We start from the raw sequence: 72,089 nt of genomic DNA, 5'->3' as shown, positions 1-72,089 counted from the left end.
CGAAGGCAGAGGCTTTAAACCACCGAGCCACCAAGGTGCCCCTCAAATGACATTTTTGTTGTTATTGCTGTAGACAAATTATTTTTGTAGCAATCCTTGAGATATCTGGGAATACCTTAAATTGTTGAAAAATGCTCTTTGGAAACTACCACTCTGGAAACAGTTTTCCGTGGTTACTGTACTGTATGTTGTGATTAATGCCTCCTTGAGTTGTGTGTGCATGTGTGTGTGTGTGTGTGTGTGTGTATTTAAACATCTGTTTGTATTCTATTTGGTTAACATGTTAGATTTTTTTCCCTATCAAAGAAATAACAGTTTCTTCAGCATCTTAAAAGATGGTTTACATTCTTGAATGGATATTTGCTGCGCAGAATCATTTTTTGTGAGGAGTGAAATACTCCAAAAATGAAACTTCTTATAAAAGGTGACTGCTAGTTTTACATTTCTTTGAAATTGTGTTTGCTTTTACTTTCTTACATCATTTAGTATGGAAAGACCACTGTCGACATTATAAAATGAGAATTCTACATCCTGTCTTTTCCTTCGTATATACTTCAAATAATGTGTGCTCCCAGACTGGGCGACTATCTAGGTTGTGTAGAATGTTTCCTTTATTTCAGGCGGGCTTCTTTGGAGAATCCTTTAATGCACTCAGGCTTGCTCAGAGTGGTTAAAGGCCTAAGCTGCTTCATGCTTTATAGCAGAAAACATTCAGTCCCACAAACACTGCTCACTCCTAAGTAAATCAGCATGTTTGCGGCAGGATTTGTGCACCCTCCACAACTATCCTTTTTCTGTGATCAAGCCTTTGTATGCAGCTGTTTGGTTGTTTTTTTTATCTCCTGATACTCACAAATAATGCCAGTGGAGACAGACTTAAGGAATACCCAACTGGCGCCCTTTATATGGAGAGCCGTATAGCTTCAAGAGCTGAAGCCTTTCCTGTGAAGGCGATGTACTCGCACGATTGTTAGTCTAGATCAAGAAAAAGAGTCAATGACTAATAGCAAAAGCAAAACCCTCTCTAGCAGGGGAATATATTTCTACAGTGAGACTGTCCTTAAGTATGTATATGTGAAGATTGAGAGTATTGTTTTCTTGTGGGTTATTGTTACGTATAATAATATGTTTAGAAAGCACTATTTGGGAAAAAGTGCTGTGTGTGTGTGAGGGAGACAATCATCTGGATATTCCTATCAGTGGCACCTCATGTCCTTGGTTAATGCACTGTTGTTCTAAAAAATAAATATGGATGTGAATGTCATTTGGCTAAAACATCTGTCATGCCAAATGATTACCTGGTTTCATTCATTTCCCTTGATAGTCTTCTAGGAGACCATTTATTCTGTTTTGTTTTTGTTTGATTATTTTTCTTTTTTTCAAATATTTACAAAAAATAATCAGACTCCTATGGATAATCTTCACGTACCATCCCGTGGCTTCAATAATGACCAAATTCTGGCCAAACTGATTTTTGTCTGTAATTCCACCTGATCTCCCCCAGTATTATTTTGAGACCTACTCCAAATCGTATCATTGCATCTGTAAATATTTCAGGGTCCATCTCTAAAATACTAGAACTGTTTATTTTTAGCACAACCGCAGTCCTCTCAGTCAGTGTTCTTTTCTGAAACTGAACCTTAGTCGAGTGTATCTTTATACTGCAACCTATCCTTCGCACAGTATCAGATACATGTTCTTTTAACATTCTCATTTGGTTAATATGATAGGGCTTTTCTTATCAGGGAAATCAGAATGTCTCTTGTGTCTTCAACCTAGATTGTTCAGGGGCACCTGAGTATCTCAGTGGGTTAAGCATCCAACTCTTGATTTCGGCTCGTCCTGATCTCAAGCCTGTGAGATCCAGCCCTGCAAGGGGGCTCTGTGCTCAGCATGGAGTTGCTTGAGGGAAGTTCCCTCTCCCTCTGCGCTTCCCAGTCATTCAATCCCCTTTTCTCTCTAAAATGAATAAATCCTTCAAAACACAAATGAGATTGTTTATTTAATCTTATGACCATTTGCTGTGAAGTGTCTGTCATTTTAAGTGAGGCAAGAAATACTCAAAGAATCAAATGAGGCAAAGAAGGTAACTGCTAGTTCTGCATTTCTTATCTGAAACCGTGTTTCCATTTTTAAAAATAATTTGGAAGCTATGTGACCCCCAAAGAAGTTGTCAAGATTGAGATGTGGAAAAGAAATAAGTCCTGAAGTTAATAAGTTCTCAAGTTAAACAAGAGTGATATTTTGTTGGTCAACCCTAATCTTAGAACTCCTAAATATAGATCTTTGAAGATCTAAAATTGCCACAGTTACTTTTTAGAAAGTTTCCATTTATAGTGCTTTCAATGTATTTTTCCTCCCCTTTTTAAAGGTAAATTGAGCTTTCTTTTAAGTACTGATATAAAGGAGAGCATACCCTCTGCTGGGGCGTTGACACTTGAAGGCGAACCATAGTCCCATGTGATATATGTCAAGATAAGAATAAATGGAAATTTATGTTCAGAGACTACAATAGGAAGTGTGTGTGAATGTCTAGTTCTCTGGTGTTAAAATTTTTTTTTTTTTTTTTTAAAGAATGAGAGGGAAAGACAAAGAAACAGATTCTTTTTTTTTTTTTTTAAAGATTGTACTTATTTATTTAACAGACAGAGATCACAAGTAGGCAAAGAGGCAGGCAGAGAGAGAAAGAGAGAGCTGAGCAGAGAGCCCGATGCGGGACTCGATCCCAGGACCCTGAGATCATGACCTGAGCCGAAGGCAGGGGCTTTAACCCACTGAGCCACCCAGGCGCCCCACTGGTGTTAAAATTTTTAAGTGAATGCAATTTGTTGTTGTTAGTAAGGTCCTGATTTTTGGCTTAATTCAGTAGGAGTAAAAGTGTCTTAGTAGAGGCTTGGGTTTTCCTTAATCCTACATAAAATTGTAAGTTGCTGGGTAAGTACATATTGCACTATCAAAAAGCCATCTGAAATGTCCTTGTCTCTGTGTGTGTTGAAGAAGGGGCTTTTAAAAAATGTATGTTTAATAAAAGATTACCACGTCTAGCTTCTTCCTGCTGGAGTTTTCTTTAACACTTTGTTCATATCTCTCTTATAGCATCTATCAGATTACCCTTTAAAGATATAACCATCTTTCCGTATTAGATGTTCCTGCGAGCTTTCAAACTTGCCTTGCTTATTTTTCTATTGCTGGTGATGGCATAGCACCTGTCATAGAGTAAGTGCTTAGTACAGATGTTTGCGTGGGTGTGTGAAGGATGAATTGATGACCTTCTGTAATGCTAAGAGAATGGCCTCAGCCCTACCTTTCAGGGTGGGCATTGAAGGAAGGAAAGACGCAAAGCTTATGGAAGTTAGATGCACGGATGGCACTGAGAATGCTGCTTGTCTCACCACCTTTCTTTAGCCTGTGCTGGCTTGACAATTTGTAAGTTAAATCACTCCTTCAACTTTCCATAGGGGTAAAGAAATGCTACATGGATAAGAAGAGGCATACCTGGGCTCCATTTTTATGGGCAATTATGTTTATTTTGATGGATGGAGCTGTGGATGCAGAACTGATAGAGGAAAGCTAGGGGGTTTTCTCTGTGCCACCCAATCACATAGGACTAGAAATTGCAACCAGACAGCAATCTGTGAAGCAAGCAATAGGAGCTCCGCCGTCTGTGCCTGCTGTGGAAGTCTGGCACCCGACAGGACCAGATTTGGTGTAAGTGGGGCTTCTGTTTAGGAAACTTTGCCAGATTTTTTTTTTCTTGAAAAGTGAATTCTGGCTTTGTTTCTGCATATTTGTATGGGACTAAAAATGTCTCATAATTGCAAATTTGTTTATCATAACCAAAGCATTAGCTCTGAGCTACTCTTTCTATAGGATACCATAATGCTGTGTGTGAACATTTGTAGCTGCTTTCGACAGTGTGAAATTATGTCAACATTTTTCATTTCGATAGCTTTTAGATCTAAATACAGGTATAATTCCTAGATTATCTGCTCTTCCCCTATGCATGCATGCAAGTGGTCAAATCTGCTAGTTTCTATAAAATATTTTTAAAATTATTTTTATTAACATATAATGTGTTATTTGCCTCAGGGGTACAGGTCTGTATCGTCAGGCTTACACACTTCACAGCACTCACCATAGCATATACCCTCCCCAGTGTCCATAACACAACCACCCTCTCCCTACCCCGCCTTCCCCCAGCAACCCTCAGTTTGTTTTGTGAGATTAAGAAAGGGGATTATGCTGAGTGAAATAAGTCAATCAGAGAAAGACAATTATTGTATTATCTCTCTGATGTGAGGAATTTGGGAGGGGGGGTTGTGGGGTGTAGGGAAGGAAAAATGAAACAAGATGGGATCGGGAGGGAGACAAACCATCTATAAAATATTTTTTAAGGAATTATCATTTTCTCTCTTTTTTGCCCTTTGACATATTTTCTGGTGTGAGAGTACCACTTTTTATCAAATCATCCTTTTCCCTTGACTCATTCCCTCTGACAACTTTCAGATTTCTCTTTCTGGGAGTTGTAGTATACCTTTCTTTAGTCCTCTTCATTTTGGTCTGAACATTGAAACTCAAGCATTGAATTTCCCTTCTTATTTTTTTCTCATTTCTTTCCCCACCACTCATGATGCTGTTTATTCCGCTGGGGCAGACGTGAGCATTTTTCACACTGCCATCTTTCCCTATCTTTTCTGTGTTTATTGTCTATTATTCTTGCTCTTTAGAACTTTTTTTCTGAAAATTGTAGAAAATCAGTCTTTCCTAAAGTGAAATTCTGTATATGTAGTAACTTTCCTTATATGTCAAAAATAAAAGGTGATCAGTAATGTTTCTTCTGTGCTTTCCTTTATAGTGTGTAGTGCCACAATCCATGCAGTTGTCCAAGTCGTAAATCCAAGGGTGGTTCTAGATTTTCACTCATTCACCCACCCTCTCTTTCTGATAAAGCCCCGCATCTTACTAAATACTCCTTCTGCTAGGGTTCCGCCTACATGAACTCACAGTTGACTGCATTACTGCACTGGACTTCTAAATTATCTACTTCCTCCTAAATTGTCTACCTTCTGCCCATTCATCACTTACCCCTACATCATTTCAAACTTGTCCCTATATCTTTCTTAATGTCAGAGCTGGGTAGTCCTGCTCCGGCTTAAATTTTCCACTGGGTTCCCAGAGCTTTCAGGTTGAAATTCAAGCCCCTTAGCATGGCATGCATGGTTCTTCATGACCTGACATTTTCATCTCTGGTCACTTTCCCCAAATACCACCTACTCAGCCTATGACTAACTAGCTTTAGTCGTTTATGCTGTGATATATACTGTTGTGATTTTTCCTGTGCATTATTCACCTGCAAATCTCTTTAACTTCTTCCCCTTGTGTAACTAATTTTTTTTTTCCTGGCTCTTTGACACTGGATATTGTTGTCACCTTCCTAGTGTCTAATCTGAATGCCTCTCATCTGTACTCCCGTGGACATGGGCATATTTCCTTCCCAGCGCTGATCATCCTCTATTAAAGCTCTTAGTTCACTGTCCCTTGACAGTGGGCATGGAGTCTCCAGGGTCTTTTGTAGTACTGCTTGCAAATGCCTCATATAAATAAATGGATAAACGAGCCTAAGAAATAGGATAATTGTTCTTAAGTATGTTCTTAAGTAAGTATGTTTCATTTACTTTTAATCAAGCCCTGGCCTCAGTCAATTATATTTAAATCCTGATGAGGGTATTTAATTTAAGCCATTGTAACCTTAAATATTGAATCTAAGAACATTACCAAGACTGGTATTGTTGACCCTGCATTCAGACAAATAACCAGACACACAGAGTAAAAGATATAACCATAAACTCTATGACTTTATGGAAAGGGATTAGAATAGAACTTAAGAGCTCTTGGCTCAAATATCAGGTGTTTGCTTCTGCTATATATTCGTTTCTTGTTATCGATTAAGAAATGTTAACTTTTTAAAGGTTAATATGATGGAACTAAGCCCTCTCTGGAGTGAGATTGATCAGCTTAAATGTAAACTACTTTGGTGACTGTGATGTATAAAGTCATAGTGTTGAAAAAAATCAACAATAGTTAGGATCTTTTAAAAAAATGAAAATATAAAAATACTCAGGACACACAAGAAGTCTTATATTGATAATCTTTGAGATTATAAATTTTAGTCTTGAGGCAGAGCTTGTTTTAAAGAAACTGTTTAGAAACATCTGGAGTTTACAAAAGAAGTTATAAGAGAGGTTATTTTATAAGTTACCAAGTGAGATTCCTTTCTGGGATCCTTCACTATGAAAAGTGATTGCGTATTTGAGTGCCTTTCTCATACTTTTGAGTGCGGAAGGACCACTCAAGGTTTGTGCAAGGGTAAGTGAAGAGGACAGAGAAGAGCTGGCCAGAGCTTGTGGTCTTGTCTGCCTCATGTGAGCAGGACAAGAATAGTCCTGTGTACCAAGAGGAAGTTTGTCATAAATTTGTGTAACTTAAAAAACATACCATAGGCACTTTCTGTCTGGTTCTTGCTTTCTAGACTTCTTTAACTGCTTATCATGAGTAAAACAATCTACAAATACAGAGTGTCCTATTTTCATCTTTGGAGCACTGTGTACTCTCCTCTAAGTATACTTTCTTACTTTAATTAACTCCCTGTGTCATAGGTCTTAGCTCTAATTTAGAGATAGTGAAATCGAGACTTGGATTAAATGAGTATTCAACACATATTCAGAGTTAGAGATAATTTTAAACAGGAATGCTCCGTAAGTGCCATGTAGTTTCTTTTGTTATATGGGTGAGGAAATAGACCTAGGGAGATTCAGGGAGTTTCCCAAAGTCACATAGTCAGTGGTCAAGCAGGGGCTAAATCTCATTCTTCCTAGATTTTAGTTCAGTATTTAACTTGGTCATTATTCTCAGAAGAACTTTACTCCTTGTATTTATAAAGCATTTAATAAATGAATTGATAATCCTTATATTCTCTCTCTCATTCACATGTAGGTATATATATACATATATATATAAAGAACAGAAGTAGAAAGGTTAAGAATATAAAGTCTGTAGTTACTCAGGTGAGAAAACCCAGTGGAAGAGATGAAACTATTTTTTCTGCTTCAATAGTATCTTTAGGCCAAGGCCAATGGCATGTTCAGAGGGAATGTACAAAATTGCTTTAGTAACTCAATTTCAGAAGAGTTTGACCTTGTCAGAAAGATCTGCTGTATCTGCATGAGAAATAATACTAAGGAGTCCAAGAGAAGAATGATGGGTTCAGGATTCTCCTCCACTGCATTGAAATATTTGGGCAACTGAAGGGAGAAACTTCTGTTTGTCTCTTGAGTGACAAGTCTGTTAGTTAATATTGTCAGGCAGAGTGTGCTTTTCAAGAGTTTGATCCTTGGCCCTTCAGAACCAAAATACTCTGAAGAAGTGCTGGGTTTTAAGCAAATTACTTTCGATTATGGTTTTGAGAAATGAAAGGATGGTAACATTTTTATAAACCAAATACTAATGAGTGTCACTAAAGATTTATAATGCTGATTTGTAGAGGAGCTTTTGATGATGTGAAAGAGGGTGAGTAAGTCTCCTCCATACTGGCTATATGACCTTGGGAAAGCCATTTCCTTTTTATTTTCCTTTGTAGAATAGACCTGATATTTTCCACTGGATAAAATTCGATGCATATCAAAAAGCCTTGTAAATAACAGTACTCTAGGTTAGGGATTGGCCAGCTTTTTCTGTAAAAGGCCCAAGAGCAGATATTTTATGCCACCCCTTATCCTCTGCGGTTGCAGTGTGAAAGCAGCCCTAGACAGTCCATAAACAAATCTGTGTGGCTGTATTCCAGTAAAACTTTATTTATAGACAGAAATGGAATTTCGTGATACATATCATGAAATCTTCTTCTTTTGATTTTTTTTTCCCCCCCAACCCTTTCAAAAATGTAACAACTCGCGTTAACCTGCCGGCTGTGTCTAAAGATGTGGATTTGGCCCGAGCCCTGCCGTTTGCCAGACTTTCTGCAGGTGGTTGTCCAATTAGAAAATAGTTCCAAATTGGGAGGGATTATGGTACAGTGGTAGTGTTCGGGAATTGCATTCACTTGAGCCATTTAGATGATCGACTCCTATTTCTTCTTGTGACACTGAGAACATGTCTTTGCATTTGTTCCCAGGTAATGTCGAGGCTCCGGTCACAGAGACAATTTTCTGTTGTTTGCCTGCCTCGCAGTGAGGCAGAACATCTCAAGTAGTGAAAGCAGAACACTGCACCCACACAACTCAGAGCTGAATTGATACAGATAAGTGGTGTCAGCATTTCTGTTCAAAAACAAATTTTTCCAAGTTTTGAGGTCTCAGCACTTTTCCAGGCACCACAGATTGAATCTTGGCACACAAAGTCCTGGTCTCAATGTAAAACGCTCATCTTTCTTTTTATTTTTGCTAGTTTGATTCCAGAGCCAATCTCTTTATGTTAGAGAAACAGACTGAAAATGGAAAGCTCATTGAAACCAAAACCAGCCAAAGAGGAGAGAGAAGGTGCTTATTTAATTTATTTATTTGCAACTAGGTTAATTTTTAAAGAAGCTTCACAGAATTATTCTGAATTATTGTTCTGAAAAATATTTGTCCTTGGACTTTGTATTTTATACAGTAATTTTGCAGGGTTGTACAGTTAGTTGAAAGAAAAAGATTTCTATCACATGGTTGGTTTTGTAAAATGCTTTATTATACAGGTGACAAGTGGGTCACCACAACTGTTATTTAAGAGACAAACGGATGACTAAGGAGAATCACAAAATTGTAGGATTGATGATCATACCTATTTCATTGCCTTTATTTGAAAGATCATAGTGACAGAGTCTCAAACAGGATTTGCGGATTACTACACATGTAAGGGAGTCTTCACTGTAAGCCATAGAGCACTGTCCATGTCAAGGCCGAGTTCCTTCTCCAATGGTTCTAATGAATTATTTGCCCCGAAACAAGTCTGGTTGGTACAAATTAGAGGGTACAGCTTTGTAATCACTTATGAATAGGTGTCTGCCTAGGTAAATAGAAGAAATAACAAAGTTTTATGTACCCAATTTAGATGAAAGATACTAAAAGAAGACATTAGCTGAGAAGTGTTACAAGATCAAGTCTCTTTTATAAAAAGTCAGCAACCACTTAGACAGCTAGTCTTCAGGCCTGGAATTGTACTGGAAGAGAAACAATGGGCTGGTATTTTGATGGAAAGAGAAACTTTATAAGGCAAACTTTTGACATATAACTTTTGAAACTAAAAAAATTCACCTGCTTTAAAAATTGATTTTAGTACATCAAAAATGAGGTCTGGAAACCTCTTCTTTATTGAAGTTATATTTGTTTCCGGCATGTAACATATTGATCCAGTAATTCTGTACATTACTCAGTGCCCACCATGCTACATGTAGTTGTCATGTCACCAAACAATGTTATTACAGTGTTGCTGATGATATTCCCTGTGCTCTACTTTTCGTCTCCATGGCATGCTTCTTTTATAATTGGGAATTTGTACCTCTTAATCCTATTTATCTATTTCACCCTTCCTGTCCCCTGCTGCTTGTCTGGCAGCCATCAGTCTGTCCGTATTTTGGAGTCTCTTTGTATTGTTTTTTAAATTCCACATGGAAGTAAAATCTTAATGGTATTTGTCTGTGTTTGGCTTATTTTACTGAGGATAATATTCTCTAGGTCCCTGTGTTGTCACAAATGGGTAAGATCTCATTCTTTTTTATGGCTAAGGAATAGTTCACTGTATATGTGTGTGTCTGTATGTATGTGTATATGTGTGTATGTATACACACACAGACACACCCACATTTTCTTTATCCAGTCATCTACTGATAGACAGACACTTGGATTGCTTCCGTATCTGGGCTATTGTACATAATGCTGCAGTAAGCCTATGGGTGCATATATCTTTTCAAATTCGTGTTTTTATTTTATTTGGGTAAACACCCAGTAGTGGAATTATGGGATCATATAATATTTCTATTTTTAATTTTCTGAGGAACCTCCATACTGTTTTCCGCAGTGACAGCACTCATTTACATGCTCACCAGCAGTTCATAAGGAATCCCTGTTTTCCACATCCTCGCCAACACTTATTTCTTGTTCTTTTGATTCTAGCCATTCTGACAGATGAAAAATATCTCACTGCATTTTGATTTGCATTTCCCTAATGATTAGTGAAGTTGAGCATCTTTTCATGTGTCTATTGGCCATCTGTACTTCTTCCTTGGAAAAATGTCTATTTAGGTTCCCCTCTCAATTTTAATTGGATTTTTTTGGTGTTGAATTGTTTAAGTCCTTTATATATTTTGACTGTTAACTCCTTATTGGATATGTAGTTTGCAAATATCTTCTCCCATTCAGTAGGTTGACGTTTTGGTTTTTGATGGTTTCCTTTGCTGTGTGAAACCTTTTAATTTTGTCTGGTCCCAGTAGTTAATTTTTGCTTTTGTTTCCGTTGCCCTGAGAGACCTATCTAGAAAATTGTTGCTAAGGCTGTAGTCAAAGAAATCTATATTTTTATAAAGCTCCACTAGTGTCTTAGATTAGGTTCCAGGGAAGAGTTTGAGACAGATAATACTACAAGGAGGTTTCCTGGAGAGTGCTTTAGGGAAGAATACCAATTGGAGAGAAAAGTATTCCTGGCGAAGAGGAAGAGTTTGAACGCTGAAATAGTTGCAGTACAAGTCCTAAGGAGCCCTAGAGCTGGGATGGCCCTTGAGACAAGAAGGACTGTATCCTTGCCTTGACCAATAGCTAGATGCAGGCTGTTGCAGGAGGATTTAGGGGCGGGGACAAAAACTGGAGTGAGGCAGCTATCTTCAACATAGCATGGTTCCTTCAGAGGGTCTCCCTATGCATTAGCAATAGTTAACACACTCAGTAACCAAAAGTATGAGCACTTCAGTCCCAAAGGTATCCACTACAACAGATGATTCCTATGATTGAAAAATGATTGTCTCAGGGTTACCGGGAGCAAGTGTTCGGACAGCAGAGCAGGAAAAGGGGATTTATCTCCAAAACATGTAGTATCTACTGATGTCAGGTACTCAAGATATAAACATGAAGGAATAAGTTCCCTATGTTGAAGGAGCTTCTTTATGTAGTTGAAGGCAGACACGTAAATAAATAAAGTATAATTGCTAAAATAGGGGGGTATGTGTGGGTTTCAAGATGTTTTTAAATGTATTAGTTTATAATAAAGGGTTTTATGTGGCTTGTTTGTATTTGGTTAGTTTTCAAATCTAAAAGTCAATTTAAGTTTCTTTTCCTTCACAGATGTTTCCATGTCTTCTAATTTCTTATCATACTGTGATGAGGCAACCAGAGTCTTTAAAAAACAAATACTCTACTCTTCTACAATCAAACCATTTGCTGAAAATTAAACCAAATGTGTGAAGTGCCAGATAGAATAAACTCTTGGTATAGACAGTGCATAGACCTTTTAATTCTTCCAAAAAAAATTTTTTTTAGATTTACTTAAAATCTAAAGGAGAGGGAGAGAAAGAAAGAGAGAGAAAGAAGGAGCAGAGGGGCAAGGGACAGGAAGAGAAATTCTCAGGCTGACTCTGTGCCCAGCATGGAGCCTGGCTCTGGGCTCCAACCCAGGATGCTGAGATCATAACCTGAGTCAAAACTAAGAGTCGTTACTCAAATGACTGAGGCACTCAGGTGTCCTTCAATTCTTCCAAGTGAATGACCACAATTGCACCATATATTATCCTTTATAAAATGCATCAAGATAAAACTAAAACCTTTGATATTCTTTAAGACCCTTTAGGGAGCACCTGGGTGGCTCAGTGGGTTAAGCCGCTGCCTTCAGCTCGGGTCATGATCTCAGAGTCCTGGGATCGAGTCCCGCATCGGGCTTTCTGCTCAGCAGGGAGCCTGCTTCCCTCTCTCTCTCTCTCTGCCTGCCTCTCTACCTACCTGTGATCTCTCTCTGTCAAATAAAATAAAATAAAATAAAATCTTTAAAAAAAAAAAAAAGACCCTTTAGGAAGTCATAATTAAAGTACTTAGTATTCCTATTTTCTGCATAAATATTTCCTTGATTTCATCACGTATTTCTTTTCATTTTTGTTCCAAATATTAGTAATTTACAGGGAAATAGAATTTCAGGGAATAGAATTATTATGATTATGATGACTAGTAACAAGAACAATAACAACAAAAACCCACAAAAATAATCCCAAACCAGGGGCGCCTGGGTGGCTCAGTGGGTTAAAGCCTCTGCGTTTGGCTCAGGTCATGATCCCAGGGTTCTGGGATCGAGCCCTGCATTGGGCTCTCTGCTTGCTGGGGAGCCTGCTTCCTCCTCTCTCTCTGCCTGCCTCTCTGCTTACTTGTGATCTCTGTCTGTCAAATAAATAAAATCTTAAAAAACAAAACAAAACAAAAACCCAAACCAAAAACAAAATAACAAAACAAAGACAACCCAAGAAGTTGCATCAGTGTGAGAAAGTGGGGATATTAAAGTTATTGTCATTAAAGGATTCACTGCTGCCTGCTGAGTTTATAGTTCACACAGTTCAAGTTTATGCTTCATAAAAATTACTGCTATAAGTCATAGACATTAGGGTCCTTCCTCACGTTCTTAAAAAGGTGAAAGATAAATGTCAATATACTGTTCTATACTGATTTTTCACATATTCCACTGGTGAATTTTTATTTATGATCTTTATTTAAAAAAAAAAACCATATGTTCATAAAATAAGGCTGTTTAAGTACCTGTTAAAATATTTCAAGGAAATTTTTTTGGGGGAAGAGAGATGATAATTTGTTTTACCTCTTAATTCCATGGAGAATCACAGAATTAGAGGTGACTTTAGGGATCTTCTGATCTTGAGGCCTTTAGTTTTAAGGTAATAAAGCCTTTGTTTACAAAAAGAACATTAATAAAGTGGTTAAGTTTTAATTTTGTGTGTATACTTATTTATACACATACCTACATGTGACGAATGGTGCTGAAGCGGTTCGCTTTCAGGGATCTATTTCAAGTAAAGGTCAGAAATAACCATATTGACATAGGTAAATACTGGGGTAGAATTTGGGAATTTAAAATTTTAAAACAGTTTTTCAGTTTTGGACTGCTTTGTAAGAAGGTCATGGCAAAAATAGGTGTATTTTCTACCTTTAGAAAATAACATGTATTGTACACACTCAAGTATAGGTCTTGTTTGCATTGGCAAATACAGATGAATGTATAATTTGGAAAGAGAACATGATGATATCAGACAAAATAACATCATAAAAATATACCTTTGGACAATAACTTTGTAAAATACCTAGATCCAGGGACACCTGGGTGGCTCAGGTTGAGCAGCTGCCTTCGGCTCAGGTCATGATCCTGGCGTCATGGGATTGAGTCCCGCATTGGGCTCCTTACTAGGCGGGGAGCCGGCTTCTCCCTCTGCCTCTGCCTCTGCTGCCACTCAGCCTGCCTGTGCTCGTGCTCTCTCTCTCTCTCTCTCTGGCAAATAAAGAAATAAAATCATAATAAATAAATAAATAAATAAATAAATAAATAAAAGAAATACCTAGATCCAGATTCTTCTTTCTAAATATACCACTGAACATGGTATAAACAGTCTTTGATCTCTAGTACAGACAGGTTTGGAAAACTTGGTCTTCATCAATACTCACCTCTTATCAACGAGGTAAAAGGTCCAGAAAAAAAAATTATCCCAAAGTTTTATTTTTTTTGTATTTATGCGCCAGTCTTTTCTAACACATATTTAAGGTACTTTATCAGAATATGTACACTGTAAGAAGGTAACATGAATAAGGAAATCAGGACAAAGTAATGTTGTGAAAAGGAAGAAACTTGCAGTGAGGTTAGCACAACCAGTGCTGGGGGTTCTGTTCATTTGCTGAACGAGGGTCACAGACTTGTCTAAATATTATGATGTCCAACTCTAGGAGAAAGAAGTTATTTGTGTTCTCAGTATTAAAGTCAAATTAAGCCAGTGACTCCTACAGAGTCCAACTCTTCCTCTACAGGAGACCAGGGAGAATTTTCCTTTTTGTCATCCGTAAGAGAGCTGTAGAATATAGGGTGCTCCATGAGTAGTCAGATGATTTCAGGTCAAAGAGCAATGTAGTCAAAACAGTTTTACTAGAAGGAAAAAGCGGTCAGTCCAGGAACAACATTCCTGTGATTTGATTAATCCAGAATTGGATTTCAAGTTATCCAGGAATGGAGATCAGCACGGACATTGGGCAAATATCAATAATATTGTTTCTTTAAGATTATGATAATTCTTTAAGGAGGTAATGACAAAACATGTTTTCTATATTTTCTGACAGTGCCTGGAGTGTATCACTTATGTGTTGTCAATGAGTTTGGACCCACATGACATTCACTTGTCATTTGATAAGCTGGGGACAATGATACATAGAGATGGAAAGCCTAATGGGGGCCACTGTCTGTCTTACATGAGAGAGTATGTGTGTATATGTGCATATGTATATACAGAGATGCTTATATTTATATGCATACATACACATATAGATGTATCTAAGAATTTGTTTTTTGATAAATCTGGTATTTCAAATTCATGGGGAAAGATAGGCTGGCTAACAGATGGGATTGAGGAATTTGCTCTCAATTTGGCTGGAAATAAATGTAGATTTTTAGCTTACTAGATATATAAAATATAGATAGATAAAAACTTATATAATGAAATTATAAATGTCTAGAGGAAAATAATTGTAGTCTTGCAAAGAGGAAAGATTCTCAAAGCAACCATGAAGTCTACATATCATAAAAGCATAATTTGAAATATTTATGCAAAAGCAAAAAGAAACAATGAGGCAAAATTTGGTAAGGCACAAACTATAGTAAGTATTTAAAAGTCATTGTAAATAAAGATAAAAAAGAAGTGACAGACTTAGAAAATGTATTTTAAACATTTTAACCAATAAGATAAATATCTGTGACTTTTAAAGAATGCTAACATATTAATACAGAAGGTAACAAGAAAATGGGAAAATCAGTAAAGGGCTTTTTTTTTTTCTTTTTGAATTCAAAGAATTTGAAACCACTATTCTATTTTGAGAGATAGAACTTTTCACAAAGTTTCAATAAATTCTACTAAATTCTAGGGATGATGTAGAGAAAGAAGCCTCATGTTTCTGGAAAGAAGTTTGGCAAATATGTATCATGAAACTGCAACATTACGTATATGCTGACCTAGTAAATATTATATAGAGAAATTGTGCCTAGAAATATGCCAGACATAAATACAAAGATGTATAATCAAAGGGTGTTTTACCAAAACATTATTCTTATGCCAGATTTCTGGGAAAAGCTCACATGTTCAACTGAAGAGCATTGTTTAACAATGATGATTTAATATCTCATTCAGATACTATGAAGCTGTTAAAATTGTGTTTTCAGAAATTATTTAGGAAAAACCCATGTTATAAAGTAAAATGAAAAAGTAGGATAGAAAATTATGTAAGATAAATATATGTTGAGAAAAAGTATATGACAAATTTTATACTCATGTGTAAGAGATAAAAATATACAAATCACGTACAAGTTAATATTTTGTTGTTAGAGGGGATCTGTATTTTTAAAACATTTTCAATACTTTAGAAATTTTCAATAATATTTCAGTAACATAATTTTTTAAACAAAATTTTTAAACAAGATTTAAACAAAAAAAAAGTTTTTAAGCAAAACATAACCCAGTTAATTTACATATAGATATTTTCCAGTGAAAGCAAATGATAGGGATGCCTGGGTGGCTCAGTGGATTGAGCCTCTGCCTTCAGCTCAGGTCATGATCTTAGAGTCCTGGGATCAAGCCCCACATCGGGCTTCCTGCTCAGCAGAGAGCCTGCTTCCCTGTCTCGCTCTGCCTGCCTCTCTGTCTACTTGTGATCTCCGTATGTCAAATAAATAAATAAAATCTTAAAAAAAAAAAAAGCAAAGCATAAAAATGTTTATGGAAATTGAGATATAAGATGCAGTTTGAAACTTTTTAGACTCTTATTCAAAATGCAGATGCAGTATTAAATAAAATAAAGCTGTTAGTGACCAGCACAATAGTAGTGGACCTGTTTGAGCTAGAATTCCATCACATTATTTCTAAGACTGCAGATCCTCTTACCCTGGGGTGATGATACTACTGTTAACGGCATTTTTGTGAAGAGTCCATATGCTTCATCTAGAACGTGGTAGGTGCTTGGTAATTTTAGCTCCTCTTCCTCTTTCTCTTTGTCCTCTAAACCCAGAGCCAGATGTAAAAAGTTACTTGTTTTTTACTAGCACTCTTAAGGTATTGGAAGTTTTCCTACATGAAATCAGTGCCCTGTTCTTGATGATGAGCACAGGGTACAGCAACCAGAGGATAAATCTCACATGAGCCTTTTCTCTCAAGGACGAAGTTCAGGGTTTTTGCTTCAGTTCAATGACTGGTTGTTCACAGCTGAAACTGTTGTGGTTGGCCAACACCACTGCCATAGCAATTTTGTCCATTAACCCCTGAGTTGCACTCTGGTTTGGATACTTCACTCACTGGAACTTAATCATATTGGCAGAGGCAAATCAAGAGGTATCCACATGGCTTCAACACCTTAAATCTTGGGCCAGTTATTCTGGTTATCCTGTGGTCTGGAACCCAATACAAATGTAGAATGGGTATATCAGTTGCCTCTATTTTTGTCTAATTCTTTAAACTTTATAATAATCCTTAAAATTAAACACCTGTAGGTATAAAACAGTACCCCATCTCACCTACAGTAAGATTGAAGCTTCATAAGCCTATGTACTTTAAAATTTGGTCATATTCTTCCCCAGAGATGGTGGTTTTTGGTAGTTAGCTGAACATGCCTGGGAAGACTGGACTTAACTTGCAGTTTGATTCCTGGGCCTGGGAAAATTTTGAGACGTTTTGGCTCTTGAATTTCCTTCCACATCCTATCTCCAGAAGAGTCCCGGTATTTGTCTGGGAAGTGGTTTAACAGCCTTTATGTATATATGTATATGGATGAGAAAGCCCTGTCTGGTACACAGCAAACCCAGTTGCCAAACCCCTGCCATACTTTTCACGGTGCCCCACTTGTAAGTGTGAACCCATGTGACCCCACAGTCAGCCTTCCAAATAATGAGAGCTTTCCTGGGAGAAAATGGCTCCTTGGCAGATGCAAGCTTCTCGTTCAGATATCTGTTCCTGCAGAGGCTGCAAAATCCCTTGTTTATGTCATTGGACACAGACGAGGTGACCTTCATGATCCTTTTACACAAGGAGATTCTAATATTTCCTCTTATTCTTGCTTGTTCCCAACCCCACCCATGCCACATGTTTGCCTTACCATCATGTTCAATAGAATGGAAATGATGATGAAAAATTTGCTCTTATGCTATGGGACTTATAGGGAACAATCGAATAACTTGTGGGACCACACTGAGCTGGCTTACTTGGAGTTAAGCACCTTTGAAGAACTCAAGAAACGAGAAAATACTCCTATCCCCCTGAGGCTAGAGTGTCTAAAAGAAGATCTTCAGTGACAACAGGAAAGAGGAAAGGAGCTTCAGCATAGATATGCTCATTTGCTGCTGAAGAAAAAGACATTTAAGTCAAAAACCCTCAAGCACAGTTTATATCCCATCACAGGATGAATTAGTTGCTGGCAGTAGTGAGTCAGTATCCTACCCTTTCTTCGTCATCTGTCATCTGAGATAAAATAATGACAATGACATTACTATAATTCTTTTAAGTTGTTGTAATCATATGACCCATGTAGGAAGTAATTGTGCTATATGCTAGAAGATTTGATGACTAGAATAGTTATGTAATAGATGGCATTTCTCTGGAACATGGAAGTCTTTAAAAAATATCGCATTATAAATCTTTGGAATTAATAGATTCTTCTTCAATCTAAAACCAACACCTGCTGAAATAATGATTACACATTCAAAATACTGTTCTGTCCATTTTCCCCTGAATGTTACTGCAGACTTATTTTCAGTATGATCAGAGAGGCAGAGAAATGTGTCCATTCACAGCTGCTGCACCAGGACCCATGTTGTGGGGTAGGAAAACTCTTCCCTTAGCTCATCAAGTCTAGCACTATAAGCCTCTCTTATTCCTTTGGTTTCTCTTTTTCTGTATTATCCTCCTTCTTTCTTCTTCGGGCCTATCTTATTATTGCTGTAAGGACCCAGGGCATAATTAGCTAATCTGTACCACTGGCAGAGGCCATGGAGCTCCTCCCTATATGTGTGCAATGCAGGACACCCGGGCACAGGCTAAGTGTTTATTGAATGAGTTGGAAATGGCCTTCTGGACATAGTGCACTAAACCATTCTTTTACTAGACTCTGTTGGGGGGATTTCCAGGTCAGCTTCTAGGGACTGAGACTGATGTAGAAGGACAAGAATGTTTAAATGTACTTTAAACTCACAGGATATAATGTGATTGGTTCACCTCCAACCTCCACACACCCACTGCTTATGCCTAAGACAAATTTTTCTAAGCCCAGAGTGGTTTATGACAAATTGTATGTTTGCAGGTTTGACGTCTAAAGAGATGTACATTTATTTAAGAGGCATATTTAGTGCTGGTGAAAGCTACACTTGCTTTGTTTAGAACCTTACCTTTATAACAAGAAATCCATGGACTCCCTTGATATTTAATGGTCAGAATTTGAAGTAATGTATATTACTATTTTTGTATCTGGACAATATGATTACATATGTGAATGGTTAAAAAATATTCTTTGATCTGTAAATAGGACCTCAAAATAGTATTTTGTAGCCATTGCACAAGGTTAGCATCATAATCAGACCATGTCCTTTGTTTTTTATTGATTGCTTTTGTTTCTTTAGTTCTTTGTGATATAACTGGTAGTTATAATTAAATGATGTAAGTCTGTCTGTTTACAAATATATAAATATATAGATGACTTTTTTTTCATTTATTTATTTTCAGCATAACAGTATCATTATTTTTTCACCACACCCAGTGCTCCATGCAATCCGTGCCCTCTATAATACCCACCACCTGGTACCCCAACCTCCCAACCCCCCCACCCACCACTTCAAACCCCTCAGATTGTTTTTCAGAGTCCATAGTCTCTCATGATTCACCTCCACTTCCAATTTACCCCAACCCCCTTCTCTCTAACTCCCCATGTCCTCCATGCTTTTTGTTATGCTCCACAAATAAGTGAAACCATATGATAATTGACTCTCTCTGCTTGACTTATTTCACTCAGCATAATCTCTTCCAGTCCCGTCCATGTTGCTACAGAAGTTTCTTTTTAACTTCTCTTTTCAACATTTTGTAGGAACTGGCCTCCTACTCCATATTCCCTTGGTCCAAAAAATGGCACCTCCAATTTTCCAGTAGATCAGGCTTAATGCTTTGGAGTCGTTTCTACTTTCAGTCATACCTCACATCCAATTAATAGAACTTAGCTGGATACATCCAGAACTTGGCTACTTCTTAGTATCTTAATTGTTGCCATCCACCAACTTTTGCCTGCATTATGACAATAACCTCATATCTGATCTTTTTGCATATTTACACACTACTGCTTGACCAGAGTGAACTTTCTACAGCTATAATCAAATCATGTACCTCCTTTACCCATACCTTCCAATGACTTCTAACTTCACTCAGTGTCAATTCCCATGGTTCTTACCAAGACCTATAAAGCCCTTCATCCTCTGGCCTCTTGTTACTCTCTGACTGAATTTCCTAAAGTCTTCCCAGCTCACTCTGCTCCTGACCCCAGGGCCCCCCTGCCCTTTCTGAGACGCCCAAAGCTCTTACCCTAAGGGCTTCCTGTGCCAGGAAGGAGCTTCCTTTGAATACTTGCATGACTTGATCCCTTACTTTCTTTAGGTTTCTGTTCAAATATTCTCTTTTCCATGAGACCATCCTCAACTTCCCTTCATGAACTAGAATCCTATACCCCACACCGGGCAGTCCTGACTTCCTTATCCCGTTGTAGTCTGTTAGCTGCATCATAGTAGAGAAGTTTTGATCCCCCCCCAATACCTAGAGCAGTGACCATGACATAGTAGCTGCTTCATGGCTGTTTTTTTAATGAGGTCCTCTCTAATAATTCTGTCATGGGGTAGATCAAACCTTGAACAGGCAGCCAAAAAAACTCAGTTCAGTATAGATCTGCCACTAACTAGGTACATTTCCTCTTGCAGGTGCTTAACTTTTCTGTATCTCAGATTCCTAAGTATTGAAACACAGTAGATTGAACTAGATAATTTCAAAGGCTCCTCTTCTGTGTAGTGCTATGTGAAGTACTTAAGATCTCACTTATCTATTCATTGTATATTTTTCTATACAAGGGTATTTCTCATTAATATATGACCTGATGTAGATGAGCAAGCAGTCACCATTTCTCATACATATACTGCTCCCTCTCCCACCATATGACTCTGTAACACAATCCCCAGTCCTAGTTTCTGTTAATTTCTTACCTCTTGGACCCACTGCAAATAAAATGTAAAACATTTTAAGTAGGTTGGACAAGTACATGGCTTTGGTTCTGCCTCTCCTCTGTGGAAGATATCACTGATTGATTATGAAACTATTTCCCTCTAAGGCAGGACTGTTCCAAGGAATCCTTTTAGTCTTCTAGGAGTGCTAATATTTGTTAGAGTTTATAGTGGAGTTATATCCTATTATTTATTTATTTTTTTTAATATAATTTTTTATTTTTTATAAACATATATTTTTATCCCCAGGGGTACAGGTCTGTGAATCACCAGGTTTACTAATCCCACTTTTGAAGTATCCGTGAGCTTAGAAGTAAGTTGAGACAAAGGAGAATCTGATACACTTTCTCCAGCATTTTTCTTTTGGTTCCCTCCCATTTATCCTTCCAAGCTCAGTGTAGATGCCACTTTTCCTGGGAATTTTCCCCCTAATCCAAGACAGTGCTAGTTTCTTCCTCTGGTGTGATTACATAGTTTCCTCAGTTATCTTACTTCCATTGTAATTTCTTTTTAGCTTAACTTGCCTGCATTGCCTACCTGGCTGTATTCTCTAGAAGTTCAGACCACATCTCTTCTGGTCTTTGATGCATATGGAGAACCAAGAACTAGGCCTGACACTTAGTAGGGATTCAGGAAATACTTCCTAAATGAATAATAAAGGAATGAACGGTGAATGACTCCAAGGGCAGAATCTTTGGCACTGCTGTCCTACCTAGCATGTCTCTTTTGGGTAAGATTATCTTTCATATATGATAAAAATGTAGCTCTGTTTGGGTTAAATCCAAAAATTCTGACATCTATCAGATTTTGGGGTTAATCACTCTTGTAGAGTAATTAAGTAATGTGGGTAATAAGACTTTGTGCTATTTAGATCAACTTGATCTACTAATACCTCGGGGAAATATTCTTTTAACTTCTATTCTGTGGAATCTAGTCCCATGAGATTTGACTAAAAAGAGCTCCATGGTTCATTATGTTTGGAAAACACTTCTCATTAGCCTTTCTGCTTGGAATTTTGCCAGAGATATTGACATATTAGAGACAATGAATCATTCAGTAAAGAACTGTTTAATTTTTTTGAGACCCAATTTCTCAATTCTTTTTGACCTAATATTCAAATAAATAAATAAATATATATATCTTCCTGAACTAGTATTCCTTTAGACATGGTTTAAGAAGTATAGATGTATGCATATGGGGCCACTGAATAGCTTTAGAGACTGATTGTCATGTGGTAGTGAGCAGGATGGATTTGAAAGAGGCAAGACCAGTAGAGAGGCTGTTGCAGAAATCTGGATGGAAGAGGATGAGGCCTGTAACATTTACCCCAAAGGTACAGATGGAATGAAAAGAAGGGCCATCTGTACCCCAATGTTCATAGCAGCAATGGCCACAGTCTCCAAACTGTGGAAAGACCCAAGATGCCAGACGAATGGATAAAAAAGATATGGTCCATATATACAATGGAGTATTATGCCTCTATCAGAAAGGATGAACACCCAATTTTTGCATCAACATGGGCAGAACTGGAAGAGATTATGCTGAGTGAAATAAATCAAGCAGAGAAAGTCAATTATCGTATGGTTTCACTTACTTGCAGAACATAAGGAATAGCACGGAGGACATTGGGAGATGCAGAGAAGTGAGTTGGGGGAAATCAGACACGGAGACAAACCAGGAGAGACTGTGGACTGTGAGAGAAAAACTGAGGATTTTGGGGGGCAGGCTAAGGGGTTGGGTGAGCTTGGTGGTGGGTATTTTGGAGAGCACGTATTGCATGGAGCACTGGGCGTCATGCACAAACAATGAATTTTGGAACACTGAAAAAAAAATAAAATTAAAAAAAAATTATACCAAAGACCTCATAATGACAAGGGAGAAAAATATTTGTAAAGGAAATTGATCTCATTAATGAATGGCCTCTTTTGAGGCTAGCTAAGGTGGTTGGGAATCAGGCTCTGTAGTGCTTTCCTTCTTTTGCTGTTCAAAGGGAAGGTCTGGTTTTTGCTTTCAAACCATTGTTGTTCCTTAAATAGCCCAGTGTCCGTCATTATTTAATGCATGGATGGTGCCCTACTGTATTTATGTTAAAAATCAAGACATTGGGGTGCCTGGTTGGCTCAGTGGATTGAGCCGCTGCCTTCGGCTCAGGTCATGATCTCAGGGTCCTGGGATCGAGTCCTGCGTCGGGCTCTCTGCTCAGTGGGGAGCCTGCTTCTCTCTCTCTCTCTCTCTCTCTCTGCCTGCCTCTCTGTCTGCTGTGATCTCTCTCTGTCAAATAAATAAAATCTTTAAAAAAAAATCAAGACATTTATAGCCACTTGTAGTTTATTATTCTCAAAGCATGTATTGATTTTTTTAAACTAGGGTTTTGGGGGGTTTTTTAACTATCATCTACAAATGCCTATTCCTAGGCCTTCCAAGTCTTTCTCTATTAAGTGTGTGTGTGTGTGTGTGTGTGTGTGTGTATGTATTCATTTTCTTGGGCTGCTGTAACAAAGCACCATAAACTGGGTGGTTTAAAACAACAAAAATTTATTCTCCCATAGTTCAGGATGCTAGAGGTCTGAAGTCAAGGTTGTCTGAAGGGCACGTTCCCTCTGAGATTAGCTAGAATCCTCCCTTGTCTCTCCCTAGTCTCTGGTTGTAGCCATCAATCCTTACTGTTCCTTGGCTTGCAGCTGTTATCGGATGGCCTTCTTCTTATATGTCTCTATCTCTGTATCCAAATCCTCCCCCTGCCTTTTTTTTTTTTTTTTTAATAAGAACACCGGTCACATTGGATTAAGGGTCCACTGTCCTCTAGTATAGCTTCATTTTACCTAAATCCATCTGTAATGAGCCTATTTCTAAAAAATGTCAGGTCACATTCTGACGTATTGGAAATTGGGGCTTTAACATATCTCTTTTGGGGACATAGAACTGCGTGTGTGGGGTGGTGTGTTTGTGTGTATGTGTGTAATATACCAACATATAAGGCAAAGAAATTTATTTTTTAGTAATTTTACTGACACTTGCTTCTGTGAAATGACCTGTTTACCCTTTCTCTACAAAAGATGGACAATCTCAGGTATGAGAAGGCAGAATTTGTCCTGCCCACTCTTCATGCTGCAAAAACCAATTATTGGGCTACCTAGGTCTTTCATTCCTAACACATTGTCTCAGATCAGAGTTTACAATGCAGCACTAATTTTAAAAGGTAATTCCGCCTAATGTATTCTCCTGGGTGTAGCATTTCTTTATACTTCAACTCCCCTCCCCTTTTTCTAATCCAAATATATTTTCTTTCAGGTTGTTTCCCTAAGTGATTCTGAGCTAATTTTGTTTTTTATGGTAGGAAGCTAGGTAGGGTGGCCTTTCTGAAAGCCAAGCTTTACCAACTTCTCCTGGTTCATAAATATTAATAATGTGTTACTGTGCTTGTGTGTGCTAAAACATTGTTGTGGAGATTGTACAAGAAAGGCATTTTATAATTTCAGGCAGACTTGGAATAGCAGGAAAATGGGGCAATGACATTTGGGGGAGCACAATGTCTAAATGTTAATATTGTACACTGCTTACTATGAATAGGAAATTTTTTTCTTCTGGTGCTAATATTGCCAGATGCATGAGAGTGTTTTCCTTTTCCATTTTCACTTTATTCCTTATAGCTATTTTGTTCTTTATAATAGTTAGAAAATTGGGGTAGTATTTTGAATAAAGGAGGTGGGATTGTGCAGAGCTGTTACTGAGCTCTCCTCAACATTTGATGAACATTCCAATTCTGAATGAAAAGACTTGGATACTCACTTTCTAAGAGACTCTCTGTGACCAGGCTATCATTCTTAAGAAATGGATTGAACCTTCTTAGTAGCATCTCATAAAAAATTTAGTTAGCTATAAATGTTTAAGGCTGTTGCAGCTGAAATCATTTGCCTTGTGGGGGGAAAAAGGAGCCTGTTTTCTGTTAGGTGTTTTGTTTTCTCTTCTTTTATTTTTTATACATTAGGCAGTACAAACCCTGTTAGTTAACTGTGCCACTGAGGTGTGTAGATGAACAGACCGAACCTACACACAGGACTCAAGAGAGAAATGAGGAAATGTTTGAGATGTCTTATTTTTATGAAAAATGCCTTATTGTTATTTTTGATTTTATATGTTTTATTTTATTTTAGAATCTAATTTTAATTTTGTCTATAACAGACAGTATTCTGTTTCGACTATTCTGAAGGGAATGATCAAATAAGACTTTGAGTTATGTTATGTTACAAGTAAGTAGAGAAATTCCTTGGTTGATATGCAAGCCAGACATAGGGTTGAATGATATTTTCTGTAATTCTTAAAATTTTTAAATGGGAAGAAAAGATAGGAAAGAATGAAAAGACAGTGCTTAAGCAAACCGCCAGGAACTTCTTTCATTAACAAAAGTTTGCCAAATTGCACGTAGGTTTCTCTTCTCCATGAGAATTTGTGTGTGTGTGTGTGTGTGTGTGTGTGTGAGAGAGAGAGAGAGAGAGAGAGAGACAGACAGACACAGAGTAGGGCCCTGAGGTTAATGAGTGTAAGGAAGAGAATGGTAGATTAGGTTAGAGGACTGATGAGTACCACCTTTGCTCTAAGGTTTTGAGGGTCAAGACTAGAACTCTAGACTCTGGGTGTTACTATGAGTGAGATGGGAAGTGTTTTGAGTAATAACTTCTAATTAAGGAACTCTTCTACTCTTTGGGGAGAAAAAAGACAATGGAGGGGGGCAAGAATGGAAATGGGAAGACTAGTTAAGAAGCTGTTGCAGAAGTTCCATTGCCTGGTAGTGATCTATCCCACAGGGATGGGAGTGGAAGGCTGAAAAATAGTCAGATTCCAGTTGGTCAAGGGATGTGAGGAAAAGGCTTCAAGGATTTTGGCCTGAGTGACTGGGAATAGACTTTTCTTCTATAAAGATGGGAAGCTTGGGGGAGGATCCGTTTTTGGCAAATTTCCTACAACTCTTTCCCTTGCTTATTTTTCTCTGACCATGCTGTTTTCTGTATTCCTTCTAGAACATATCAGGCGCACTCCCACCTCTGAGGGTAATGCACCACCAGCGTTAGTAGGTTAACACAGTGGAGGTTTATTTCTTGCTCAAGTCAGGGGAAGATGAGATTACATATAGACAGCAGCTCATCTTTAAGTGGTAATTTGGGTGCCTTAGAACCTTGGCATCTGGTGGCTTTACTTTTTTCTATAAGTGAGAGAAGAAAGAACATGGAACATTGCTTCTTTTGGGAAATTCCAACAAGTAAGGCCTGTACTTCTGTCTCCATGCCATTTGCCAGAACTCAGCAGCCAGGTCTCTATTAACTGGTAGCAAGGTTGGCAGGTGTTACCTAGCAATGTGCAAGAGAAAAAGAGACGGGTTCTATGAATTTCTGCTGCATTTTATCCATCTAGTTAAACAATCTACTTAAATATCCATTTATTACTTCTCATTGACAGAGAACCCACTCAACATTGGAGACCATCCAAAATCCCATCACTGCATTGAGCTCAAAGAACAGTATCTCCTGGTGTAATAGGCAGTCTTCCTTATCATTATTGGATATGGCTTCATACAGTCTTGCAACTTCTGATTTGAAAAAGACAAATTATCTTCCCCTAACCCCAGTGTATAGTGGAGACAGAGAGATAAGGTAGATCTAATAAAAATGCCCACTAGGAAAAGGGAAGAGTGGGAGACATATAGCATTGACTGGTACATGGCAAGAATAGCATCCTGCTAAAAGGCAGGGAGTCTCCTTTATTATTGTTCCTCTTGGTTCTACCCTTTCTATCTCTAGTGCATAGAATTGTGCTTATTGTCTTTGACTGCCTCATGTCCTAGAGTTGAATGAGTTAATGTATGCACCGTAACTGCACATAGTAAGATGACGTCATAGCTACTGTTGCTGCTGTCATCATCGTCATTATCATCATCATCACAGCAAACCTAAGTGCCAAGTTTCTTTGGGGTTGGTTGAAATTATATTGGCTTAGTGTGTTAAGACTAGTCACCATCATGATCACGAGCTGTACGTGGTAGTTTTTTTGCTATCATTTAATGTGTTTGTGTTCGTGTGTGTATCTAGAAGAAATTCCTTAATACATTTGATTATAAACGACAATTTAATAGGGTAAATATGGGAGAAATTTTAAGGAGTCTGTGGCTTGAATATGTTGGCGAATCTGCGTTAAAGCTCTAGCAGATACTTTCTGTGCCTATAGCACAAAAACTCTATAGTTTTCCATCTTTCCAGATAAGAAAATTGTTAGAAAAAGCTCTGAGACTTACTCTTTTTATGACTTCCAAACTTCAGGCTTCCATAGGAACATTGTAGCTTTGTAAAATTGGTGCCTTCTCGCAGAAGAAGGGCCTTGTCTTGGAGCTGAGGAATTGTAAAGAAGATTGCTATGTACATATTATTAAACTCTTATGTCTTCACTATGTGAAGATACACATTAAACAGAAGAAATGGACTACATTTTAGAAATTGTTAAAACATTTTGTGAGATACCTTTGAGTTTTGGTGATTTCTTGTGAGCCAGTTCTGTGTCGATGTTGAAGGACCTGACTCTGGATAGGAAGGCCAGGTACTCACAGTACAAAATAATAGACCTGTGAACCCATTACCAAAGGTTTTATGATGGTCTTCTGAGCCTGTTCTGAGCTCCACCTCGATAGGAAGAATGTGCACCCAGCTATATGTGCTTTATGTTGCTGTCCTGACCCTGTTCTACAATTCATGAAGATCCTCAAGGTCTAGTCCAAACATCTCCAGATAGGAAGAGAAAACACTTGTATATCTTTTCTTTGTGAAGCATTGTGCTAGTCACTTTTATAAGCATTGTGTGGAATTTATTTCTTTCCTTTAAAATGTCCTGGCCACTTTTTCTTAATCTCTTGGCTTCCTCTGGTTTCTTTATTTTCACTAGTATAGTGGGTCATAACAGCATAACCCTACCCAGTCAGATAGCTGAGAGGTTTACCTTCAACTTGTTCCTTTCAGCTTGATTTCCTGGAGATTTATCCCTATTTCTGTTATCCACAAAGTGGGATTACTATAAAGTTGATGAAGTTTAAGTTTCAGGGCTCCCCACTTTCATGGACCACTTCTTAGCCTGTGGATTTTGAATATCGTGTAAGGTGGTCTTTGCATGGTACTAAGTTAACTGAAATTCACACAAGTCCTTGCTTTGTACAGCTCTTATATTCCACACTCTGAATACCTATAACAGTCATCTGTGGCATTTTCCTTGGCCTTTCCCTTGTAAAACAAAAGACAAACCAAAAAGTACTGAACCAAGCTGCTTTTATTCATTGAGTAGTGTTCTAAAGCAAGCTGGTTTACTGGTTTAAGGACATCATAGCTTAGCAAATATTCTTTGGAATTTTCTACGTTCTAAAAAAAGTGGAAACCTAAAACAACATATTACCTGAAAGATAAATGTGAAGTTTAAAGTAGGAATGAAAAAGAAGGGAGCGAATCTGGCACACTAACTTGATTTATGTGGTAATTGAATCAATGTTCTTGCAGAATGACTACCAGGTATTTTAAGAAATAAGGCAGAAAATGATAAAGAAAACTGTACCTTCAAGTAGTTTCTAGTTGACAGGAGGAGGATGCTAAATACAAACTCATAATTTTATGTGATGATATTAGAAGAGAGATATTTGAAAGCTGCTGAGCCAACAGGTGGTTGAGCAAGGCTTGAAGGGTGACAAGAATAGATACTTTTCCCCCAAACACAGGGAACAACCTAGCGAACACATCCGATTTGAGTTCAGGGTGCTTTAAGTACTTAGCATGGTGAAGGACAGGATGTAGGAGGTGGTGATGGCAGGTTGTGAAACTCAGTAGTTCAGATGTGGGTGATGTGATTTGCAAATAAAATGAAAATGCTATGTAAACCATTATCTTAGACAAGTTTAGGTGATACTAGGACTTAGAGACATCCCTATATTTCCTATGCTGAATTTGAGCTGATGGTAGAACAGACTACTTTATCCAAAAAGGGGTGGGGACTTGTTCAACATGATGGAAACACTAAAGTCTTGAACATGAGATGAAACCTGTCCGGAGCCCAGCTCTGTTAACAGTTGAGATCCTTGGGAGAATTAATCTTATTGAACATCTGTTTCTTAATGTGTAAATTGAGACTTTGTGATGATACTTCTCATGCTTTGTTGTGAGCACGACTGAGCTCATGTATATATACCAAGGATGTGATAGGTACCTAATAATTCTTAATAAATGACATTATTATTGCCATCTGATGAAAGAAGTTAAAAGAGGAGAGGAGGGTGTTAAACCATCATGGGAACTGAAGGTTATTTGAAAGGTAAATTTCCATCAGCTGACAGAATTGGGAGACTCCAGTAGCCACCCAGCATGGAGACTAGACCATAGAAGGACATTGTGAACTGTCTCCCCAGACTGTAACCACCTTGGTTGAAATTCTGTGTTCAGTGTACCTTATGTGGTGATATTAGAAGAGAGAGATTTGAAGGCTGCTGAGCCAACAGGTAGTTGAGCAAAGCTTGAAGGGTGACAAGAATAGAGATACTTTTCCCCCAGACACAGGGAACAACCTAGCAAACACATCCGATTTGAGTTCAGGGTGCTTTAAGCACTTAGCCTGGTGAAGGACAGGATGTAGGAGGGGTGATGGCAGGGTGTGAAATCAGTATCAACTTGGTTTAATCCTACAGGAGATTATTTTTTTTCTCTGAACTAACCCTTGTTACTTGGCAAATAGCTGAATGTGTAGGAGGAAAAGAAGAGAAGGGGAAATGCATTTTTTTTTGGGGGGGGTATTGTTTGAGGAGAACAAAACCAGCTCTAGGATAATGTTTCTATGCTCATCTGCCAACCAGAACCAGTCAGTGCAAACTTCCATGGGAAAAGACTGGCTGAAGCCTAGATGCAACTACCATGGGCACCCTAGTGCTTGCTTTCCCTTGAGACTCTGTGAGCGCATCTTAAATGTATCAAAAACTAATGAAAGGGATGCAATTGGCCAAGCAGACTAAAGAGTTCAACATGAAATGCAATATTCACTCATTCAATTCTTATTTGGTGTATGAGAGTGGAACAGGAGGCAGAGTAAAGGCAGTCCCCACTGTTGATTTGTTAGGAGAAATTCATTACAAACGCATTCTCTCCTGTTACAAACAGGCTTGATGATAGAAAAGAAGTGTTGTCCACGTGCTGGGGGATTCCAGAACTACCTGCGTTTGTGTTCCTGCTCCATTCGCTGACACTGCTGATGTCAGATAAGGAAGGGACCACACAGTCTCCTGTTGGTTGCCAAATTTGAAATGGAAATTCTTTTCCAGTTACTTAATTAGTTCAAGCAAGAGTGTCTTTTCTTCATTGACCAACATTTCCTGAGGGTACCCGTTCTCTGTAACGTGCAAGCACCAATCTCCTCTTCTGTTCTTCTCCTTAGTGTTTTTTTTTTTTTTCTTCTGAAGTTTAGGCACTTCTTCCAGATGGAGATGCTATTTTTCTACTGGCCTTGACTTTTTGTGTGTGTGTGATAATAGCCATTTTAATTACCTTTATTAGGGTTTTATTTCTCAAGCTATAATCTGAATTAAGATGAACGTTACTGGAATATCTAGTTGTGTGGTCTAAGATGAATTTAGGACTATAACTGGTTTCAAACACATGTCTTCTTGAAATGAAGTTGTCTGGGTCTTTAGGGTCGAAATCTGTCCAGGCTTCTCAGCTGCGGGTGTATATTTACTAGGTTGATTGCAGATACCTTCTTAGACTAACGGATGACTGGCTTCTTAGGGGTAATCAAGACAAATATTACCTAAGTCCTTTTTGTTGCATTTATTGCTTTGAATTTATTATCACGTCCCAGCAATACATTGCAAGGTAAATTTTGACCCTATTTTTGTTGTCTTTTCCAAAAGCTTGCATAAAATAAGCTATCCGTGTAATATTTATACTACTGTAAGAAATTAAATTGCTTTCTTACTATCCTGGTTCATTCTGTTAACATTCTGTCCGTAATAAAATCATTGCTCTCAGCTTTTATTGTTTTCCAGGCTGTATTTATAATAACAACAAATATTTTTATAGTGCTCAGTATGTGCCAAGCACTATTCTAAACACTTCATAGTGTTAACTCATTTAATCCTCACAACAGTCCTGTGGATGCTACTAATTGTACCCATTTCACAGATGAGGAAATTGGGGCCTAGGGAAGTAAGTATCTTATTTAAGGTTATGTGGTGAGTGGTGGAGCCAGTGTTTGAACACATTCATGTTGCTCCCTCTCTGGATTCTGTGCCTCCAACCATTTCACATATTGTCTCCTTAAATGAGCTTCCAGTTCCTTTTTCTGATTCTGGAATGCACGTAACCATACAAGCAAACATAAATTTTTGTTTTTAAGCTTGTAATATTGTAGCTGACCTTGAGCAGTTTTTAGCCCAAGACCTAGATTTTGGAACGGCAGATCATATGAAAAGAAAATAGAATAAAGGCCCTTTTATCTTCTGCAGGACCAGCCCAAGGCAAACTTGTGTAAGAGGTGAAGAATACCTTTGGCATCTTTCACCTTTTTCTTTCTCACCTTTTGGCACTCCTCTTCTTTACTTTCATGCTATTTTAGCTTCGCTTTCAGTACCTCTAGCCTGTCCAATCCCTAAGAGTGTCCCAAGCTCTCAGGGTAGCTCACTTCAAATACATGTTAAACAGAAAGCAGCCTACCCTCCTTCTGACCCCGTAATTCCTCTTCTCAGAACCCATCCTAAAACAATATTCTGAAATATAAAGATTTTTGCATAAAGATGTTAATCACAGCTTTTTTTCAATAATAAAAAAAGGGGAGCTGCCTAAATGTGCAACATTGGGTGAATGGTTAAGTAAATTATGGTAAATGGATGCAATGCAGTGTTATGCAACCATAAAAACTGTATTTATGAGGACTCTGAATGACAGGGGAAAATACATAAGCTTAAATGTAAAAGAGCAAATTCAAGTTGAAAGCAGTGTTGATATCAACTCTAGAAAATTGCGTATAAGGAAGGAAAGAAAAACCCAAATATTCGATGTTTATAGATCGGGATGTTAGTATTAAGTGGTATTTTGTAGTTTCCAGTTTTCTAATGTATTGGTCTTATAATCCAGAAAATAGGTAAATGTTCACTTGAAAAAAGCCTCATTTACAATAAACTGCCTGATTTTTTTTCTTAAGCCTCCTAGATGTATTGTCATTTTCAAAAATGATATTTGCCAATCCTGATATATCTTTAATTAGCAGGATTTCAAGCAGCCCAAGAAAATGAGCCCCCAAATTGAGGAAGTATAGAGGGAGGTAATTTGAAATAGAGCAATTGAAATTGAATTTGTAAAGATAGCCCACTAAGCTTTTCTTGCTCTATACAGTTTTTGTCCTTAACTTTTTTGGCTTTGATCTTTCTGTTCATAAGTTCATGTTTTGTTATCCTTTTCTTGTTGTTGTTTTGTTTTTCACCATGGAAGCAAGAGAAGATGCAGGGCAGGGCAAGGATACACTGTAACCAATGTCTATCTGCCTCAGGGGTGGGGAATATAAATGGATATCCAATATATTTTAGTGTTTGAAGATTAGGGATTGCTTATACTCTTCTGCAAGGAGCATTTGCCAGATTTGTTTATTTTTCACAGGAGACTCCAAGCCAGCACTTAACCTGAATTTCATGGCCTCCCTCTGCATAACGCATGCACACTGCACAGATGGACTTTCAGTAGGATTGCTTCTTAACACACTGAGCTTTTCCATTTCACTTCTATTTATTTCTTTCTGGAGATGGGATGAATGGTTCTTTTCTCTCCCTGCCACCTTCTACCAGGACAAGACATTTAATTTCTTGAAGGACTGTCTATGGCCAGAGAGTAGAAAGAGAGCATGGTCACTTTGCTTTTAAGAGAGATCCCCAGGGGGATGAAACCCCATATCTCGAGCCTCAACTGATTATAGGAAGAGAAGGAACGCTATGGGAAGGGTCCAGGAGCCATTTCCTACTCCAATTCCTAATGTCTTTTTGGTCAACCTCATATGTGAGTCGTTTGCATCCTGGGCTGTACTAGCAGAGGCTTCTGCTGAAAGCAAGAAGTGCCGTGCCATCAGTGGAATTATTATTATTTCTATATCAGGGGTACCACATAGGCATAGGAATGTTTTTGCAGTGCAAATATGCAAATGCAAAATTGAATGTCTAAATCTTATGTCAGACACTGCTATATACGCCCACACTCTTTACTTTTCTGTCTAAGATGGTGATGTGTGAAAGAGAGGTGGAATGTAAAAACTAAATGATTAGCAAATAAATAACGAATCTCAAGTACATTTAAAATTAAAAGTCATCAGTAGTGAGAACTAAGACCCTCTGTGTACTGATGCTACCATCACCTGTAGTAAACTTTGAACTATGTTTTCCTTTATTAAAAATGAGCTGCTGTATAGAACAGATCTTACTATAGCAAACCACAAGTGACCATCTACATTTTTATGCTGAAATGAATGCAACTATACTAAATGAACATTGCCTAATATTGTGTGGGTTTTTTTTTTTTATTTTTGTTTTTTGATTGTGCAGTGATATTTGCAGATAGGGAATTTGACCTCCCCTAGCTTTCTTCTAGTTTAGTGGTTTTTCTCATTCTTTCTCCCGCTTGTTTCCTGAGTGCTTAAATAACTTGACAGTGTTTCTTGAAGCAGTTTGAAAGTATGAACCTCAGGTCATTGGAATTTATATGTTCCATTAGAAACTGGCATAATAATTCGGAAGTGGGATTCATAGAAGAATTATGACCTCCTAATTACTAATCAAATTATTTTCTATTGAGGTGGAAAGAAAGGGCCATTTTCTTTTAATTTCAATTCCTAAAGTATAGTTTACAGCAGCAGTGTTCTAGATCCTACGCAATTATGGGGGTGGGGGAATTGCAATGAGGGTGATGAGGAAATAATATTGGATGAGGAAATAATATTTGCTGACTACTTACTATAGACAAGACATTTTAGAAACATTTTAATTTTTTTGCAGCCCTGAGCCAGTTGGCTCTGTATATGTTACTCTTGAAAAATTGAAAATCATAAAATTTTAAGTTAAGTAATTAGTTACAAGCCCTAACTGGGGGTAGAAGGAGGGAAGGAAGGTTTTATTGAAGAAATGACCACTGGGCTACTAAGTAAAAGATGGATAATGAGTTACCTGAGTAAAGAGGAGGAGGGAGTATCATTTCTTTGCAAATCTTTTGGAAACAGATGTGCTTTCTTAGTAAATCATTATGGTTGTAGTGTGGAGAACCAGTTGGCACAGATAGACTGTCAGTTCAATGATCTGGGTGAAACACAGGTAGATTAGATGGGGTGGTTTGGTAAAGATGTAGATGTGTAGACAGTTTGGGGATGAAGGATAGAATTAATAGGATTTATGGATAAAAGGATATGAAGAAATAAGGAAGAGAAAGATGTTTAAGGTGACAGACCTCTGCATGGCACAGTAAGGTGGATGATCACTTAGACACAGGGAATGGCTTAGAGGACCTGACTTTTTTAATTTAATTTTATTTTATTTTTTATTTTTTATAAACATATATTTTTATCCCCAGGGGTACAGGTCTGTGAATCACCAGGTTTACACACTTCACAGCACTCACCAAAGCACATATCCTCCCCAATGTCCATAATCCCACCCCCTTCTCCCAAACCCCCTCCCCCCAGCAACCCTCAGTTTGTTTTGTGAGATTAAGAGTCACTTATGGTTTGTCTCCCTCCCTATCCCATCTTGTTTCATTGATTCTTCTCCTACCCACTTAAGCCCCCATGTTGCATCACCACTTCCTCATATCAGGGAGATCATATGATAGTTGTCTTTCTCTGCTTGACTTATTTCGCTAAGCATGATACGCTCTAGTTCCATCCATGTTGTCGCAAATGGCAAGATTTCATTTCTTTTGATGGCTGCATAGTATTCCATTGTGTATATATACCACATCTTCTTTATCCATTCATCTGTTGATGGACATCTAGGTTCTTTCCATAGTTTGGCTATTGTGAGGACCTGACTTTTAAAATTGGATCATTTGCTTGTCTGTTGTTAGTACCGGACTAGAGTCAGGGATCATGTATTTTTCATACTTGTGAAACTTAGAAATGTGAAAATGCTGTTGGATATCTGAATCTGGACTCAAGAAGAAAAGTCCTAGGCCCACAAATGGGATGAGCAAGATGAGATCACGTGGGGTAAAGAATCACAACACTTAATAGCTGCATTAGGAAGAGTGAAACCTCAAGGAGAAGCAGAAGAGTCAGACAGGAAGAAAATGAGAAGATTACTGTTTTGTGGAAGGCATGAAAATTGATGTTTCAGAATATGAGGAAAGGAAAAACAGCATCAAATGCTGCAAGAAACCAACTGAGATGAGGAAGACAATATTTTATTGGGTTTTGGTAATATGAACGTTATGGGAGACCTTAGCAAGAACCAATTTGGGGTTTGATGGGGATGGAAGCTAGATGGGAAAAGGCTCAGAAATAAGAGTGGATAAGACTATGTAGTTATACAGACAACTCTTTTTTCCTGTGAATGGAAGTTGAGAAGGAGGGTATGGGAAGTTAGCATAGGCAAGGAGGCTGGAGAAAAGATGAATGAAGTAAGGGAAGAATATTCTGGGCAGAGAGAACAGAGTGAAAGGGTATTGAGGCAGGAGCATGCTTGGAATGCCTGAATAAGAGCCATAAGGACAGTGACTGGAACTGAGCAAGGTCATTGGGATTTTACATCTTATTCTCCGTGCAATGAGAACTGATTGAGAACTTTTGAGTGAAGTGACACCGCCTGTTTGACTCTTTCACTGGAATACCTCTTCTAATTGTTTTCCAGAAAATAGATCCTAAAGAAGGCAGGAATGGAAGGGCTGGGAGCTGGGACCAATTAGTAGACTGTTCAGTTGACATTAAGGTGATACTACTACTGATACATGATACATCTACTATGTGCCAGATGTCTAGGCTAGAGAAATTGGTCACTTGGACTTGGACAAGAGTGAAGTCCAGTTTGGGATAAAATTTGCTGGTGGATTGAATGTAGGTATGAGCAGAGATAAGACAGGAGCAAGTTCAGGGTTCTGGGCTTGAATAATAAGGTGGAGGGATTGTGTTTTTCAGTGCTAGAGAGAGAGTAGATTTGAAGAGAGGGAAAGCAAGAGTTCACTTCTGGAGTTGTTAAGGGAACGATCATTTTTATGTATAGGATTTTTATGAGGATGAATGAAGTAATGACTAAGAAGGACTTTGCAAAGAATAGTAATCACATACTAAATTGTTGCTGTTACAGTGAACAGTACTGAACAACAGTATCCTGATTTGGTGAGCACATAAACTGTGCTTTATTCTTGTCTCTGTCATTAACTTGCTCTGTGACTGGGAGCAGTTTATATGTTCAATCTCCATCTTTTCATTTCAGAGATTTTCCAAGCTGAGTATCATATAAATTTACTAGAAGATCTGTAAGATCCCAATCAGTTAACACTCTAGGAGTCTCTGAAATGACTGGTTAGTTCTATTTCAGTTTTTTTACTTTATTGATGTTGATATTTTCCTTTTATAGACAAGCTACTTCCAAAAACAGATTTAGTATATTTTTTGCAAGCATTGTGAATGATCTTGTTTCAGGCTATTGGGAAGTATTAATGAATGGTATTATTAAAAAAACAAAACAACAACAACAACAAAAACAAAACAAAACAAAACCCTGGCAAAACTTCTCTCACTGTAAAGTCAGCCATTGTAAAACAAAACAAAACAAAAAAACCTTCCTAGAGGTGAGGAAATACATCCTTTATTACCCCTAATATGTCTTCAACTATTTTGAAATTAAATCTTTGGTCTCTGCTGTAAGATTATAGAAACTTGTATACAAACTTGGAGGACTCTAGAGAAGAGAGCCTAGGGAGTTTGAGACTTAATTACTTCTTTTAAAAAGTAAACTTTAGTCAATTAAGGAGCCATGAGTTGTCTTTTGCTATTAAATTAACTGAACCATCCAATAAAATATCAGTGGAGGCTGCAGTTCTCATTTGGATAGGCATTGCTGTTTTAATTATTTATAGTGCCAAATCTATCCAAACAGTTACTACCATAAATATAATAGAGGGAATGAAAAACTTAAAAACTATTCTCTCTCTACTTTTCCTTGTACATCAGGATTTTTTTTTTTTTTTAAGTTTGTTTGGTCTTGTGACTTCGCTTTCTAAGATTTCATCCTTAGGTTATTGTAGCAATGTCAGTGCCCACTAGTTATCCTTAGGATTTAAATTATTAGTACATTGAGTGATTCTGGTGACCAGATGTGAACCATGTGGAGGTGTGGGAAGTATTGTTCTAATGAAGGATGGAACTGAAACACATCCCTCTGTTAGGTTATTAATATCAGCCTTATTATATGTAAGCAGAGGCAGCATTCCTAGTATGAAAATATGCAGTTTAGGGGGCTTGAATTTTCTTTGGGAGAGGTTTACTTGCTACTGTTGTTACTGATATACTTTTTACTTCTTTTAAAATTGTAATTCTAGGGGTGCCTGGGTGACTCAGTTGATTTAAGCATCTGCTTTCAGTTCAGGTTATGATCACAGGGTCCTACACTTAAGCCCAGCATTGGTTTCCCTGCTCAATAGGGATTTTGCTTCTCCCTCTCCCTTTGCTCTTCCCCCCAAATCATACTGTCAACCTCTCACAAATAAATCTTTAAAAAATTTAATTCTAGTATAGTTAATATAAAGTTACATTGGTTCCAGTTGTATAATACAGTGATCAACAATTCTATACATTACTCACTGCTCATCAAGATAACTGTACGTTAATCCCCTTCAATTGTTTCACCCCTACCTCCTTTCTAGTAACCACCAGTTTGTTCTTTATAGTTCAGAGTTGTTTTTTTGTTTGTCTCTTTTCATTATTTGTTTGTTTTATTTCTTAAATTCTACATATGAGCGAGGTCACATGGTATTTGTCTTTCTCTGACTTATTTCATGTAGGATAATACTCTTTAGCTCCATCCTCATCATTGCAAATGGTAAGATTTCATTCTTTTTTATGGCTAAGTAATATTCTATTGTATATGTATATATACACCACATCTTCTTTCCATAAGGATAGAGTATCTTTTCATTTGTGTTGTCTTCAATTTCTTTAATCAATGTTTTATAGTTTTCAGAATACACATCTTTTACCTCCTTGGTTAAGTTTATTCCTAGGTATTATATTTGGTGCAATTGTAAATGGGATTTTTTTCTTAATTTCTCTTTCTGTTGCTTCATCATTAGCATATATAATAGATTTCTGTATATTAATTTTGTATCCTGTACCTTACTAAATTCATTTATCAGTTTAGTAGTAGTTTTTTGGTGGAGTCCTTAGTGTTTTCAATATATAGGATCATGTCATCTGAAAATAGTTTTACTTCTTTCTTACTTTTTGGATGCCTTTTATTTCTTTTTTATTGTCTAGTTGCTGTGGCTGACACTTTCAGTACTACGCTGAATAAAAGTGGTAAGAGTAGACATCCTTGTCTTGTTCCTGATCTTAGGGGGAAAGCTCTCAGCTTTTTCCCCATTGAGGATGATGTTGGCTGTGGTTTTTTCATATATGTTTTTTATTATGTTGAAATAAATCCCACTAGTCCCAACTTTGCAGAGGGTTCTTATCACGAAGAGATGTGTTTTGTCACATGCTTTTTCTGCATCTATTGAAATAATCATATGGTTCTTATCCTTTTTCTTGTTGACGTGACGTATATTCCTGATTGATTTGCAAATACAGAATCATGTTTTCATCATAGGAATAAATCCCACTTGATCATGGTGAATGATTTTTTTTTAAATATGTTGTTGGATTTGGTTTGCTAATATTTTGTTGAGAATTTTTGCATCTATATTCATCAGAGAATTGGTCAGTAGTTCTTTTTATTGTGGTTTCTTTATCTGGTTTTGGTATCAGGGTAATGGAGGCCTCATAGAATGAATTGGGGGGTTTTCTTGCCTCTTCTATTTTTGAAATACTTTGCGAAGAGTAGGTATTGATTCTTCTTTAAATGTGTGGTAGATGGGACATCTGGGTGGCTCAGTGGGTTAAGCCACTGCTTTCACCTCAGGTCATGATCCCAGGACCCTGGGATTGAATCCTGCATCAGGCTCCTTGCTTGGCAGGGAGCCTGCTTCTCTCTCTGCCTGCCGCTCTGCCTGCTTGTGTGCTAGCTCGCTCATGTGTGTGCTCGCTCTCTCTCTCTCTGGTAAGTAAGTAAGTAAGTAAGTAAGTAAATAAATAAATAAATAAATAAATAAAATCTTAAAAAAAAATGTGTGGTAGAATTTGCCTGTGAAGACATCTAGTCCTGGATTTTTGTTTGTTAGGAGCTTTTGATTACTGATTCAGTTTTATTACTGTTGATCAGTCTGCTCTTTTTTTTTTTCTTTCTATTTCTTCCTGGTTTAGTTTTGCAAAGTTCCAGGAATTTATCCATTTCTTCCAGGTTGTCCAATTTGTTCCCACATAATCTTTCATAATATTCTCTTATAATCCTTTTCATTTCTGTTGGGCTGCTGGTTATTTCTCCTCTTTCATTTCTGATTTTGTTTAAGCACCCTGCCCCGACCCGTTGTTTTTTTGTTTTGCTTTGTTTTGTTTTGTTTTGGATGACACTGGCTAAAGGTTTATCATTTGTTGATCTTTTCAAAGGATCAGCTCCTGGTTTTATTGATCTGTTCTTTTATATGTTTTAGTTTCTGTTTCATTTATTTCTACTCTAATGTTTTTTGAAGTTCTTTTATTTTAACATCTTAACTTTATTTTTTTCATTGTTCCAAGATTCATTGCTTATGCACCATACCCAGTGCTCCATGCAATACATGCCCTCCTTAATACCCACCACCAGGCTTACCCATCCCTCTGCTACCCTCCCTTCCAAAACTCAGGTTGTTTCTCGGAGTCCACAGTCTCTTATGGTTTGTCTCCCCATTTAATTTCCCCCAATTCACTATTCCTTTCCTTCTCCTAATGTCCTCCATGTTATTCCTTATGCTCCACAAGTAAGTAAAACCATATGATAATTGACTTTCTCTGCTTAACTTATTTCACTCAGCATAATCTCCTCCAGTCCCAGCCATGTTGATACAAATGTTGGATATTCATCCTTTCTGATGGCTGTGTAATATTCCATTGTATGTATGGACCACATCTTCTTTATCCATTTATCTGTTGAAGGGTATCTTGGCTCTTTCCAGAGTTTGGCGATTGTGGACATTGCTGCTATGAACACCGGGGTGTATGTGGCCTTTCTTTTCACTACATCTGTATCTTGGGGGTACATACCCATTAGTGAAATTGCAGTCATAGGGTAGCTCTATTTTTAATATTTTGAGGAATCTCCACACTGTTTTCCAAAGTGGCTGTACCAACTTGCATTCCCAACAACAGTGTAAGAGGGCTCCCCTTTATCCACATCCTCTCCAACATTTGTTGTTTCCTGTCCTGTTAATCTTTGTCATTCTAACTGGTGTAAGGTGGTATCTCAATGTGGTTTTGATTTGAATTTCCCTGATGGCTAGTGATGATGAACATTTTTTCATGTGTCTGTTAGCCATTTCTATGTCTTCTTTGGAGAAGTGTTCGTTCATGTCCTCTGCCCATTTTTTGATATGATTATCTGTTTTTGGGTGTTGAATTTGAGGAGTTCTTTATAGGTCTTGGATATCAGCCCTTTGTCTGTACTGTCATTTGCGAATATCTTCTCCCATTCTGTAGGTTGCCTCTTTGTTTTGTTGACTGTTTCCTTTGCTGTGCAGAAGCTTTTGATCTTGATGAAGTCCCAAAAGTTCATTTTCACTTTTGTTTCCTTGCTTTTGGAAACATGTCTTGAAAGAAGTTCCTGTGGCTGATGTCAAAGAGGTTACTGCCTATGTTCTCTTCTAGGATTTTTCAAGTTTTTATTTAAATTCCAGGTAGTTAACCTACAGTGTAATAACAGTTTCAAGTGTACAGTGTAGTGATTCAACACTTTCATACAACACCTGGTGCTCATGACAAGTGGACTCCTTAGTCCCCATTACCTGTTTAACCCACCCCCGGCCCCTCCACCCCCCTGGTAAACATGTCTGTTCTCTGTAGTCAAGAGTTTCTTGATTTGCTTCTCTCTCTCTTTTTTTTTTCTCTTTGCTCCTTTGTTTTGTTTCTTAAAATCGATGTATGGGTGAAATCATATGATATTTTCTTTCTCTGACTGGCTTATTTCACATAGCATAATGTTCAGTAATGTACTCATCCAAGTAATTGCAAATGGCAAGATTTCATTCTTTTTTATGGCTGAGTGAGATTGTTATATATATATATATATATATATATATATGATATACATAATATATACAATAAATACATACACATATTTATAACATGTACACATATATAATTTATATTGTATATTATATACACACAGACACATATATCACATATTCTTTATCCATTCATCAGCTGATGGACACTTGGGGCTGTTTCCATAATTTGGCTCTTGTAAATAATGTTGCTATAAACATCGGGGAGCACGTATCCCTTTGAATTAGTATTTTTGTATGCTTTGGGTAAATGCCCAGTAAAGGGATTGCTGGAGTGAAGGACAATTCTACTTTTAACTTTTTGAGGAGACCTTACTGTTTTTCATAGTGGCTGTACTAGTTTGTATTAAACCACTGATTGTCAGGGAAAAACAGATCAAAACTACAATGAGATATAACTTCACATCTGTCAGAATGGCTAAAATCAACACAGATCAACAGATGTTGGCGAGGATGCAGAGAAAGGGGAACCCTCTTTCACTGTGGGGTGGGAATGCAAGCTGGTACAGCCACTCTGGGAAACAGTCTTGAGGTTCCTCTAATCTTTATAATTTCCCTCTTTCTACTGGTTTTGGACTTTGTTATTCTTTTTCCAACTTGTTTAAGTGTTTTTTGTTTTGTTGTTGTTTTAGATTTTTCTTGTCACTGTCTTTAATTGGAACATTTAGTTCATTTAGATTCAAAGTAACTATTGATAGATCTATACTTCTTGCCATTTTGTTACTTGTTTTGTAGTTCCTACCTCTCTTGCTCTCTTCCCATGTTTTGCTGGTTTTAGTAATGTGCCTGTATTCTTTTCTCTCTCTCTCTCTCTCTCTTTTTTTTTTTTTTGGCATATCTATTACTGGCTTTTGATGTATGGTTACTATTATTAGGTTTGTATTTAACATTTTATACGTATAGCAGTCTATGTTAGGTTGCTGGTTGCTTATGTTTGTACCCATTCTTTACTCTTCTTTCCCCACATTTTAGGTATATGGTATCATATTTTACAACCTTTTATATTGTGAATCTCTTAACTTATTTTTTATACATATACTTAATTCAACTACTTTTATGCTTCCTACTTTTCTTCTGCTTATAATCTTCCCTTTCCACTCAAAGAGTCCCCTTTAATATTTAGTGGTCATGATTTAGTGGTCATGAATTTCTTTGACTTTTGTTTGTCTAGGAAGCTGTTTATCTCTCCTTCTATTCTGAAATATATCCGGCCTTGCTGGATAAAGTTTTCTTGGCTGCAGGTTTTGTTTTGTTTCTCCTTTCAAGACTTTTACTATATCATGGCATTGTCTTCCGGCCTGCAAAGTTTCTTTCTGCTAAAACACCTGTTGTTGATAGCCATAAGGTGTTTCCCTTGTATGCAGCTGTTGTCTTTTCTCTTGCTCCTTTTATTCTCTCTTTAGTACTACTTTTTGCCATTGTATTTACTGTGTGTCTTGGGGTGGGCCTCTTTGAGTTGATTTTATTGGGAGCTCTCTGTGCCTCCTGGGTCTTGGATGTCTGTTTTCTTTCCCAGATTTAGTAAATTTTCAGCTATTATTTCTTCAAGTACATTCTGCCTCCTTTTCTCTCCTCCTTCTGGGATCCCTATAATGCAAATGTTGTTATGCCTCTTGTTATCACTGAGTTCCCAAATTCTCTTGTCATTTATTTATTTATTTATTTCTCTTTCTGGTTCAACTTTATTGCTTTTCATTACTCTGTCCTTTAGGCTGCTGATCCATTTTTATGCTTCCTCTATTCTACTGTTTATTCCATCTAAAATTATAGGGACAAGTAAAGCTGCTTTTATGTACCCAGATGGAGACATGAAGGCACAGTGTTCTCAAAGAAGCTTTTTTAATGCAAAGTTTCCTAATAATGGTCCTAATCACCTTTGCTCAACACCTGCTATTGTGCAAACATTGGGCTGGCTGATTTATTTTACCCTTACCCACCTACATAGATATTTAGGCTGAAGGTGAAGCACCTTCCTAGAGCATCATATCTCACTTTGACCTCAGCAGGCACTGCCAGTTTTGTGGTTCCTGCCAAAACACTCTGCCTTGTTTTCCTTCCCATCTATAACTACTTTCCCAGTTCCTGCCCTGGATAGGTCAGGACTGCTCTGGGCATTCTGCCAGCTAATGGCTGGTTATTAGCTCACTTCCTCCAGAGTCTCTGTAGGGAAGACTGACCTTTGTGGCCTTATCTGAACCATAGATTTTCTTTCTTGTATTGAGCTGCAGCCCCAAATTTTATAAAGATATCTATACCTGTGATCCTGTTTTGACATCCCAACCTATCACTTCCTGCTAATCACTGACCTCACAATACCTTCTAAGAAGGTATTGTATAATGAGAAACTTGGCAGTGAAAGAAAGTAGCTTACTTGCTCAAGGTCGTGTAACATGGTTGAGTATGAATTCAGATCCACATTCTTTTTCCTGCTCTTTGCTGTGTCTGTCCCATTATACTTTACTCATTTTTAATTTCAGCTGCTCTTCCTTATATAAATGACTAGGAAGTGTTCACATTTCACTCACATGCTATACTTGTTGGGCCAGTGAGTAACATGTTTCTTGAACCTATTTTTAGAAAGTGCTTTATTTAAGCTTGTCCTGGGCATAATGAATCCTTGCTCTGCTTCCTAAGATTTTTTACATAGGGTTAGCCAGTGTACTGACTGTACATTTGAAAAGCTGGCCAAATACCGCATCTGGGGCATGGGGTTCGCTGCACTACAGCAGGGAGAAGGTACTTTTCTCTTGGGTTGTCTGCTATTCTGAGAGGAAGTTCCTGCCCTGAGTCCTAACCTATGAGAATGACTCTGGTCTTGCCCTATGAGGCGATGACAACAATTAACTTGTTAATTCCTGAAGTGTTTGTTCCAAAGAGTAATCTCACTTGTGTATTTGATACTAGGAAAGCATTTTCCCATAGGATTAAGGCTGTACACGGTGGTTAGGAAGGCCCAGAGGAGAAGAAGGACCAGTTAAGACAAAGCCAGCTCAGGGAGGAGGCTTAAATTATTTATATCACCACTTTATTTGTAAATAGCCCATTGTTTGGATAGCTAGGAATCTAAAAATCCATGCAGACCATTATTTATATAGCGCACTATGCAAGGTCTTTGCAGCATAAGATCCTCAGTTCTCCACTTCCCCGAGCCCCTCTACAATAACTGAAACCAGGCAATGGAAGGAAGCCTTAGTCCATGCCTCATATTTCCAATGAAGAATGGCAGTCTTTTGTTCTTTACAAACATACTATTGATTGTGCTGGCAAAATACAAGCATTTCTGAAGGCACACACATAACACCCTAACATTTGCTGACGCATCTTTGTGAAATTGATTGACATTCTTCCCGTGAGAATTATTCCCAGGTGATGGGTGGAAAACAGGTCTTCAAGGTAAAGGCAGAGAAGGTAGATGTATGCTGAAAGAGGAGGGGGAAAGCCCCTGAAGCAGTCTTTTGGATGCATCTGTTTTTCCCAAGCTGACCCTGTTGACTGAGGAGTGCCAGGAGCATTCATGATGGACAGGGGTAAGATCCTTAAAGACAACTGGTGCCCCCTTCCAAACTGAGATGAAAGAATACCAATGTCCATTCTACCAATGTATCTCTCCACCTGGGCCTCTCCGGATTAACTTTATGGTCTGTTTTATTTCCCCTTTGCATCTATTAGAAACAAACAGAGGATTAATCAGAAATGTTACTGCTTCAAAAGGCATCAAAACGTGTTTCTTGTTTGGCTTTGCCTGTTGACTTAAGTTTCTGAAGGAAGAATTGTCATGCTTAATAGATTTGATGAGCCCACCAAAACTGGCTGCTTTCTTTGGCGATACTTGTAAATTTATTTCCATTTCAGTATCTTTGCAGACCTCTTTAAGCAAATAAGGTTGTGATAGGGCTAGGGTCTCAGTAACACATTTGCTGAGCCATTGAAGGCAAGGCCCAGGCATATTCTAGGATGCCATCACCATTAATATCTCTATTTTCTTGTGGTTTCAAAATTATACAGCATCATTTGGGAGTAAAGCTATGTCTTTGGAACATACATACTTGGAGATGTTATTTAGATTTGGTAATCTATTCAGAGTGTCTCAATATTGGAAATTTGTTCTCACTTTTCTCACATGCTTCCTATTTTATTCTTACCAAAAAATAGGTAAAGATAAGGAGAGTGTTTTTAAAAAATGCTGTTTAAGCTCTTCTTTGCCAGCACTGTTTTAAGCCTGGTGTATAGAAAGAGGTTGAAATTTATTTCCATTATTCAGCTTGGAGTTACTCTTGCTTTTCACAAATCCTACTCCTAGTTCTTGTTGTTTCAGATCATTTAAAAGTTGCCACATTGTCTATGAAATAACTCCACTAAATCAGGAAATTTCTTTTATATTCCACCATGTTATATTCTAAAATAAAATGGTCAATTGTACAGAGGATGATTCTGAAAAAGTGAGAAAGTAATACACAGTTTCTCTGGGGTTCTTATGAACAGCCTAGAAAGATGTGCAGCGAGACTTCAGGAAATCAAATTTGGAATTCTACATGAAGATAGGGCTTGAAGAAACCTTATTTTAACAACTGCTTTCCTCTGTCTGTGCCATATAGGAGGACCCCACAGTGGGGATATGAGGGAGACAAAAAGGGGAGAGAAGAGATTGTGTCCTAAGTTATCAACACATGATATCTTAATGCTTTTTTACTGAGGTACAATTTTTATATATACAATAAATTTTAAAGTTAAAATATTCAGTTCAGTAAGTTTTGAAAGATATACACACTTATTAAGGGTACTCCCTCCATTAAGATACCAATTTCATCACTGCAGAAGATTTCTCATGCCCCTCACACTTCTTCCTTCTAACGCAGTTACAGGGTAAACCACTTACTCCCATCATCATCATTTCATGTTGCCTCTTCTTGATTTCATATAAATAAAATCATACAGTAAGTACTATTTTGTGCCTGGATTCTTTAACTCAGGATAATACTTTGAGACTACTCTAAATTGTTGGATGTATGCATAGTTCATTTCTTTTTGTGTTTTGTGGTATGAATGTGTCATACAATGGATAGTGCATTGTTTCCACTTTTGGAATATTATGAATGAAGGTGGTATGAACTTTCATGTTCAACTTTTTTTGTTTCAACATGTGTTTTAATTTCTCTGGGGAAAGTACTTAGGAATGGGATTGCTAGATCATAAGCCAGGTGCCTATTTAACTTTGTAAAAAGTAGACCACTTTCCAAACTGGTTGTGCCATTTTGCAATATCCTTATCTCAGTGAATGAGAGTTCTACCTGTTCTATATCCTAAGATATGAATTGATACGGTTTTTAAAAAATAGATATGTAGTGGTAACTCATTGTGGTTTTACTTGGCGTGTCAGATGCCTAATGAGGTTGGGCATCTTTTTTCTGTGCTTATTGGCCACTCATGTATCTTTTATGAACATAATGGTCTGCCCACATCTTTCACCCATTTCTCTATTGGCTTATCTTAGTAGTCACAACAGTTCTTTTCATGTTAGGGATATGAGTCCAATATATGTGTTGGGAATATTTTCTCCCCGTATGTACCTTTTTTAATTTCTTAAAGGTTGTCCTTTGAAGAACAGAAGTTTTAAATATTGATGAATGCCATTTTATCAATATTTTCTCTTATGGGTAGTGCTTTTTGCATTCTTTCTAAGAGACCATTGCCTGCCTCAAGTTAATGAGCATAATCTCCTATCTTTTCTTCTGTGGTCTTTAGAGCTTTAGCTTATACAGTTAGCATTGTAATCCATCTTGAGTTAATTTTATGTATATCATGAGGATTGGGTCAAGATGAATTTTTTTTCTATGCAGATGTCCACTTATCTGTTGAAAAGATATTTCTCCTCTCATTAAATTGCATTTATGCCTCTGTCAAAAGTCAGTTTTCTATGTAAATGTGTCTCCTTTTGGACTCTCTATTTTGTGGTCTATTTGTCTCTCTCTGTACTAGTACTACACTGTCTTAATAATACAATCAGCTAATATAGGTTCTTCAGCCTTTTCTTTTTCAAGATATATTAGCAATATTGCCCCCCCATAAATTTAACACTTATTTATCATTTTTTAAGAAAATATGTTAAAATTTTGATTGAAATTGCTTTGTGTGTATAGATAAATTCAGGCAATCAATATCATCACAATATTGAGTCTTCTAACCCCTGAGTATATTGTATCTCTCAATTTATTTAAGTCTTCATTAATTTCTCTCACCAGTAGTTTATAGTTTTCAGTGAAAGGTCTTAAGAATCTTATGAAAGTATTGCTAGGTACTTCATATTCCTTGATATTATTGTAAATTATATTGAATTTTAGTTTAGCTTTTTATTTGTTGTTAGTATAAAAAATAGATTTTTTAAAGTTGATTTTTGTATCCCAATCTTGCTGAATTGACTTAATAGATCCAGGAGGCCCAAGTATATTTCTTAGGACTTTCTTTGTGCAGTTACAGTTATGTCCTTTGGAAATATAGACAGTTTCTTTTTCTTTCTTTCTTTCTTTCTTTCTTTTTTTTTTTTTTTTTTTTTTACAATTGTTATGCTTTAAAAATATTTTTCTTGGGGCACCCATGTGGCTCAGTTAGTTAAGCATCTGCCTTCACCTCAGGTTATGATCTCAAAGTCCTGGGATCAAGCCTGCATCAGGCTTCCTGCTCAGCGGGGAGTCTGCTTCTCCCTCCCCTTCTGTGCACCCCCCATCAAATAAATAAATAATCTAGAAAAATAAAAATAAAAATATTTTTCTTGTGCAGTTCTGGCTAGGACTTAGACTTACAATATTGGATAGAAGTAATGAGATCACATAATGTAATAATTATCAAAACTTTGTCACCAAGAAAATTCCTGGGCCAGGTTATGTTGCTAGTTTATTCTCTGTCCATTTAAAGGGAGAAAAAGAGAAAAAGTGATACCAATCTTTATTTAAGGAATTGACAGAAGAGGTAACATTTTCCAATGTATGTTATGAGGTTAGCCCTACCTGATACCCAAACCTGAAGAGGCAGACGCAAAAATCTTTAATAAAGCATCAGAAAATTGAACCTAGCAATACGTGTAAAGAATAATATATGTTTACCAAGAAATGCATTCTTTGTTTACTGTTTAAAAATCAGTCACTGTAATTTATCATATTTAATAGAAGAGTGGAGAAAAATAATAAGATTATCTCAGGAGATGCTGAAAAACATTTTAAAAAAAGGTTCATCTCAGAAAACTTGGAATAACAGGAAGTTCCTCATTTGACAAATGGCTAACATCCTACTTGGTAAAATATGAAAAATATTAGATTTGGTATAACTCTTATATGTCTGTTAAAAATGTATGTGACATTTTGCAGACATCTTGAAAACCATTATTTTATTATCCTGACCCCATTTTAGTTAGAAAAAAACCCACTTTCCTAAAAATCCAACATTTTGGCAATGCAGTTTAAAATTCTGTAACAGTTTACTGTATCTCTTGTATTCACAAACTGGATCCAAAATAATTGGGAGCACACTCTGATGTAGAGCCCCCGCTCTGTAGCTGTCCCCACCTTCTGTTTAGAAACTTTATTTCAGTAGCAATAGTAAGAACCACCTAAGTACAAAAGTATGAAGAGTTCGATGAGGACACTGGTGGTAAAAATGGAGGAGATGGATACAGAGGTATTTCAAAATAGGTAATTCTGGATTGCTGCATGTATATAGAAGATAAACATAGAGACAGGATAAAGGACAGGAACTTTTGTACATGTTTTTTCCTTTGCTTGGATCTGGGCTATCCTTTTCTTTTTGTGTAGTTTATTCCTCCTCCTTTTTTCGAATTAAAAATTTTTTTAATCTTGTGGTAGTTATAGATTCATATGCAGTTGTAAGATAAAATACAGAGATCATGTGTGCCCTTTATACAGTTTCCCCCAGGGGTAACATCTTTGCAAAACTATGATATAATATCATAATAGGATACTGACATTTATACAGTCAAGATATAAAGTATTTCCATCTCCACAAGGATCCCTCCTTTTGAGCTTTTATAGCCGTAAGGACTTTTCTCCTGCCCACATCTCCTACTTGGCCTCTGGCAACTACTAATCTGTTCTCCCTTTCTAGAATTCTGTCATTTCAAGATTGTTATATGAATGGAATCATACAGTATACAGCCTTTCAGGGTTGGCTTTTCACTCAGCATATTTCTCTCCTAATTCATCTAGATGGTTTGTTTATTTACTTTTTAATCACCATCTAGTAGCCCAGGGCATGGCTGCACTGTTGTTTACCTACTCACCTGTTGAAAGATGTCTGGGTTTTCAATTTACAGTTGTTACAAATAAAACTTCTATTAACATTATAGGTTTTTGTGTGAACATACATTTTCATTTCTTTAGGACAGATGCTCAGGAGTATAGTCACTGGGTCATATGGTAGTGGCATGATTGGTTTCTTAAGAAACGGCCAGAATATTTTCTGGAGAGGCTGTACCATTTTTCTCATCAATAATATATGGTTGATTGAGCTTCTCTGCATCTTCACTACCATTTGGTGTTGTCACTATTTTTTATTTTAGGCCCTCAGATAGGTATGTCTTGATATATCTCATTGTGGTTTTAAGGTTCATTTTCTTTTTTTTTTTTCTTTTAAAGATTTTATTTATTTATTTGACAGAGAGAAATCACAAGTAGATGGAGAGGCAGGCAGAGAGAGAGGGAAGCAGGCTCCCTGCTGAGCAGAGAGCCCGATGCGGGACTCGATCCCAGGACCCTGAGATCATGACCTGAGCCAAAGGCAGCGGCTTAACCCACTGAGCCACCCAGGCGCCCAAGGTTCATTTTCTTAATGGCTAATGATGTTGAACATATTTTCATGTACTTATATGGCATCTCTATATCCTCTTCAGTGAAATGTCTGTCCATATGTTTTGCCCATTTTCTAATCATACTGTTTTCTTTTTTCTTTCTCTCTTTTTTTCTTTTACTGTTGAGGTTTGAAGGTACCTATTCTAAATACTAGTTCTTTGTCAGATGTTGTACGAAAATATTTTCTTCCAGTCTGTAATTTGTCTTTTTTGTTTTTTTATTAGCTCAATTTGTTCACTGTGTTGTAGGCTTCCTAGTAGTCAGGCCTGGGTTCTGAGCCCTCAGCAATTCCCCTGGTTGTGAGCTCTCCAAAGCCAAGCTCTCCTCCTCTTTACATACTCTACATGAGAAGCATCATGACATCCCACGATACAGGTTTCACAACAAGGAGAAAGCCTTGGACTCTACTGCTGTCTCCTCCTGCCTGTACCACACTGGCCCTGCTCCTCTGTAGTTTGTCTTTTTATCTTCCTAACAGAATCTTTTTTGAGCAAAGAGTTTTAATTTTGGTCAAGTCCCATTTTCAATTTTTCTTGTTTTGGTTCATGCTTTCGGTTTCTTTTTCTTCATTTTTTAAGACAAGATTTTGTTTATTCATAGAGAGAGCAAACCTGAGCCGGGGGAGGGGCAGAGAGAGAATTTAAAGCTGACTCTGTGCTGAGCTCCATCTTACGACCCTGAGATCATGACCTGAGCTGAGAACCAAGAGTTGGCTGCTTAACCAACTGAACCACCCATGTGCCCCATCATGCTTTTAGTTTGAAGTCTAATAGCTCTACCTAGTTTTTTTTTTTTTAATATTTCTAAATTTTATTTATTTATTTTTATTTTTTATAAACATATAATGTATTTTTATCCCCAGGGGTACAGGTCTGTGAATCACCATGTTTACACACTTCACAGCACTCACCAAAGCACATACCCTCCCCAGTGTCCATAACCCCACCCCGCTCTCCCAATCCCCCTCCCTCCAGCAACCCTCAGTTTGTTTTGTGAGATTAAGAGTCACTTATGGTTTGTCTCCCTCCCAATCCCATCTTGTTTAATTTATTCTTCTCCTACCCCCTTAACCCCCATGTTGCAACTCTACTTCCTCATAAAAGGGAGATCATATGATAGTTGTCTTTCTCCGATTGACTTATTTCACTAACATGATACCCTCTAATTCCATCCACGTCGTCGCAAATGGCAAGATTTCATTTCTTTTGATGGCTGCATAGTATTCCATTGTGTATATATACCACATCTTCTTTATCCATTCATCTGTTGATGGACATTTAGGTTCTTTCCATAGTTTGGCTGCTATAAACATTAGGGTGCATGTGCCCCTATGGATCACTATATCTTTAGGGTGAATACCCAGTAGTGTAATAGCTGGGTCATAGGGTAGTCTACCTAGTTTTTATCCCAAAAGATTTTCTGCTTTTTTTTTTTTTAAGTTATATAGCTTTATGTTTTACATCTTAGTAAATAATCAATTTTTTTTGTTAATTTTTGTATAAACTGTGAGAGTTAAGGTCAATTTTCTTATCCTTTGCCTATAGATGTCCAATTGCTCCAGCATGGTTTGTTGGAAAGGCTATCTTTTCTTCATTGGTCCTTTTACATTTTTGTCAAAGATTAGTTGAATATATTTGTGTGAATCCATTTTTGCATTTTCTGTTTTGTTGCATTGATCTGTTTGTCTATTCCTTTGGCAATACCACAGTTTATGTTATGTAATACATGTCTTAAAATTGGGTACACTAATTCCTTCCATTTCATACTTATTTAAAAGAAATTTAGCTATTTTAATTCCTTTATCTTTCCATATTTCATTTAAGAAAAATCAGATTTTTTCCTACAAAATAGTTTGCTGGGATTTTTATGGAAATTAAATCTGTATGTCAATTTGGAAAGAACTGATCTCTTTACTATGTTGAGTCTTCTGATCTATGAACATAAAGTCTTTCCATCTATTTAGATCTTTGGTTTTCATTAGGCTTTTATTTTCTTTCTTTCTTTTTTTTTTTTTTTACTTGCCTTATTACACTGCTAGAATGGCTAGAATTTTCAGCACTATATTGAATAAGAGTGATTGTGGAGATGTTTGTCTTCTTATTGACTTGGGGGGAAAGCACTCATTCTTGCATCACTAATTATAATGTTAGCTGTAGGTTTTTTAATAGATGTTCTAAATCAAATTGAGAAAATGCCCCTAATTCTTTTATTTATTTATTTTTTTAACATTTACATCTTGAGTGAATGTTGAAGTTTGTCAAATACTTCTGTATCTTAGTTTTTTAACCTTGAAAACTCTTGCAACTTCTTCATGGTTGTGTTTTCACTTCTCACTGTGTTCATCTTTGTAATTTGCCGAAGGGTTCCACCTTAAATTTCGTGAAAATGTTGATGGAAAAAATTTTTTCTTTTTTTTACTATGGAAGAGAAGTAGGAGCTCAGGTGTGCTATAAGGCTGTGATTTTATTCCTGGTTCTATTTACTTCTTGATGAATGTGATCAGATTCTCTTTGAATCTCAGTTGCTTAATTTGCAAATTGGGGAAAAATAGCTACCTTACATGTCTACAGTGATGATTAGATGAATTGATAGAAGGGATGCTTTGTTAATATTGATTTTTAGATATGAACTAGGTAATTAATGTTAGACTATTCATCTTCCCTAGTACTTGATAGTCTTTATCCTTTATTGCTTTGCCACAGTAGGTGATTTAGCAAAGAGGAAAAGTTAAGTTTCTCTGCAAAATGCACAAAGAGTGGATCATACTAAACTTGCATTCCCCATTCAGGAATAAGCAAGAGTCAAGTGTACATCTAGTTGCACCAAGAAAAAGAAAACAGATTATGGTACTAATAATACTAAGGAAACTTTTATGGAGATTCAAAGACATGTAGTATATGGTGAAGGATAAATTAATATTTAGGTGGGAGAAGAAGGGGTAGATGACAGTTCCTTAGATCAGTTCCTTTACTGTAGATCAGTTCCTTTAGATCAGTTTCTTTACTATTACTAGACTATGTCCAGAAAGATTGGAATGATAACCACTTTGGAAAGAGAAGAGTGTATGTGTCTGAAGGGTGGGCCTATCAGATTCTGAGGAGCCAACGTTCTCTAGAGAAGGCTGAGCCCTACTCAGGACCCTCTTTAGGGGAAGAGCAGCAAGCTTCTGTGCTGCAGCCCTTAAGAAATCTGAGTGGAATAAATTTATGAAAAACAAACAAATGCTTTGGTAGACTAAGTCAAAGAATAATGACAGCACATCTCAGATTTTCCAAGGTATTATTATTTTTTCAAGATGTTATTTACTTGACAAGACATCACAAGTAGGCAGAGAGGCAGACAGAGAGAGAGGAGGAAGCAAGCTCCCCGCTGAGCAGAGAGCCCGATGTGGTGCTTGATCCCAGGACCCTGAGACCGTGACCTGAGCCAAAGGCAGAGGCTTTAACCCACTGAGCCATCCAGGTGCCCCCATGATATTATTTCTCATTGAAACAGTCCAGCTCAGTGTTGGATCATGTCTTAATTTTTTAATTTAGAAAATGTGAACACTGCTGTGCTTAATAATTTTTCTACCTTGAACAATGCTGTAGACTTTATCTAGTTGACTTTGTTTTTCTGTTACATAATTTAAATACTTATTTGAAGTGAGGATTACTGGTTAATAGATTGCCACTTGTTATCATCTTACACCTTGGAGTAGAGCATGGTATGTCATATGTTTTTACTTACCTTTGCTTTAAACATTCATCTGGCATCCAGTGAAGCATTTCTATCCTCCCAGGAACTTTTATTTCTTGTCTTAATGGATCAAGAAAGACTGTCACATAAATGTTTTCAAACACTTATTAGATTTATGTCTTAAATGGGGGATGAAATTTTTTGTTTGTTTTGTTTTGTTTTGTTTTGGGTGATTTACTCTCAGATGGACTTTGTTTTAAGAAGAAAGAGAAATTCTCCATGACTTTCAGAGCCTTCATAGCAGGCCTTGTGCCATTGTGTAGTTTAGAGGCCAGAAATAGAACAGTTGATCAAAGGCAGTTGATTCCATTTACTAGAACAAACCGCAAATACCTATTGAGTATTTTGTTAAATTTGTGGCAGAACATTTAGTTATCAAGTGCCCATTCTGAGTAAACTAGAATTCTATATTCCTATACCATGGATATTTCAGGTTTCCTGTGCTTTTTATTTTGTATGTACCAGAATTCCATCTGTGTTCACTAATTTTCTTGGTTTATCAAGAAATCTTGGTTCTGTTTAACAGAAAACATTGAACATTCCACACTTGGGATATATATCCTCAATCTTGATGTTTGTGCATTTTTATCACATTCAGTATATAAAAGAATACCTACAGTTCAAGAAAGCTTTAATTTGTAAGCAAATAGTATAAACTTAAATACAAATTATTGTACTTATTTTCTGTATTTGACATGAACCAAATTCCCCAGTTCTTTTGCAACAATAATAATACAACAGACACAAAGCAGAGATCTTCACCTATCTTCCCTAGCATATTTAAGAAATGGCAGGGCTGGAGTCTATCTTTCTGGAATACATTTTCATCAAATCAGATAACCCGTTGCATCAGAAATTCATAACAGTGAAGGAAGAGAAAGAAGGAGTTACTTCTTTACCCCATCTAATGTCTTCACCTCAGTAAGCTGGTGGGAATTTCTGTGCTTGAAATTATGTACCTTATAAAATTATTCACTTTAATAATCAGTTTAGGTAGCTGACTTCTCCTGTGCAGAAGGTAATAATTCAGTTTATTTATAGTCTTGAAAGGACCATATCTGCTGTTTAGAGTGAAGCAGAACTGCAGTTTATATGCAGTTTAGAATAATTTTATTTACCAAGCTTTTCAGATGAATAGAAAAATATCCACCTAATCTTGAGTTACTATGGTGATCAGCTGAATTATTTTACTGTTTAAGCTCTCGGGAAAGTTATTGGAACATTATCTGTTAAGACTACTGGAATGTTAGCTCAGTGCAGTGGTGACTTGCTGAACATTGTTCAAATGACCAAGAAGAGTGAACATATTGATCCTGTGGCTAAGCTTTTGGGGAGCAGTTTACACATATGAAATCCGATTCAACACGTATTAACCATATAGTCTCATGTTATGCTTTCTGGTAGGATTGCTGTAGAATTAGTCTTTCAGATACTGCATTTTGGGAAACTTAAGTGTAATTTCTCCTCCTTACATAGAGCCTTGATGTTCTTGTTTTATCATAAATGATAGTGACTTGTGTTCTTCAGAATTCGCTCACTCTATGAGCACACATACTACCTCAGTGAGGAGAAAGACACTGTCGTTTAAGAGAAGTCGACATTTTATGGAATATACTGGAATTCACATAATTATTTCTAGACTTTGTTTTATTTCCTCTGGAAACTAAGCAACTCCACTAACTCCAAATGAAGAACTTTTGTTTGGTGCTAACCATGGGGTGTTGCACGCCTGGGCTGGGGGATTAAGAGTTCATATTATAAAATACTTCAGATATATAACTAGAGAGAATAAGTACTTGTCACCCTGCTCTAGCAGTTTTTCTTTTCCTTTTTTTTTTTTTTGAAAGTTGGCCACATTTGTTTCCTCTACTTTCCCATTTATGATAATTTTTGCTGAAATATCTTAAAGCAATCCCAAACATGCTATTTCATGTATGAATATTTCTGTAATTGACAGGAATGTTTGTTTATTTATTTATTTAAAAGATTTTCTGTATTTATTTGACAGAGATAGCACAAGTAAGCAGAGCGGCAGGCAGAGGGAGAGAGAGATGCAGACTCTCTGTTGAGTAGGGAGCCTGATGCGGGGCTCTATCCCAGAACTCTGAAATCATGACTTGAACAAAAGACAGCTGCATAACCAACTAGCCATCCAGGTGCCTCTGTCAGGAATTTTTAATTGTTAAGCATTTTTTGAGGTTTTTTAGTGTCTCTAATAGCTGTGGCAACTCTTCCCTTATGAGTATAGTGTCTCCCTATATTCTTCTTCAAGAGAATACATTTTAGGTGGTCTTTTGTAATAGCAATCATTTCTTAGGCTTGGACTGACCATTCATAGAACCATAACCATTTCTGGTGAAATTGTGAATGACCCAAATGTACTATTTCACAAGAGAGAAAATTGAGGCACAGAGAGGTTAAATGTCCTTCCTAAATAAAATAACTGGCAGAGCCATGGAATTGAATGGAGTTCATGATCTCAGAATATTTTCCCTTGTATTATGCTGTGTCTGTCTGTTGCACTAAGGATTTTTTCCAGCTAATGCAATGCTTCAGTTTGCAGATTATCTTAAAATTCACATTGTTACCTCCACTGAAGTGACCCTTCACATCTTTCTTGTGTGTAGTTTAGCAGATCAGTTTAGTAAGTTGATACCTTTGACCGGGTAAACAGAATAACACTGTGAAAATGATGAAGAATGAGGTGTAATGAATATGAATTTCATTATAGAAATGAATAGGAAGAAGGGTCCAGAGACACTGATGCCGGGAATGAGGGAGGAGAAGCAGATGCAAAGCTGTGTTTAAGTGACTTTGGGTTCTAGGAAGAAAAGATATGCAAAAGACAAGTTTCCAGGACTCTCACTTTTGTCTGTTATAAGCATTGTTAGTTTTCAAAATAGATTTCAGTTTTAAACTTGATCTGGTCTCAGAGGGTTCTTTTGAGAAAGCCCCGTAGTGGGATGTAATAATTCTTTAGGAGTTAAACAAGTATTTTCCTGCAGAGTGGCTTTCTTTGCTATTGTGATCACTGGAGGGTGTGAAGAAAAAGTTAGGGGCAGTTTTTCATCTTGTTTAAATCCTTCCCCTGGAGCAGGTCTAATCAAGAAGCAGGTTTTGAAGGTAGCAGGCATGTTATGTAGGGATCAGCTGTAGAAGGGCCCAGCATATACATACACATCAAAGCACATTTGTTTACACCACTAAATTTCTGATACACACATTCATTCTTCTGCAAATGACTTTTTTTTGTCCAATTTAAAAACGATTAAATGACTATATTCATAGTGGCTTCTACCATTTCTAGTAGCTAAATTATTGTTCCAAGGGTGTGTCATAGTCAAGTATATTAATGGTTTCCAATTCTGGCTACACATTAGAATAACCTGGGGTGCTTTTAAAGACACAGGTACTGAGAACTGGTATTTAAAAATAATAATAATAATAATACCACCACCTAGGCAAACCACAAACTGGGTAAAACCATTAGGTGAACTGTTGATGATTGACTTTAATCACAAAAGGGTCAGGCTGGAAACCCTGAGCCAATTAGTTGATCTTAACAGCACCACTGGTGGACCAATCACACATTATGAGTCTCATGCTGTTACAACAGGAAGTAAACAACTCCATCCATGAAATATGCATGCCTGAAAAATTGCACTGGAATCTAACTAAGCTCCTAGTGGTTTTCAGGAAATGCTGAAATGACACCATGAGAAAAAACTAGACACGTCAGAATGTAGGTCACGATACAGGAAATATGCCCTGGTTTGTCCAGCAAGTCATGACTTGGGAGCAGACCATCTAGTCTGGAAAGGAAGGGTCTATTGTAGAGAGAATGAAGTGATGTAAAATCCAAAAGCTACATATAAACCTTCAATGCTAATTCAAACAAACTAAACTTAAAAAGATATTTTTGAAAAAAATTGAGGAAGTTTGCATAAGGAATTGCTATTACATCATATTAAGGAGCTTTTAAAAATTTGTTCCAACTTTAAATTTCTGTCAAGGCTAGTAGTTATATATATATTTTTAATTTAATTTAATTTAATTTAATTTCTTTTCAGTGTTCCAGAATTGTTTATGCGCCATACCCAGTGCTCCATGCAGTACGTGCCCTCAATAATACCTCCCCATCCCCCTCCCCTACAAAACCCTGTTTGTTTCTCAGAGTCCACAGTCTCTCATGGTTTAATAAAAATGAGAATAGCATACAGAAATACTTATTTATGAAATAACATAATATGTGGGATTTTCTGTAAATTAATCCAGCCAAAAAACAGCAGGCCTATTGATGAAATGTGATTGTCAAAATTTGATAATTTTTGAAGCTATGTGAGGAGGTCCTATCCTGCATATGTTAAAAATTTCCAAAATATAACCTAAAACATAAAGAAAAAAACACAGATGAATAAAATAAGAATTTTACCTCAATTTTTTTTTTTGTTTAAGCTTCCCTGGTGTTTCTATTATGCAGTCAAGGTTGGGAGCCAATAGTAGCTATTTATTGAGTGAAAGCATCTAGATCTAGGATAAAAAGATTTTTATAAAAAGGTCATGAAGTTCAGAACTGATTCCAGGTTTTTTCAAAGGTTATAATGGTCAGCATATGTGTTATAACTGAACCATGTACTCTTAAAGGAGCCCTTGAGAATGTGAATTTTGATATTTTTATATATAATATGTATATGTAAATCAGAGTTGCATATACTTATATATGTTTGAGTTGGATCAGCATTTATATATATACCAGTTGTTATATTTAAATATAGTTAAGATATAGAAGGGGGGCAAGATGGTGGAGGAGTAAGGGACCCTATTTCAACCTGTCCCCTAAATTGAGCTAGATATCTACCAGACCACTCTGAACACCCCTGAAATCAGCCTGAGATGTAAGAAGATCTATCTGGATCTCTACAAACAGAATATCTCCAGCAGTTGGTTTTGAGGTGTGAAGTAGGGAGCCACAATTCTGTGGGCAGATATGGGAAGATAAAGGGAAGGGGGAGGGAGCTTCTGGGGTCCTGTGCCACCGGAGCACAAAAACCTCCTGCACTGGAGATGGGGCACGGAATCACAGACTGGTAGCAGCGGGGAAAGTACTTTAGGCCAGACTGAAACCTGGAGCTGCAGGGACACGCATGTGATCTGGGGATGCTGGCAGTTTTGAAGCACAAAGGGCAGAGATGTGTGTGGACCTGGAAGCGAGGGCTGGGAGTGCTGCTTTGGGGCACACCACCTAAGACATTGTGGTTTTTAGCAGCCCAGACAAAAATGGAGACACTGTGGCCTGGAGTGCTTACTGAAAAACAGACTGTGATCTCTCTGTTCTGAGACAGAAGTTTGGATACAGACAGGTCAATAATTTGGACTCTGTATATTCCCTAAACCACCTCTCACCAGAAAGACTAGGAGGAGGAACCCCCAAAAGAGGAAAAATTCAGAGACTGACCTCTGCCACAGAACTAATGGACATGGATATAAGCAAGATGTTGGAAACAGACTTCACAGTAACAGTTATGCAGACAATAGCTAGGTTGGAGAATACCATTAGTGGCAACATACATTCTCTAAGGGCAGAAGTGAGAGCTGATCTGGCAGAACTTAAAAATGCTATCAATGAGATCCAATCTAATCTAGATACTCTAACAACAAGATTGAATTAATGATCTAGAAGACAAACTGATAGAAAGGAAGGATCAGGAGGAGGTCTGGAACAAACATCTTAGAATCCATGAAAACAGTATTAGAGAAATAAATGATGCCATAAAATGTTCCAATATCGGAAATACTGGGATCCCTAATTGGTGGAGAGAGAGGACTAGAAGATATATTTGAGCAAATCCTAGCTGAGAAATTCCCTAATCTGGGGAATGAAATAAGTATTCATGTCCTGGAGGCAGAGAGAACACCTTCCAAGATCAAGGAGAATAAACCAATGCCCAGGCATGTAGTAGTAAAACTTGTGAATTTTAAAATTCACAAGGAAACCATCTTAAGGGCAGATAGGGGGAAGAGATTCCTTAGGTACAGAGGAAGGAACATCATAATAATGTCAGACCTGTCCACAGAGACCTGGCAAGCCAGAAAGGGCTGGCAAGACATATTCAGGGTATTAAATGAGAAGAACATGCAGCCAAGAATACTTTGTCTGGCAAAGCTGTCATTAAAATGGATGGAGAGACAAAAAACTTCCAAGACTGGCAAAAACTGAAAGAATATGTGACAACTAAGCTGGCCCTGCAAGAAATATTAAGGGAGATTCTATAAAAGAGAAAGACTCCAAGAGTGATATAGAACAGGAATTTACAGAGACAATCTATAGAAATAAGAACCTCACAGGCAACATGATGACAATAAAATGTTTCCATAATCACTTTGAATGTGAATGTCTTAAATGCTCTCATAAAATGGCACAGGATTGCAGATTAGATAAAAAGACAGGACCCACCCATATGCTGTCTACAAGAGACTCATTTTGAACCTAAAGATATATCCAGACTGAAGGTGAAGGGATGGAGAACCATCTTTCATGCCAATGGACCACAAAAGAAAGCTGGAATAGCAATTCTCATATCAGACAAATTAGACTTTAAGCTAAAGTCTGTAGTCAGAGATAAAGTCTGTAGTCAGAGGACACTACATCATTCTTAAAGGGTCCATCTAACAAGAAGATCTAACCATTGTAAGTATCTATGCCCCCAACATGGAAGCAGCCAACTCCACAAGTCAACTGTTAACCTAAATAAAGAGACATAGTAATAAGAATATGTTAATTGTAGGGGATCTTAACACTCTAGTCTCAGCAATAGACAGATTATGTAAGCAGAAAATCAACAAAGAAACAAAAGCTTTGCATGACACATTGGACCCGATGGGGTAGATTATATATATTTTTATATATATATATATATATATATATATATATATATATGTATGTATATATAAAACATTCCACCTTAAAACAACAGAATATTCATTCTTCTTGAATGCACTTAGAACCTTCTCCAGAATGGACCGCATACTGAGTCATAAATCAGGTCTCAACTGATACCAAAAGATTGAGATTATCCCGCATATTCTCAGACCACAATGCTTTGAAATAGGAACTCAATCACAAGAATAAGGAAAAAGTTTGGAAGAAATTCAAACAGTTGGAAGCTAAAGACTATCCTGCTCAAGAATGTTTTGATCAACCATGAAATCAAAGAAGAACTTGAACAATTCATGGAAACCAATGAGAATGAAAACACATCAGTCCCAAACCTATGGGATATGACAAAGGCAGGTCCTGAAGGGTGAATAAGTAGCCATCCAAGCCTCACTCACAAAAATAGAAAAATCCCAAATACACAAACTATTTTTACACCTTAAAAAACTGGGGAATCAACAACAACCTAACCCATGGAGAAGAAGGGAAATCATTAAGATTAGAGCAGAGATCAGTGAATTAGAAACCAGAAAAACAGTAGAACACATCAATGAAACTAGAAGCTGAGTCTTTGAAAGAATTAATAAGATCAATAAACCACTGGCCAGACTTATCCAAAAGAAAAGAGAAAGGACCCAAATTAACAAATTTATGAATGAAAGGGGAGAGATCATGACTAACATCCAGGAACTAGAAACAATATTCAGAAAGTATTATCAACCGCTATATTGCCAATAAGTTAAGCAACCTAGAAGAAATGGATGCATTCCTGGAAACCTATAAACTATCAAGCATGAAACAGGAAGAAACTGACAACCTGAATAGACCAATAACCAGTAATGAGATTGAAGCAGTGATATAAAACCTCTCTCAAAAATAAGAGTCCAGGGCATGATGGATTCCCTGGAGAATGCTACCAAACATTCAAAGAAGAAATAATACCTATTCTCCTGAAGCTGTTTCAGTAAATAGAAAAGAAGGAAAACTTAGACTCTGTAAGGCAGCATTACCTTGATCCCAAAACAGGCAAAGACCCCATCAAAAAGGAGAATTTCGGACCAATATCCCTGATGAATATTGATGCCAAATTTCTCAATAAGATCCTAGCTAATAGGATCCAACAGTACATTAAAAGGATTATCCACCACAACCCAGTGGGATTTATTCCTGGGATACAATTGTAGCTCAACATCCAAAAATCAATAAGAGAAGAGAGAAGAACCACATTGTCCTCTCAGTTGATGCAGAAAATCATTTGACAAAATACAGCATCCCTTCCTGGTTAAAACTCTTCAGAATATATGGATAGAGGCTCTTCATCTATGAAGAGCCCTCAGTGAATATCATTCTCAAAGAGCCTTCCCCTTAAGATCAGGAACACCAGAAGGATGCCCACTCTCCCACTACTGTTCAACAGAGTACTAGAAATCTTAACCACAGCAATCAGACAACAAAAAGAAATAAAAGGTATTCAAATTGGCAAGGAAGTCAAACTCTCTCTTTTCACAGATGACATGGTATTTTATGTGGAAAACCCAGAAGACTCCACCCCCAAATTACTGGAATTCATACAGCAATTCAGTTATGTGAAAGGATACAAAATCAAGGCACAGAAATCTGTTGCTTTCTTATACACTAACAATGAAACTGTAGAAAAAGAAATGAGAGTATTGATTCCACTTACAGTAGCACCAAAACCCGTAAGATACCTTGGAATAAACCTAACCAAAGAGGTAAAGGATCTATACTCTAGGAATTACAGAACACTCATGAAAGAAACTGAAGAAGACACAAAAAGATGGAAAAACATTCCATGCTTATGGATTATAAGAATAAACACGTCTATGTCTATGTTAACATGTTATGCATGTTAACATGTCTATGCTGCCCAGAGCAATGTATACTTCCAATGCTATCCTGATCAAAATACCAAAAGCATTTTTTCAATGAATTCTCCTAAAATTTGTATGGAACTAGAAAAGACCCCATATTGCCAAGGAAATGAAAAAACAAAACAAAAAAACTGGGGACATCACATTGCCTGATTTCAGGCTCTATTACAAAGCTGGGATCGCCAAGATAGCATAGTACTGACACAAAAACAGATGCATAGATCAATGGAACAGAGTAGAGAGTCCAGATATGGACCCTCAACTCTATGGTCAACTAATCTTTGACAATTCAGGAAAAAATATCTAATGGAAAAAAGACAGTCTCTTCAATAAATGGTGCTGGGAAAATTAGACACCTATATACAGAAGAATGAAACTCAACCATTCTCTTATACCATACACAAAGTAAACTCTAAATGGATGAAAGACCTCAATGTGAGATAGGAATCCATTGGAATCCTAGAGGAGAATATAGGCAGTAACACTCTGACATCAGCCACAGCAAATTCTTTCAAGACATTTCTCCAAAGGTAAGGGAAACAAAAGCAAAAATTAACTCTTGGTACTTCATCAAGCTAAAAAGCGTCTGCACAGCAAAGAAAACAGTCAACAAAACAAAGTGGCAACCTACGAAATGGGAGAAATTATTTGCAAATGACACTACAGACCAAGAGTTGATATCTAAGATTTATAAAGGACTTCTCAAAGTCAATACCCAAAAACAAATAAGTCAAAAAATGGGCAGAAGACACAAACAGACACTTCCCTAAAGAAGACATACAAATGGCTAACAAATATATGAAAAAAATGTTTATCATCCTTAGTCATTGGGGAAATTAAAATCAAAACCACATTGTGATTCATGCACCAGTTAGAATGGCAAAAATTGACTAGGCAAGAAACAAAAAGTGCTGGAGAGGCTGTGGAGACAGAAGAACCATCCTACATTGTTGGTGGGAATGCAAGTTGGTACAGCCATTTTGGGAAATGGTGTGGAGGTTCCTCAAAAAATTAAAAATTGAGCCACCCTGTGACCAGCAGTTGCATTACTGGGTATTTATTCCAAGGATACAGATGGAAGGGCCATATATACCCTAATGTTCATAATGGCAATGTCCACAATAGCCAAACTAAGGAGTCAAGATGCTTTTCAACAGGTGAATGGATAAAGAAGATGTGGTCCATATATACAATGGAATATTACTCAGCCATCCAAAAGGATGAATACCCAGCTTTTGCATCAACATAGCTGTGACTGGGGGAGATTATGCTGAATGAAATAAGTCAAGCAAAGAAAGTCAATTATCATATAGTTTCACTTATTTGTGGAACATAGGGGATAGCATGGAGGACATTAGGAGAAGGGAGGGAAAAATGAAGGGGGGGCAAATTGGAGGGGGAGATGAACTATGAGAGACTATGGATTCTGGGAGACAAACTGAGGGTTGTAGAGGGAATGGGTTACTCGGTTGATAAGTATTAAGGAGGGCACGTATTGCATGGAGCACTGGGTGTTATATGCAAACAATGAATCATGGAACACTGCATCAAAAACTAATGATGTATTTTGGATCACTGAAAAAAAATAAAATGAAATGAAATTTTTAAAAGAGTGATGTACTGTGTGGTGATTAACATAACATAATAAAAAAATTTTTAAATGGGACATAATTATGTCAGTTCTATAATTTATGTATACATGTATATATGTAATCTGTATATAATATGTTACTATGATATAAATAAAGTTTATATAGATATTTATAAATATAATTATGCATGTATATATGTGTGTGTAATTAAGCATATATATGTGTGTTTGTATATACTTACAGTTGCTGTTACTTTAAGATACTCTGTATAGTATATAGAGCTTATTATACTATATTAAAATATAGTATATTATGCAAGTATATGATGTGCAATATATACACAGTATAGTATGATACCAGCCATAAGTAGTGAATTCTTCCTGATGTCACTTTCAAATGTTCCACTCCATTGTTATAGTATATGCCCCACTTTTTTGTTAAAGAAAAAAACTTACTGTAATTAAGACTCCTTTATAGAGTTTTTTTTTTTTTTTTAGTATGGTTGCCAGGCTATTTATGTAATCCTTTCTTTTACACAAAGACTAGTTTTAGGTGTATGAATTATGTAGTTACTCGACATTTATTGAGATGATGTTTATGGAATGTCTGTTCTGTGCAAAGCATTGTAATGATTTTGAGTTAATTATTATTTGATTTTATCGCCCTTTATTGGTGGATATGTGATGTTAGGCATTTGATCTAGTTGTTGGAATCTGGTATTTAAAAAGAAGAAAAACATAAAGTGAAATTGGAAAGTAAATGGAAAGAAACATCTGACAAATTTAGAGAGAAACTGAAATCTGTAACTTTGAATGGAAGGAATCCTAGAAAACATCTCATCACATTTCTCTTCATGACTGAGAGTTCACTTTATAATAATAGTGGAAAAAACTAAAGATCTTTTTTTTTTTAAATAAAGATTTTATTTATTAATTTGACAGAGAGAGAGATCACAAGTAGGCTGAGCAGCAGGCGTGGGGGAGCGGTGAGCAGGCTCCCTGCTGAGCAGAGAGCCAATGTGGGGCTCTATTCCAGGACCCTGGGATCGTGACCTGAGCTGAAGGCAGAGGCTTAACCCACTGAACTACCCAGGCACCCCCTTCTAACCTCTTGAACATGAACTCCTCCGTAATTGGAGTTCACGATATAGTACAAGGACAACTATCCCTATCACCCAAAGCTCCCAGACAGCTGCAGCTCAAGCTGATTACTTGTTCTATGAAGCATGTGACCACCTATTCTGAATTGCCAGGAGGTCACTTTTCTGAAGCGCATAGCTTCCAGGTCTCTTTCACAGCTTGTCCACTATCTTTGGCTTGTCAACTATCCATACTACCCACACTGAGATAGGATTATTCATTGGAGTCAAGGAAAAAAGAGGGCAACATTAGGCAAGATTCAAGAATAGTAGCTAGGGAAATGGGGAAGTGTATATTTAAGGATAAGAGAAAGGAGAAGCCAATGTTGAAGATGTGTCTCTCCAAGCAGGGGCAAATAGGGGCTTGCATCTCCTCATTTGTAAATTACTTAAGGCACCAGTGGTGTACTAATTTATAATTGGCTTCTTGTGTGATGGAGAAGGCTGGGGATGAGGATCACCACAAAAAAGAAAGTTGAGAGTCACTATGGATATTTGGAAAAGGAAGTAAGAAAATACCAAGGACAGTAATATTGAAATTTTATAAAGCACTTGGTATTGTTGCAACTTCTTTTTAGTGAGAAGCAGCAAGCCCTTACAAGAAAAACTGTCGTGCTTGTTTCCAGGGCAGCAAAAGTCCAGAGATGTGCCCTATTCAGACATAGCACTGGAGAGAGAGAATCCCAGGAAATGGGTGCTGACATCTGCTTAAAGGAGAGGAAAGAAAACTATATTTTATAGTTTTAAGGATAAAAATAAAATGGAACATGCGAAATCATCTTGGGAATAGAATGCAGTTCTTGGAGCTTAGGGGATCGGTGGGAAGTTATCTGGGTTAAGTTCCTGACTCTCCAGGAGGACATTTCGTTGTCTCTTTGACATCATACCTCTCTGTGCCTTTAGTTAGAAAGGTACACATGAAAAGGAACTCTCAATATGAACTTATTTATAGCCAAATGTCTAGGAAACACCTAAATTCAAAATACTTAGAGTAGAAATGTTTTTCCTGTTTTGTTATTTATCTTAATAAAAGTCAAATTTCTGCAACTTTATGGCTTGGTATTGCAATGGCCTGAGGAAAGAGGGTTAATGAAGTCATATGCTTATTAAAACACTCTCTAAAAATTTTTGGCATAATCTAGACTCAGGAGTTGTAAAAGTGTTACAGAGAGTTCCCATGTACCTTTTGCCTAGCTTCTCCCAATGAGAACATCTTCTATAGCCATAGTAAAACTATCAAAACATGAAATTAATCTTGATAATAGTATTTTCTTTTAGTTAATAGTATTTTACTATAGAGTTTATTTAGATTTCACTAGTTTTTACATCTACTCTTTTTTGGAGGGGGAGGGTATATAGTTCTATGAAATTCTTCTGTATGTAGAGAATCCTGTGACCATCACATTCAGCATACAGAACTCCTCAACTAGCCGAAGAAGCTTTCTCCTTTTACTCCTTTATCATCACATTCTCCCCCCAAGCCCTAATACATGGCAGCCACTGGTCTCCATCACTAAAGATGGGTCACTTCAAGAATGTTAGGTAAAGGGGCGCCTGGGTGGCTCAGTGGGTTAAAGCCTCTGCCTTTGGCTTGGGTCTTGATCCCAGGGTCCTGGGATCAAGCCCCACATGGGGCTTTCTGCTCAGCAGGGAGCCTGCTTCCCTTTCTCTCTCTGCCCATCTCTCTGCCTACTTGTGTCTCTGTCTGTCAGATGGATAAATAAAATCTTAAAAAAAAAAAAAAAAACAAAAGAAGAATGTAGGTAAATAGAGTGATTTCTTTGAGACCTTTTGAGATTAGCTTTCTTTTCCTCAGTATAACACCCTGAGGTCTGTCCAGATTGTTGTGTGTTTTGATGGTTGAGTGGTAGTTTGTCAAATGCCTGTAACAGTTTATCCATTCAGTCCTTGAAGGATATCTGTTTTTATTTTGTTGTTGTTGTTTTCCCCCCGTTTTGACTCTTACTAAGATTACCCTTTCTACCATTTTCTTTCCTAGTTATTTGAATTCTGACAGTATGTATTATGTCTCTTAGGTCTTAACTCCACATGGGATGAGTTAGAAGAAGGATAAAGAACGGATTAACAGTTTGCAAAGATCACTAGAATGATTAGTTTTTAGCTGAATAAAATATGTACATCAATTTTTTTTTAACGTGTCAAGAATATTCTAAGAATTACAGGAAAACAGACAGGTAATAGCTTTATAAAAACAGGAGGAATGCCTGAGTTCTAAAGCAAACAAACAAACAAACAAAACCCCAAAACAAACTCAAAGTTCTTAAAAGAATGGTCCCTGGCTATAGTTTGTGACTCCTTTTCTTAGGTGGGTCTGGGGTCCTTTGTGCCAACGGAGGGTAAATATTAAAGCATTTGCTCCTCATTTAGAGTTTCTCTTATACTCCACCTTCCTCCACCAGTTTTCTTCTCTCAGCATACTGGGCAGAAGAATGCAAGCACAGTGCAAAATTTGGTGTAAACATTACGTTGATTCAGATGCTAATATGTTCCAGTGGTTACTCTCTGCTTTTCTAGGGATATTTGCACTGAATGATAGTCATCCCCAGCTTGTACAACTTACCCAAAGACCATTATTCATGATTATAGCTCATGGTTTACAAATCATTCATTATTTTACTTAATTTCTTGAGTACATAGAAGAGTTAGCTGATTTGTGAGTCTTGGTACACAACTCTTGGTACAACTCTTTCATTCTACTTGGGTTATTTTCTCTTCAGCACTGAGAAAAACTATTTCCCATCTTCTCCTTCCTTTTTCAAAGCAGCTAAGCTTTCAAAACTGCTAAATCTTCCCCAGGAAGTTTTCTTTAAAGTTTCAGTTGTTCAGTTATATGCAACTAATGCATTTATGAACATTACATCAAAAACGAATGATGTACTATATGCTGGCTAATTGAACATGATAATAAAAAATGAATAAAAATAAATTATTTTCAGGAAAAAAACAAGATTCAGTTGTTTCTCTTCATACTTCTGTACATATACATTTGTGCTTTTGGTTTTTTTGTTTGTTTGTTTGTTTGTTTTGCTTCTCCCATATAAGTCATCTTTTCTAGTTCTTCATAATCAGGACTCTACATAGTAAGGGCTTGATCTGTATTTAATTTGACACTTTAAAGGGCTACATATTTACCTTTGGGGACAGGTTTAACATGGATTTGAGGAGTAACGCAGATCTATTTTTCCTGAGTTTTTCTCAACCATCATTGCATCTGCTGATAGTATATTTTCTCTTATAATAGATATTTTTTTTAATTTTTAATTTTCTATAAACATATATTTTTATCCCCGGGGTACAGGTCTGTGAATCACCAGGTTTACACACTTCACAGCACTCACCAAAGCACATACCCTCCCCAATGTCCATAATCCCACCCCCTTCTCCCAATCCCCCTCCCCCCAGCAACCCTCAGTTTGCTTTGTGTTTTTTTGACCCTGGGTAGTTAGGTGTCAAGTTGAAAATAAAATGATCTGATCATGTGAGTTCTGGTGTGGAAGTAAGAAGACCTCGATTCCGTACTGGATTTTTGCCTCTAATTCCCTATGCGATCATGAGGATGCTTTCTGTGTCCTCATCAGCAGAATCAGACAAATACAAACACACCTGTGTAGCTGATCGGGTTGCTGTTGACAAATGGAGATAATATAACAAGTTCTAGACTGGATGTGGGGGTCACATCATTATTTGTTGAAGATCCAACAAACCACCTGTGGTTTGTAGCATAGAATTACAAGGCTCATGACCCTGCTCATCCACGTATTTTAAATCTCTCTAAAACCTCATATTTTCATATGAAAAAAGGTAGTGTCGATAGCACTTGGGTACATCTAAGAGTTTTGTTTGTTTGTACATCTAAGAGAAGGAACAGATTTGTTGCATGTAATGTCCACTGTGAATATTCCATTTCAGGATAAACTGTAGATAAGCCTACAGAAATGGGGGCCCTTTCACCTTTTACAAAGGTTAAAATGACATTGTCAGTATGGCTTCATGTTCACCGTTGTCCTAATGCTAGATTATATGGTTGATACACTGTCACACGAGTGATAACATTGAGTTTAAGTCAGGGCTGTGATGGACTGAAGATATCCCATCATCCTTGTTTTCAGTGTTCCTCAGACTGTGTTTTGAGAGAATTCTTCCAGAAGAATTCCTTAAGGACCACCCTGGTTTTGCACCAGGGAGAAAGCCTTCAAAAAGTGCCGTGAGTCCAGCTACAAACCCAGTCCAACCTGTCGTAATCTCTCATTAAAACTACTAAATTGACTTCTTAGCTTGCCCCTTTTTTGACTCTTGCTTCTTTATGGTCCATTCTCCACACAGCAGCTAGAGTGATCTAAAAATACAGTTCTTCTGAGAATATTATTCCCAGTGCAAAATTCTCCTGTGGTTTTCTATTATAATCAAACGCAATGCAGATACCTTGCCATAGCCTGTCAGCACTGAGTGTGATCTGGCCCGAGTTGGTACTTCCAGCCTCATTTCCAACCACTGCCCCTATTCTTTGCTTTACCCACATCACACTGGTTTTCTTGATTTTCTTTCGCTAAGCCTGAGGACCTATACACATGCTCTCACCTCTGGGGGACACTCCCTACTCCCTCCATCTTTGCCTGCCTGATTCTCACTTCATTTACATGTCTTTCTAAATGCCACTTCCTCAAAACGGCCTCCCCTAATCACCATATGTAAAATAGTGGCCCTTACTCTTGTCATACTCTGTCCACAGTTAAGCTTCAATTTTCTTCATGACTTTTCACCCAAGTTCATCTTACATGTCTTGCTTTATTTTGTCTTGCTTTTTAGGATGTGAACTCTCTGAGATCAGGATATTGTCTTTCTCTTAGAGTATCTCCACATAACAGTATCTCCATATAACAGTATCTAGTACTAAAGAGGATTCTGACATGTGTTTGTTGAACAAGAAAAGAGTTCGTTATACTGAGGGTCACATCTGCCTGGTGTCAGATCCAAACCTTATCAGTTGCCAGTTATTGGAAGTCAAAACATTTCTCTGCAACTTGCTAAGCTTTAGTTTGCATGTTTTAAAATGTGTCTAATGTTGCCTCCTTCATAGATTATTGGGGAAATGAAATTAACTAATAGATATAGCCAACCACAGAGTGAGCAATCCATAATGTCCCCCTAATCTGAGTGTACGTAGCTGATTGGGGGTGCTCTCTGTAAAGTGAGCTAGAAGCTCAGAGTTTTTTGGGTTTTGTTTGTTTAGGTTTTCTGTTTTATTTTATCCTTTTGTGGCAAGATGATGGGCTGCTCCAGGGGCTGGTCAAAGCCCTCAGAGGGTTGTAGGCCATGAGTTTGAGATCCACTGGACTATGTCCATACAAAATGAAAAATAGATAAATGGAGAAACAGAAGTCCTTGTGCTTCCTAATTCCCAGCTGGGGATCTTGTCTGCAGTCTGAGAAGGCTCCTACTTGCATTTAGATGCTCAGACCTCTGTGCTGGAAAGGGTGGGAAAAAACCCACTTACTCCCCTGCTTGAGTGAGCATGAGAACATGGCAAGAAACAGAGAAACTGTGTCTCCCACCTTTGTTCTTGTTGGGACTGGGTTTAAACGTACACGCCCCACTTCCCTTTTATTTTTCTTTATTTTCTGTTGTGAGACCACTTCTAAAATCCCTGGAACTGTGCCAAGCTAATGCAGTACTACAGGTTTGCCTACTGGCTGTCTGTCTCAGATGAAGTAATCAGAGTTAGAGCAAGACAGAGGACAGCATAGATACAATGAGCTCATTAAGATAATGTAAACACTTACATAATACTTCTGAGGTGCCAGGTACTCTTTCAGGAACTTGTCATTTAATTCATCTCATCTTCACAACAACCCTGTTAGGGGAACAGCTGCTATTAGCCCCATAATACAGGTCAGGAAGCCCAGGGAGTGGTAGTCCAAGATCACAGAGTTGGGCAACAGCAGCGCAGAGCCCCAAGTGCCATGTGATTGGGGGGGGGGCACACCTGCTCCTGTGTCCCCAACATCTTAGCTCTGTTGCTCCCTCTAGCAGCCAAAACTTCAGAAGAGAGAGGTATGTAGGTTTTGGGCGTCAGTTGGTTAAAAACTGTATCAGCCATCCACACTGGAAATCATATCACCTTAAACATGAGCACTTTTTGGTTGACAAAGCACGTTATTTATTCACGTTCCTGTAAACCTTCTCTTATATTATCCAATGCCACTGCTGAGCTTTTGTTCCTTCATCTGTCTGCAATAATCCCATCATCTTCACTCTGCTGTGGCACAGCCCTCCTGTGGTTCAGGGCAACCATGCTGGCTTTGTGAAGTCAGCCAGCCTCTCCCTGGTCACCACGGTCACACCATTCATTATACATGCAGTGCCTGCAATGTCTCTGTTTGCCAATTTTCTTGCTCTCATGCATTCCCTCAAGTGCATTGCCAATCCCCATAGGACTAGGAATGGATCTGTTTTTTCCTTTTATTAGTCCTTTCTCAGTTTCTGCTATAGATCTTTACATCCAGTCAGTGCTAAATAATTGCTATTAAGCTGAATGATCAGCCCAAAACAAAGAAATGCACTGTTGCCTGGCTTGTTACTTTTGTAAGGATAGAGATAATCGTAAGATTAGCAGCTTATATTTGCAGAGTGTACTATGTGGCATGATTCAATGGTTTTTACAGATAGTAACTCATTTAATTCTGCTAACAACCCTAAGCACTGCTGTTATGAACTTCATTTTACACATGGGGAAACTCTTGCTTCCTGGAGAGCTAGTGTGTGGAAAGTCTAGCTTTACTACCATAAGAACAATGGATATGCAGGAGGAGTTGCATTACTGTGGCTTAGAATGGCTGCTGTTGAGGAAGCTGTATTATGGCTTGATGGCTTAGAGGTTGATTTAGAAGACATATGTAATTGAAGCATTATTCGTATTAGATTTATCAGTATTTCTTCCATTTACTCTCTTTCCTTTAGATACCAGGAAAAGACAGGACCTGAAGAGTGTCTCCTCTACTGGAAAATGGGAGCTCTTTCTTTTTTTTTAAATTTT

The 72,089-nt window shown here is 37.4% G+C and overlaps 1 long non-coding RNA gene across 1 annotated transcript; it reads right to left on the bottom strand.

Moving 5' to 3' along the window:
* Nucleotides 1-25,571: 25,571 nt before the first annotated feature.
* Nucleotides 25,572-71,334, bottom strand: LOC101684630. Its single transcript, XR_001180485.2, has 3 exons — nucleotides 70,837-71,334; nucleotides 26,789-26,882; nucleotides 25,572-25,847 (listed from the first exon to the last, which is right to left on the bottom strand). It is a non-coding gene; the product is annotated as an uncharacterized LOC101684630 (long non-coding RNA).
* Nucleotides 71,335-72,089: the final 755 nt, after the last annotated feature.

The sequence above is a fragment of the Mustela putorius genome, unplaced genomic scaffold (genome assembly GCF_011764305.1).
Source record: "Mustela putorius furo isolate JIRA1106 unplaced genomic scaffold, ASM1176430v1.1 tig00537255_pilon_pilon_pilon, whole genome shotgun sequence".
Lineage (NCBI taxonomy): Eukaryota > Metazoa > Chordata > Mammalia > Carnivora > Mustelidae > Mustela > Mustela putorius.
This window is presented reverse-complemented; position numbering and strand designations above follow the sequence as displayed.